This window comes from Olea europaea, unplaced genomic scaffold (assembly GCF_002742605.1).
Source record: "Olea europaea var. sylvestris unplaced genomic scaffold, O_europaea_v1 scaffold490, whole genome shotgun sequence".
Taxonomy (NCBI): domain Eukaryota; kingdom Viridiplantae; phylum Streptophyta; class Magnoliopsida; order Lamiales; family Oleaceae; genus Olea; species Olea europaea.
The window spans coordinates 249,307-305,761 of NW_019263214.1; the positions used below are offsets into that span (position 1 = coordinate 249,307).

Below are 56,455 nucleotides of genomic sequence, written 5' to 3' on the forward strand. Positions count from 1 at the left end.
AATTTGTTAATTTTCTTGTGAAGAAATCATTTTAGTGAAGGTTAAGCGAAATCATGAATCCCAACTAGTTTATCTTAAAAATTTCCTCCATTATTGGAATTCTTATTTTTGTAAAGTTTCTAGATATTTTTCTTGTATGCAAGAATTAAAAATTATTTTGTGTGTTTTGTTGTTAAAATTAAAATGACTTGAGTAATGTAATTAAAAATAAACAAACCTCGAGGAATCGACTTTGACTCACAAGTCTACTTTATTACTTGACTGCAACCTGCACACTTGCGTTACGTAATTTTAGCGGGCAAATTTCTAATGTTGTTGTCGGGAAATGCATTTACTTTGATTACGAGTTTAGCTAATTTTATTTTTAACAATTTTTTTTTATTATTTGCTTTTATTTTTTTACCTCTTGGCTAACCCCCACAATTTTAATCTTTCCTTTATTTGGTAATCTTTCCATATACTTTTTTGCTATATTTTCATGATTCTAATCGTGGTAAAGTAGAAAATAAAAATTATGCAATGACTAATCTCTATATGGATTATGGATATAGCTTGGTGGAGATCCAAGATGTGAAATTTGTTGCGGGATGCATTGCCTTGAACAATGTTCATATTTGTGCACTGTTGTATTCAAGTCAAAACTTCTTTGGTTTAGACAATACTCTAGGTGTCGAAAGCAAGTAGTTGATAATTCTGATGAGAGATATATGCTTGTGAAAGATTGTGTACCTGGAGATTAAAACAAGGACATCAAGCTTGTGAAGATGGTCATCTCCTATTGAATGAGAAGGTATTTGCAAAATATTATCATGAACTTGCTAAGTTGGATGAAGATAATATGCTTATGGGAGATTTCATGTATTGGGATGAATTTCAAAAGTAAGGGCATAATCCACTTGAACGAGCTTATAGGAAAGACTTGCCATTCCCTTAGAATTCGATTGTGGATTAGTCATTCAGTTTGATTAGATATCAACTATTGACGAAAGATCATAGAGAATGATAGATTAATCACAAATAAATTGAACGAAAATGTGGCAATTAATGAGGATTCATCTTCCGACTTCATTGATTGTCCAAAAATCAATTTTGTGATTAAGTTTGATGAGAAGATAGAAATCTACATAGTTGAAGTTGAATCGGATGGAATAGACAAATCATCTTATATTGAAAGAAAAAATATTGAGTTTTGGAGAACAAATGAAGAGTGGAGCAAAGCCAAAAATAGAAAGATGTGCAAGGTATCTAAAGCCTTCTTTAGATTCCCATGATGTAAATTTCCAAAGTCGCCCTAAAAACTATAAAGCAAAAAAAAAAAAAAAAAAAAAAAAAAAAAAAAAAAAAGAAGAAGAAGAAGAACCTATTATTAGGAAGCAACCAAATCTTCTTACACTTAATCTTTTTATGTTTTCATTTTTGTCATTAAATATAATTTTTGTAGTTATATAATTTTTTTGAGGTCCTAGGTTGATCTTGGTTCTCAACAAGCTTGATGTTCATTTTGACTCTGTTGGTTACACTTAGCAACTTTTGATTTTAAACCATTTAATTTACTTCTTTCTTGTGATTTTGAAGGACACCACAACTCATTCCATGAGATGCTTGTTGAAGGATATGATTTGAAATCAAGTTGAGGATTGATCACAAGTTTGTGGGTGAATTATATCTGAACTATTAAAGAGCATCACAAGTCCAAGCCGAGCATGGCACCTCCTCACCAAATGTTCAATCGGGAAAGCTTCGTTAACCTCTCTTCTCTTTTTATCTTGTTCTTTTGCACATTGAGGGTTTTGTGTGATTTAAAATTTGTGGATGATTGTGCTTATTTATTTTGAGCTTATTCTATGTGCATGTTAGATAGCCTTGTCGACTAAGGATGTTTTAATGTTTAAAATTGTTATTGATTCATGAGATATGACCAAGTATGCTATTTGTGCCTAGAAAAAAAAATTGCTTAACCATATGAGATCATAAGTTACTTTGAGCACAATAGTCAATATCATGATTATGTGGAAATTATTAATTGAGGAGAGAATTTTGAATTGGTAGAACTAGGTCGTGAATTTTAAATTTTATGAAGAATTCTTTTTTATCAATCTACTTTTTTAATAATTATAAGATAGGTAATGACCATGTACTAGAGATCTAACCTTCATGTATTTTTGTTGTGCTTGAAAAAGGACATTGCACTTGTTAAATCTTATGCCTCACTCTATAGCCTTTTTACTTGAGTTATTAAATCAATAGGGTATCTCGAAATCTAGTACCCTTTGGTCTAAAAAATCGATGAATTATCAATCTAAAGATCATTACAATGGTCAAGAAGAAAGCTTAAATGAGCTTTAATTGAAAAAAGAAATCAATATTGTGCAATTGTACTTCATTTTTGGGCTTAGATAACTAGTGGTCTAAATTACTCAGTATAAGCTTAAATGTCGAATCACTCAATTAGTGGAATATTAACACTTGATTAGATGTTGGGATTGCCGATCAGACCCAATCGAATTAAGTGAGAAAAAGAAAAGAGCGATTTGAGAACAACCTTTAGATTTACACCTTGAGAAGAAATAAACATCTATTTGGGGGTTACAAATATCACTAGTGGGAAAGAAAATATATGACCACAAAGTGTCGGGTTGGCACCAATTTGAAAATTCTTTTCCTTCTTTACAGCTTTTTAATAATTTATATAATGATTGAGAGTGACTATGCATACGCACACTAATCAAATATTGGATAAGCTTGAATTATTTTTGGTAGCATAATTTGGAAACATATTTGTGAATTGATTACACAATTTTACACTCATGGAGTTATTGTGGTAAGCTTTCAAATATTGTTGATCATTAACAAGTGTTGCTTGATTATGCCAGTAAATAATCTTGTTTGGGGCGAGGAAGAACTTAAGTTTCGAGGCGTTTCATAAGTGTATTTTTACACACTTATTTGATACTTAAAATAAGCTTATTATTGATTAAAGGAGTGGTTGCTTCTCACAATTGTGTAAGTGTGGCTTTTATAGGCTAAAACTCCAAAGTGAAGAAGATGAATGTAAAAGGAAAGGAAAAATGACTAAAAACGTACAAAAATGTGAACTCGGGGACCAAATTGTACTAGCTCAAAGTTTCTACCCATTTTTGCAATTCCAGTTCCATTTTGGGTACTTTTTGGGCTTGCTTTTAGGTCAAATATATACCAAAATTGGCCACTTAGCCCCTTATTCTTCATCCCTCACTTAATTCTTCTTCACTTTCATTTCATTTTTGAGAGAAACGACCTAAGAACAAGGGCGAAAGTGAGGAGAAAAACTTGAAGTGGAGAAATTTTGAGAAATGAAAGATCAATCCATATCATTGTTTAAAGAATCTAACCAAAAAAAGGTTTCATCTTTAATTTTGTAATTCATTCATTATTTTCTCTTATTTGTAATATATTGCTCTGAATCTTCTCCTTCTTTTTTTATTAATTATAAAAAAAATGAGCTAGTTCTTGATGTTGTGAAATAATGGAAGTCAAACGAGAGCTGAATACGTAGCTTATGTGTATGCGTACACACCATTACATAAAAATTTCATTGTACAACAATCATTGATCTTGATTTTGATATAGTGAATCCTCCTCTTCCGTCTGTGATTTTTTCCATCTTGAATTTTCATGTAAAATCTTGACGTTCTTGTTTGTGATTGATTTATTTCATTTTGCAATTATCTTGTTTCATTCATAAAAAAATATGAGTCAAAATCAACAATTAATTTTAATCACACATTTTATGAAACCTACTACTTTTATTAACTCTTACACCACACATTTTTATACATATATAAACTTAATTTAGTTCTTGTTTGATTTTGCTAATAATTAGGTTTTTTAGTAGAATTGTTACGATACTGAGATCAAGAGTCACGTATGAAAATTATATGTTTTTACCTTAAAATTAAGAAAAAGAAAACATGTTTGGCTCAGTATTTAGCTCAGTTCAAGGGGCATGTGTACCTAAGTTTAAAAAATTTTAAAGTTACTTTTGAGTGAGGTTAGGTGTTCAAATTTATACGGATAACTCAGTTTAAAGTAAAGATTGCCTTTTTTAGTAAATAACTTTTACTTAATAAGAACACTTTTTTAACTTTTACCGAACAAAAAGTTAATTATTCTTTAAAAAAACTTATTTATTTAATTATAAGTAACCTTTTTAATTTGGCCATAAATGCTTTTAAAGTGAGGCAGTATTCAAATTAGCATGGATAACTCAGTTTTAAAAATTATACTTCTCAAAAATAACTTTTATTCAGCAACTAGCTTTCAACTTTTACCAAAAAATATTTAACTAGTCTAAAAACTAATTATTTACTTATAAGTAATTTTTTTAAGCTTGGCCAAAAATGTTATTATGATTAATTTTACTTGATTATTTATTTATTTTTTTCCCCTGAGTTTCTCCTAGTCAATTGTCAAGGATACGCAATAGTGTTTCATGATTTCGGTTTCTTAGTCAATTTTCATCAACCAATTATAAATAATTGAGACCTTAAAAGATAACTTTCATACATTGAATTTGGGTCAAGAAAAGGATATCATGGAATAGTCATAAATATCTTTATTATCTTTAATGGTGAAATGAAAAGAAATGAGTCCAGAAAATAATATTCTTTGTTAAGATAAATGAGGAAACACATTTTGTTTTCAATTGAAATTTCTAATATGTTGGCTTTCTTAATTTTTCGGATTAGTTAGAGGATCAAACTTTCATTTGAAATATGTTGTTGACGAAATAACACTTTAAATGATGGAGTATTGACAATGATTATCAACTTCACCTCAAGATTATCACAAAAAATTTGAATTCTAGAGTTCGTGTTTCAATGAGTTCCACATTTCGGGTTGGTGGTGGCAATCGCGTTGTCTCGGTTCATAAAAGCTCAGCTCTTGGATGGTTTGTGAAAATTATACAAACTAATTTGACCTACCAACCAAAGGAGAAAAACAATTAAGAGGAGAAGGAGAAGATATATTATAGAGCCACAAAAAAACTAGTGTAAAATTATGAACAAAATAGTTTATATAGTACGAGGAAACCTATAAAATTTTGGAAACTAACATAATAAGGAAACTAATATATATAATTATGTTAAATATATTATTAAATTATTAGTTTGGACTCGTTTTGATGGGACGAGCCTAAAGTTCATAGAAGATCACTAAATTAGTGATGTATGGGTCTCAATTTGGAAAGTTAAGTAACATTCTAGGAACATTTTGCAAAGTTCGGTGACTACTTAGGGAAGTTTCGAAGTTCAGTGACCTCTTGGGAGCTCTTTGCAAAGTTCACTAACTATTTAGAGAAGTTTTGAAATTAGGTGACATCTTGGCAACTTTTTGGAAAAGTTTGGTGACTATTTGGAGAATTAACCCAAATTGCTAAACTTTTGTTCACATAGGATCCTTTGATGACTCCATAATGCCCAGCGAAGTCTTAGCTTCACCCTTGGATGTATGATCTACTCTTTCTAGCACTTGATTTGACTAGGAAATATTGTTTGGTTTATAAGGTTAAATAAATAAAAAAAATCAACAACTACTTGTCGATAATCACATTATGAATTCGAATCCAACTAAAAGATCGTGTATTTATTAGAAAGAAAAAAAAAAAAGAAAAGCCAAATACAAAATGAAAATTGTAAAAAATAAATTGGGCAACTTCATAATGAGAAAATCCAGATTTGGTTCTGGTTTCTCGTTCTCAGATATATTCACACATAAAATAAGATTCGGTATTATTTACTTCGAAAGTTCCTAATATATTTAGAATTTCTTGTGGTATCATTCAACTAGTAAATATTAAATCTGGATTCTGGAAGCTGTACAAATTGGACAATGTTGATACAAAAAAGCTAAAATAATGAATCAAAAATTTTAATTTTTTTTCTTATTTATGGCCTTTGAATAAAACGCAAAAGAATGCATAGATTTTGCAAACGAAATAGATTGTCAATAATGGCATGCTAAAATAATGAATTTTCAGCTGCAATATAATAGTATAAAAATGATGTCACCACTCCCTCACACCTATAAATTCCCTCTTCAGGTTTTGTTTTCTACACAGCTCTCAATTTTTGTTCACTTCATTTGAGTCTTCCTAGGTTATAATATTCAAGAAAAAAAATGGGTATCTTCAAGTTTTTCTATGAAATCAAAGCTAATGCTTCTCACAAGAGGATGTTCAAGGCTGTGATGATTGATAACGCCGATGTTTTGCCGAAAGCCTCCCCATTCATCAAGAGCATAGAGACAGTTCAAGGAGACGGTGGTGTTGGAAGCATTAAGCAGACAAATTACGGTGACGGTTAGTCTACAATTCAGTATCACAAAAAAAGGATGAGAATATTATAATTTATTTGCCATACGGATAGGATATACCTATCATTAATCATGTCCTATAATATATATATATATCGTTTGTAATTACATACAAATCATTTTTAAAAAAAATACATCTTAGGGTAATACTATATAGCATTGGATGGACAAGATAACATCTTCATTGATCATGTACAATCTTGTGTAATCGAGGGTAATATTAGATTCTTTTTTACATAATTTGATGGATGAGTAATTGTGTAATCCTGCAGAATCTAAATACAAGTACATGAAGTACAGGATTGATCATCTGGACCACGAAAACTGCGCAAGCAAGTTGACTTTATTTGAGGGAGACGTACTTGGAGACAACATTGAATCTATTAGCTATGATGTGAAATTCGAGGACTCAAAAGATGGAGGATGTGTCGTCAAGTTCACCTCTGAGTATAATACAAAGGGTGATTTTGTGCTAAAAGAAGTGGATGTTAATGTAGGCAAGGAACAATCTTTTGTACTCTACAAGGCTTATGCAGATTACCTGAATGCCAATCCTCATGTTTGTGCCTAAATGTTTTCCAATTATGTCTTAACGTTGTCAAGAATTTCTGTATTTCTACATAAATGTTACTTTTGCCTTAATAAAATAATTGTTCTGCTTTTCCATTGAAGTGGTTTTATTTTTATTATTATTATTTTTTTAATCACAATATGTTGCATATTTATTAACATCGAATATAAAATATAGTATATAATTAGGAGGAGGCTCGACCTGACCTTCCAACTAAAGTTGAAAACATAGTTATACTTTTTCATCTTGGAAGGAGTACAATGTAAGATTTAAAGAAAGTAAACTGTATTCACTCTATTCATACTTTCCATCATCTTTTAATGAGTGGTCACTCTGCCTCATCGCTATATTCAAACTTGCTACTTGAAGTTTGTCCGTTTCCCATTGTCATCGTTATATTCAAACTCGCCAATTGAGAATTTAATTCCTGAATGTTCAAAATTTTCTATGCTTAGCGATATAATGAAGGGTTTTGTTAAACTAAAATTAGGCTTGGCATAGGGAATTACCAAACACACACATGGGATCGACATTTTTTAATTCACACGGGATCCACGTGCAAATTGTGAGTGTCGATCAATTATTATGTCAACCAATTCGATCACTTTTTCTTAATTCTACAGAAGAATTTCAGATACTCACATGGAGAGTGGGCCCTATGTAAATAAAATAATTCAAAAAATAATCTGTCCACCCCATACAGTGTATTTTATAAGGTGTCTGTAAAAAATAAAAAAAAAAAAAAAGAGGAAAAAATTACATGAATAATCACTCATTCTATAATGAATGTGCCTGACTTAGCTGAGGCAACCACGTGCCACATGTTTTATCTTTGAGCACTTAAATCTTCATATGAGTCGCCAACGAACTCAACCCAACCCAGATCCCAATCCGCCTAAGTCCCACCACCACCACTCATCATCTCCATCTGAAAAAGGGTTGCCCGACTCGGTTCGAAAAAAGTCCGAGTCCTATTTTTTTTTTGTCGTGCTTTTGCTCGGCCCAACTCGAGCCCGCAAAAAAAGCTCGGCCATTTTAACCGGACCGAACCTAAGCCTAAACTTTAGGCTAGCGAGCCGACTCGTTTACATCCGTACTAATAACTCAAATTTTTAATGAAGAGTTGTATTGAAATAAAATATTCCATATTACAATATTTTTTATATTTTAGTCTTTTCGTATGTCAACCTCATTCATACTCCAAATTCTCCGATTTTTTCAAAGTTTACAACAGAGAAAGATTATTTTTCTCGTAGAATCGGTTTGCAAAAACGTCAAAATAAGCAAAAGGACTTACATAATTTCAATACCTCCACTGAATTTCCTAGAATTTATCCATAATTGTTTTTTTTTTTTTTTCCATTTTCGCGACACAACATGGGGATTTCATTCCTGGCTTTTGCGATAACCAAGCGTGGTGGCTTGGTTTATCGAAGGAAGAGGCTGGTTGGGAAGGCGGTGAGAGAAGTGGAGGTGGTCGGGGACGAGGTGAGTTTGTTGTGGAAGATGAAGATTTAAATTCTATATTTTTTTGGTAGACAGTGCCACAGTGGCCAGTGGCGATGGCGAAGGTGGGGCTGGTGGGTATTGAGGGGTGTGATTGGCTCAAAACCTTTGTTAAAGGTTGAACCCTAACTTTAAGCGTCCTCCACCGCTCCTGTCTTAGAGTATCATGAGGGAGGTAAATCGCAAGTTATGCCTCAAAGGGTACAGGGTGGAAGGCTATTTGTACATTTACACTTACCCAAGAGTCAAATCCATATTTCAGGATTCAAACTCTTGACGCGACAGTCTCAAGCAAAATTGGATTTCTCCACCCTCTCCTTTTACCACTTGAAGATGTGCCCTGGGAGCAGCTCAAAACCTTTATTTGTCAATAATTCTATTGCATTAAAATAATATTATACATAAATTAAATTTTTTTTTTATTTTTAATCATACATTTCTGCATCTATCACTACTTTTTAATACACTTGAAATTAAAGGGCACAAACAAAGTCTACTCGTTTGATTCCCATTAATTTTCATTCCATTACATTTTATTTTTTTATCTCCTATTTTTAACCACACAATCTTTCATAAAATAATATTACACGTAAATTGAAAATTTTTCCCTCTATTTCAACCACTCATTTTTTCAAAAAATAATATTCCATCCATTAATTTTTCCACGGAATGAGGCCAGACGGGGCTAAATCGCTGGTGGTGGACTTGATTTGAAGGGGATTTATGGCTGTTTGTCAACAATGGTGGCAATGCATACAGTTTAAATTAGGAAATGTCCAGCACCAGGCACCCTGGAAATCCAGTCTAGCAGGGTTATTTGAATTATGATCATCTATTTTGGGTTTTGTGGGTAAAAAGAAAAAACATCGTTTTCTTCTTATTTGCTTCATTTTTATATATTTTATTTATTTATTTGTGTTTATAAAACTTTTAATGGGAAATAAATGTCTTTTTATACCACTTTAAATAAAAAATAATTTACGAAAAATGTTATTAGGGATGAATCTTGTTAATAAATGAAAGGTTGAGAGTCGATCGGTGAATAAAAAATTGAATACAGACAAAATTTCCATAACCAGAAAGGTTGGGGACCCAAGCTGAAATTTACCTTAAAAGAAATCCTAGAAAACGTTGGATTATGTCCAATTAATTTTGAATTCCATGTTTCTCCGACATGCTTAAAAATCAAGGATTGTAGGATATATCCGAAGGAATAAAATATTCAAAATTTCCAATTAATTTCATCATTCATGACTTTTAAGGTAATAAGGAAAAATATATTAAAAAATTAGAAATGACAAATTCGGAGTTGTTGTGGATGCACAGTTCACTCATGAATCAAGTTCTTAAAACACGTGAAGCTGGGAATAGTGATAAGCTGAGTTGACCCGGCTCACGAGCTTGCCTATTAAGCTGGCTGAGCTCCTTTCTTAAACAAGCTCGAGATTTTGCGCTTGTGAGTCAAGCCATTACCTAACGGTTGGGCGTGGCTCATGGCACAAATTTTTAAAGAGAAAGTGAAGATTGATTTTTTATTTTTATACTTCAAGATTTTAGATAAGATTGCTCAAATGAAAAATTAAGGTAGATAAATGCTTTGATTCTAAACTTTAATGGGAATCGTTCTTTCTACTCATAAATTCAACACGCTAATTTGACAAATAATCGTAACCTTTAACATAATTCAATCTGACGCTCAATATTTTATAGATCTCAAGTGGTTATAACAAGCTCTTTTATGATCTTAGTAAAATACATATTGAGTATTGAATTCACTTAAATTAAATGTCACGATTATATGTCAAATAAATGTGTCAAATTTTTTAGTAGGAGAAACGCCCCAAACTTTGTTAATATGAAATATTAGTTTAGAAAATTCAGTAATTAAAGAATATATTATTGCAAGTGGGCCTCAAAAGCCGACTCATGGCAGGCAAGGCAACCAAGCCCGTAAGCCGACTCACAAAACTCATAAGCTTTCGATGGTGAGCCCATCATAGCTTGCGACGCTAAAAAATGAAACTCGACTCGACTAGCGGCTCGTCAAAATTCAATTCAACAACTTGTGAGCATTTTCTCATAAGTTGAACCAAGAAGGTGGTTGCTGGTCTTAATTGCTACCCCAAATAGTGGTGGCAATGAACGGATCCACCACTAGCTCGGCTTGTGGCTCGTTTGAGACGAGACAAGATAAGTCAAGCCATGGGTTCATTTATTAAGGGCCAAGCTCTTAGTTCGTCGGGTCGAGCTGAACTTAGCCGTTGAGCACCTTAATTTTATTTATTTCTTTTTTATATGTAACTAAAATGTGAAAAACCCTCTTTCTTTTCTCCGAACTTGGGACTGACTACTTATTTTTTAAGCAAGTAGAGTAAAAATTATATATGAGCAAGTTGTTACGTGTATAATTTTTTTTTAAATTTAAATTATTATTGCAAAAATAACAAAGTTTGATTATATGATGAAATTAAATATCATTTACCTGATTACACGCAATTTTCCTTATACTTATGTTGTATTTGAAAATGTGCGTTGTTTCAATCCTTTAGACACATCATTGCTTCCAAAATATTTATTTTTTCAGTAGGTTTTTGGCCTCAGACAAAGTTCTATTACCTGCATTGTGGACTTCGAAACTATAGTCCTAAACAAAGTGTTAGTAAATCTTTTGCAATGGCAGAACTAATAGAGTATTATCATTCATTTTTTGGTCAAAAATCAAGTAAATCAAAACAAATGGCATCAACGGGTTCTACGCTCATAAGCATTTCATGATTAACATATCTAACTAATTCAGCAAGCATTCCAATATGACTTGCGTCCTATGTTGGATTATACGTAGGAGACATACTAGAAAAAGAATCTTATACTTCATATCTTTCATCCCTAATACCTTCAAATAAATTCAATAGTTCTACATCATCTTCTTCAAGATTAGCAGAAGTGGTGGGCAGAAGGTGTACAACTAATATTTGCACCCCATCGGGATGCATACAATTCGTGCATAAAAGTTAAAGTGTTTTCTAAATTCGAATAAGTAATACGTTAGTCAAAATTTAAACAAGTGATTTTTAGAATAACATATTTATTGCCTTTTAAATTGTACTTGGAATCCATTATGCATTCTATAGAAAATAAAATAGGTAAGTGTTTCCAATATTTTTGAAAGGGTAATTGTCACAAAACGTCCATACCTTTCGAAGTTATTGTGAAAAACGTCCACACCTTTCATTTTTTAACATTTTTGCCCTTATTTCAACCTTTCGTTGCGTTGAAAATCCTTTTCACTGTTTTAAAATATAAAATGACCATTATACCCTCTTATTTAAAACAAAAAATAAAAAAGAAATGATAAATAAAATACAAATTGCAATCATACTCACAAATGTTTTGAAAGAATGTAAATGAGTCCAATAAATTATTAAAATATCAAAAAATTAAAAAAAAATTATCTTTCTTTTCTCCTCCTCTAGTCCTCCTCCTCCCTCCTCCTCCTCTTCCACCACCAAAACTCCGTCCCCGGCCACCTTGGACACCAGATCAATATACCACCTTAAAGCCCTCAATAACCCTACTGAGATCAATTAATAAAAGTTAAATTTGGGTCCCAAAATTCAATAGAATAGTTATTTCCCATAATAAATAAACCAAAAAACTTGTTGCTTACATGTTTCTGTGGTTCCATTACATACATCGCCTCCACCGACACCGAAAAAATACCATCGCCTACGCCTGTCAACTACCAAAAGGCAGTTCAAAACCATAGGTCAGTCACACACAGAATTTATGCATAAAGACCCATTCAATAGTGGCCCATATCTCTATTTTTCTCTATCCAAAAGCAGAGAAAAGTTATTTTTTGTAGATAATTTTCAGTAGAAAGTGGGAATTAGGAATTGAAGTGCAGGGGGAGTTCTTGAATTGTCCGGAAGAATGTGAAATGTTGAAAGTGAATCTGTGTTGGAATTAATTTTTTTCTTCTACGGATCTAGAAATTTGAATTTCCAAATCTTGGGTTTTGTTTTGAATCTTTGTTTTTTCGTGTGGGTTCATTTGTTCTTAATGGCTACTGCTTTTCCTTTGCCAGTCACTGTTGCTCCCACTCCCAAGGTGGCCGGAGGGTGGAGGAGGAGGGGCAGGAGGAGAGAAAAGAAAGATATATATATTTTTTAAAATTTTTAATATTTTAATAATTTATTGGACTCATTTACATTCTTTCAAAACGTTTGGGAGTATGATTGCAATTTGTACTTTATTTCTCATTTCTTTTTTTGTTTTTTGTTTTAAATAAGAGAGTATAATGAACAATTTACATTCTAAAACAGTGAAAAGGACCTTCAGTAACAAAAGGTTGAAATAAGGGTAAAAATGTCAAAAAATGAAAGGTATGGACGTTTTCCACAATAACCTTGAAAGGTAGGGACGTTTTGCGCTAATTACCCATTTTTTAAACTTTAATTCCATAGAAAATAATATTTTTATAGAAAGGGGTAATTGACACAAAACGTCCCTACCTTTAAGGTTTATTGTGGAAAACGTCATCACCTTTTATTTTTCGACATTTTTGCCCTTATTTCCACATTTCTTTACGGAAAACATCATTTTCATCATTTTTTAATGTAAAATGATCAAAATACCCTCTTATTTAAATAAAACCCAAAAATAAATAAAAGAAAAATAAAGAAAAAATTACAATCTTACTCCTAAATATTTTAAAAACTGCAAGTGAGTCCAAATAGTTATTAAAAGATCTAATAGCACAAAACGTCCTTACGTTTGATCTATAGTATGAAAAACATCCATACGTTTCAAATTGGTGAAAGATATGTTTTCCGCAATGAAATGTGGAAATAGGAATGAAAATGTAAAAAAATTGAAAAGTTGGGACGTTTTTCTGCAAGAAGTGTCAAACATAAAGATATTTTTACTATTAGTCCTTATTAAAATATTAAAATTAACAAAAACTCTCTCTTTTCCCCTCTCTCCCTCTCCCTCTCTTCTCTTCTCTCCAAATGGACCAATCACCTTAGAAGCCAAAAAACTCCAGCAAACCACCATCCAAACTGATGGACTACCATACCACCGAAAAGCCCTCACTTCCTTCTACTCATACCACCCACTCATACCGCCCAACATCCAATCTTGAAACCTTCATGCCAATAAATTTGTTAGAAATTGCAAGCCAAAATACCCAACTCGCGAATGTAAATACTGATGGCATCACCTATTTCGAAGAGATCCATGCCATTTCTAACACACCAATTGACTATACTCACTATGGCGCCTCTCTTCATGGTTTTAAAATATCAGCAGATAGTTCAACGGTATAGAGGTTCGACGGTTTGGACGATGATTAATCGAAATTTTTTCACTTCTAATGAGACAGTCCTATTTAGAGAAGAAGAGAAGAGAGATAGTATTTTTTTTCTTTCAAATATTTTAATAAGGCCTAATAGCAAAAAAAAATCCTTATGTTTGACACTTCTTGAGGAAAATGTGCATACATTTCAATTTTTTTCAGTTTTCATCCCTATCTTCATGTTTCATTGCTGAAAACGTCCATTTCACCAATTTGAAACGTAGGGACGTTTTTCACACTATAGACCAAATGTAGGGACATTTTGTGCTATTAGACCTTTTAATAATTATTTGACTTACTTGCACTTTTTAAAACATTTAAGAGTAAGATTGTAATTTATTCTTTATTTTTCTTTTCTTTCTTTGGATTTTATTTAAATGGGAGGGTATTTTAGTCATTTTACATTAAAAATGGTGAAAATGACTTTTTTGCAAAGAAATGTGGAAATAAAGGCAAAAATATCAAAAAATAAAAGGTGAGAATGTTTTCCACAATAAGCCTTAAAGATAGGGACGTTTGTGCCAATTACCAAATAAAAAGTGAGATTGTTTTTGTCTTTTTGAAATCAAGAACTCATGAACTAGTGGAGTAGTATACCCCAGATAAGATAGTTGTGGGGACATTAAAACTTATCAAAAAATTAAAAATAAATCACTCTAAAGGCTAGTTTCCAATGAAAATCAATCAAAACATAATCATCATCATTTCTTACATTCTTAGAGTTATGAAATTCAGTAATTAAATGTTCATATCCTTCGGTTTAATAATAATAAGTGGAGTTGCATAATGTCCTTCGTCATTCACAAATTTTTGGAATCTTGGCCATATTATGCACAAAGTTCCTTGTTTCATACTTATATATATATAAGAGAGAGAGAGAGAGAGTTATGAAATTCAGTAATTAAATGTTCATATCCTTCGGTTTAATAATAATAAGTGGAGTTGCATAATGTCCTTCGTCATTCACAAATTTTTGGAATCTTGGCCATATTATGCACAAAGTTCCTTGTTTCATACTTATATATATATAAGAGAGAGAGAGAGAGAGTTATGAAATTCAGTAATTAAATGTTCATATCCTTCGGATGATTTTAATAATAATAAGTGGAGTTGCATAGTGTCCTTCGTCATTTACAAATTTTTGGAATCTGGGCCATATTATGTTCAAAGTTCCTTGTTTCATACTTAGTGATATGGTTATATATATTTTATCCAACCCTAATTCTATCGATTTACTCCTTAGTTGTTTCATACTAATTTGCACAACTAAATTAAAAATGTGACACGCACAATGCACATGAAACAAAAGCTACTAGAATCAAGATTAAACACTTTTCAAAGTTTATCAATTACAACCTTATTAACGCTAGCATTGTCAAACGTAAAAGAATGAATTTTACTTTCACAACGATATTCTTTAATAATTTGCATGATAGAGTTAAGAATAATTGTTAGTATTATAAGGAATTCAATTATCTTAAAAACAATAATTTTTTTTTATGCATTACTCAAAGTGTATCGATGTAGTGTGCAATTGCTGCTACATAACCTTTTTTCTAATTTATACCTTCCAATAAATCTGAAATAAAAGTAATCAATTGGTTCTTGCTTCTATCGAAAATAGTTGATAGTATTATTATGAAGAGTATTTCAACTTATCCCTACATATTTCGACTGAAGATATTTTTTTACAAGTGTTGTGAGATGTTTATTGTCCACTATGTTTAACGAAGACTCACCAATAACAATGAAATTGACCATTCTACCATGAGTTCTTTCCTCCGAATACATCCATGTACTTGGTGTTGAAGTTGCACCGCTACCAAAAAAATGAGTACCAAAGGCTAGTTATGTTTGAGATCCACCAACGAGTCTATATGTTTCGCCATACATTTGGTATAGTGATAATTGAGGTGGGTAGTAATGATACCCTATTTTCCAGGCCAATCGTTGTTGGCAATTTTTTATTCACTACTTTAAACTCTTGACTTTCACACCCCTCTTGTATTGGGAACTTACATTTTTGATTTGCTAGTCTCTTCATCGATGTTGTTGGGTTTTTTGATACCCAATAATTCAGACGATGATTTAAAATAGTTGTCGGATTATTTATCGACACCATGGACTTGGCTCAGCTCGGAAACGAACTACACTTTTGGATGGCTCGGGTTTGGGTTGGATGATTATTTGGTTAGTTGGACCATTTAGTGATTAATATGGAGTTGAATATTAGCCCATTAGTTTAGGGTAATTGGTAGCCCTCTTAGTGAACCCTAGGCCTAATTGAAGTGACCTAAACTAACCTATTTATATATGTATTTATCTCCAAGCAGTTTTGTGGTGGTGTATGTGTGTTGTAGCAATGGAGAGGAGAGTCGAGAGAAGAGAGGCAACCGAAAGAGATGAAAGCCATGTGAAGTTGTGAGTAAGATTTAACCACTATTCTTCTTCCTCTCCATACCTTTGTGGATTGCTAACACCACCATCCTTCTCTTTTGTGGGGTTAGAGAGAAAGAGAGCAGTCTAAAGTGAAGGTGAAAGTCTTGGGTTGAGCCGAGATAAATCGGTGTTCGTGAGAGAAAGAGAGCAGTCCAAAGTAAAGGTGAAACTATTGGGTTGAGCCGAGATAAATCGGTGTTCGTTTGGTTATTTTCTAAGCTCGAAATCAAGATTTATAGAGGAATTTCCGCTACAAATGGTATCAGAGCTTGTGTTGTTGATAAATCTGTGATTTTGGGGGCTAAAAATGGGCTGGAAGTGGTCGGAAACGGATCTGGAAATCAGAGGCAGAAACTGTCCAGTTTTTTTAATTTCTACCGAATCTGTTTTGGCGTTTTCTGGTGAAACCAAAAGGAGTTTGGCAAAATGGACACCACCGGTGGACTGTACAAGCGAAGAAGAAGTCAAAAGGGTGACAGGTCGATGGCGCGTGGACGGCGCGATGCGGCGCGTGGGGTTTCTGTTAATGGCGCGTCTTTCTGAATCCGGCGAAGTGGTCTTCAGACAGAATCTTCCCCATGACGAGATGGACCCTACAGTGTTTTCAGATTTCAGTTTGGAGCAATACAGTGAAAGTTGGACGATTTTGCCCTTGGACGTTCGGGTGCCAGGTGCTGTTTTCGTGTTGCTATGGTTGCTGATGACTTTAGGATGAATAGTAATAGTCCCGAAGTAGTGAATTCACGTCTCGAGATATTTACGGACCTTCAGACGTGGTCTGCTCGGTATCGTATTCTTTGCTTTTTATTATTGCAGTTAAAATAAATGTGTAGAGTAGTTTATTTTTTGCATTAGAGGTCATCGTGTGGGGTGACATTAGGTTTGGGGTTACCATGGAGGGGTAACCATTGCCTGTTACTAGACATAGGAATTATTTGTTAATTATTTGCCTTAAATTCTTTGTGAATTTGCTGTCAATTTTTCTAAATTATTAGAATTGCATGTGGCCTTAGGAAAGTTTACTAGACTATTATATGTGAATTATGTTCATACTTTACTTGTGGTCATTATTTGGCATTGGTGGCAAATGTAGGTCTAAGGTAAGTGCGAAAAATAACATATATTTTAACTGTGGCAAAATCTGGACATAGTTGAAAGACATTGTTCTAGAATGATAATAAAAGGAAAAATGAGAATAGAGATAAGGCGAATGTGGCTTTAGGGTCGAGTAGTAATCCTAGTAAGGTTTATTGAGAAAATAAACCTGGTTCTTGCATTGCATCTGTATGTAATCCTTTTTGCATGTATTTGGTCACTTAATTCTGTTGTAATGTTGATGTTACACTTTCAATATGTTTGATGTGTGTAATTGCATGAGTTAGAGTGACTTATTACTTTGTGTAATATGTTTACATGCATAGTGGGTTAAGTTTTGTGGTGTACTCTATTTGCTCTGTGAGTGGCGTGAAAGTGTGGTAGTGAGAAGAAAGTTGGGTAGCCGTTTCTCTCCTTTATCTTTGTGAGCCTATGTGGTTTGTGAGATTATGTGAGGCAGCTATGTTAGGGTTACCTTCTTTATCTTTGTGATCCTTCTTTGTGAGTGTTGTGAAGTAACCAACTTTTTCTTCGATTCTTTTTGAGAGTACCACCTTCACTATTTTCTTTGTGAATTTTTTGGGAGCATTGGTGAGTGGATTAACCTTCGTGGTCACCAAAAGGTGTTATTTTGCCATAGTGAGTTTGAGATGTATTAGCAGTGAGTTGGATGTCTTTTGGTAAGCTGGAGTATAGATGCCTAGAGGTACATGGTGATTTGTACCGAGGGATGTGGAGTGTGACATTTGGATCACGAGTGGAGATGTGATTAAATGTGTAGAATCCTTTATCTGTGAAAGAAACTCTGTACAGGTAGAGTGTGAAAGAGGCACTTCTATCACTTCTGTAAGGTGGAGTCCCATTATCCACATAGGTTGGGAGAAGTGATGTGGTGATAGAGGATTATCCCGAAAGTTTAGTATCTATTGTGACTTACCAGTTAGACATGAGTTAAGTTATTGGTTTAGTGAGCATGGTGGGCGATGAGAGGAGATATGTGTTCTCGAGGTGGGAGTAACACGGAATGAGATAGGATAAGTGTGGTGAGATCTTTTCTTAGGGTCATTTATGCATGTGTTGCATATGTGGTTGACCATGGTTTGATTAACTAGGTGTTAATCTGTGGTTCTGTGTGAACGTGATTTTGAAAAGATCTATATGTGTGTTATCCTATATATATCTTCATCACATGATAGTTTGTTCATTGTGAATACTTGTTTCTACTTGAGTATTTTTGACCTTAGCACCGGTGAGTACATGGAGCAAGTATGGTATGTGTTTCGGTTCGAAACACGAGATAATGTCTGTTATTCTAATTTTATTGGATTATCTTGATTGTGCAAGTATAAATTGTGTGTTTTGGTTGCTTGCAGATTATTGGGCATCAAGGTGGAGATTGTTGGATTTTTTGATACCTAATAATCCGGGTAATGATTTAAAACAGTTGTCAGATTATTTATCGACACCATGGACTTGGCTCGGCTCGGAGACGAACTACACTTTTGGATGGCTTGGGTTTGGGTTGGATGATTATTTGGTTAGTTGGACCATTTAGTGATTAATATGGAGTTGAATATTAGCCCATCAGTTTAGGTTAATTGGTAGCCCTCTTAGTGAACCCTAGGCCCAATTGGAGTGACCTAAACTAACCTATATATATATATATATATATGTATTTATCTCCAAGCCCTTTTGTGGTGGTGTATGTGTGTTGTAGCAATGGAGAGGAGAGTCGAGAGAACAGAGGCAACCGAGAGAGATGAAAGCCATGTGAAGTTGTGAGTAAGATTCAACCACAGTTCTTCTTCCTCTCCATACCTTTGTGGATTGCTAACACCACCACCCTTCTCCTTTGTGGGGTTAGAGAGAAAGAGAGCAGTTCAAAGTGAAAGTGAAAGTGAAAGTCTTGGGTCGAGCCGAGGTAAACCGGTATTCGTTTGGTTGTTTTCTAAGCCCGGAATCAAGATTTATAGAAGGATTTCCGCTACAGATGTCATCCAAATAAATTGAATTACTACTTCCATGAGCATCTTCAACGCTCATTGGCCCCATTCCCAGCAAATTGTTGGGGATGGGGACATCTTTGAGATCGACAAAGTTGATTGGAACATTTGAATTGTGATGTTGTAAGTGATTTGCCATCAACAAGCCCCCAATAAAATTCCAAAGTTCTATGTGTAACATGTAATAAAAATATAGAATGACAAGAACGTAGATTGTAGTGTAGAGAATAAAGATAAAATTTATTAACGTATAGTATAGAGAATGAATTGAGAAAATATATATAATAGAAATGAAATTCGAATTAATAAAAATTATAGAATGTATGTGAATTATTAGTAATTAATGTTGTGTATGTAATATAATTGCAGAGAACAGAAGAATTGTAGAATAATTGAATAATGAATGAATTATTATAGAGAGTAAGAGAGAGTGGAGAGATTGTTGAGTTGAGAAAATTGGTGAAGCAAATGATGTATTTACAGAGTAAGAAAAATAAAATAAAAAATTCAGATACAGTTGGGGACGGACTCTTTTAAAGGTTTGTGACCGTTTAAATGAAGAAAAATGATCTTTGTTTGGCTCGTGAGACACGCGATAGCTTGGCTCGCGGGCATGCCTATTTTGGCAAGCCAAGCAAGCTTAGGCTTGTCTGTCGAAACGAGTTCAAACCATCCAAGGGTTGAGCTTTGCGAACCAAGACGATGCGATTGCCACCTCCAATCCGAAATGAGGAATTCATTGAAACACGAACTCTAGAATTCAAATTTTTTTGTGAAAGTCTTGAGTTGAAGTTGATAATCATTGTAAATACTCCATCATTTAAAGTGTTATTCCGTCAACAACATGTTTCAAATGGAAGCTTGATCCTCTAAATAATCTGAAAAATTTAGAAAGCCAACAAATTAGAAATTTCAATTAAAAAAAAAAACGGTGTTTCCTCATTTATCTTAACAAAGAATATTATTTTCTGGACTCATTTCTTTTCATTTCACCATTAAAGAATATGAAAGATATTTATGACTATTCCATGATATCCTTTTCTTGACCCAAATTCTATGTATGAAAGTTATCTTTTAAGGTCTCAATTATCTATAATTGGTGAGTTAATTATTCCGATGGCCACTGAACTTAGGTCCATATCTTTTATTGGTCACTAAAGTTTAAAATGTCGAGTTTTGGTCACTGAACTTAGGTTCATATTTTCGATTGTTCACTAAAGTTTAAAATGTCGAATTTTGACCACTGAATTTTCAAAAATGTTCTACATTCCTTACTGAACTTTGAAAAATATTGCAGATTACTCATTGAACTTTAAAAAATGTTGTACATTATTCACTGTAAACTCGATATTTTTCAAAGTTCAAAAGTTATATTAGTGAGTAACGTACGACATATTCCAAAATTCAATGGTCAAAATTTGACATTTTAAATTTCAGTGAGCAATCTAAGATATGAACCTAAGTTCAGTGAGCAATCGAAGACATAGATCTAAGTTTAGTGACCAAAACACGATATTTTAAACTTCAGTGACCAATCAAAAATAATGACCTAAATTCAATGACCATTAGAACAATTATCTTGCAATTGGTTGATGAAAATTGACTGAGAAACTGCAATCATGAAACACTATTGCGTATCCTTGACAATTGACTAGAAGAAACTCAGGGAAAAAAACAAAAATAAATAATAAAGTAAAATTAATCATAATAAAATTTTTGGCTAAGCTTAAAAAATTTACTTATACGTAAATAAGTAATTTTTAGACTAGTTAAAATTTTCAATAATCCTGCACGCAGAATTATTTCAACAGAAGAAAAACAGGATACTCATATGGGGTGGAACTCATGTGAGTTTTATATTGGAAAAAAAACACACTACCCATCCCGTGTATGTGTGTGTATTTTGAATTTCTTTATAGATTGTGTTCAATAATCCCTGTACCCATAGCAACACTAAAATTTTTTGGTAAAAGTTGAAAGCTAGTTGCTAGATAAAAGTTATTTTTGAGAAGTATAATTTTTAAAACTGAGTTATCCATGCATAACTTGAATACACAGCCTCACTTAAAAAGCATTTTTGGCTAAGTTAAAAAATGTTATTTATAATTAAATAAATAAGCTTTTTTTAGAATAATTTAAAAGTTGAAAAAGTGTTCTTATTGATAAGTAAAAGTTATTTTCTAAAAATGTAATCTTTACATTAAACTGAGTTATCCGTACAAATTTGAACACCTAATCTCCCTAAAAAATAACTTACTTTTTTTTTTTTTTTTTAAACTTAGGCACACATACCCTTGAACTGAGCTAAATACTGAGCCAAACATGTTTTCTTTTTCTTAATTTTAAGGTAAAAACAAATAATTTTCATACGTGACTCTTAAATCTTAGTATCGTAACAATTCTAATAAAAAAACTAATTTTTTTAGCAAAATCAAACAAGAACTAAAGTTTATATATGTATATGAAATGTGTGGTTTAAGAGTTAATAAAAGTGGTAAATTTCATGAAATGCGTGATTAAAATTAATTGTTGATTTTGACTCACATTTTATTATGATTGAAGCAAGATAATTGCAAAATGAAATAAATCAATCACAAACAAGAATATCTAGACTTTACGTGAAAATTCAAGATAGAAAAAATCACAGACAGAAGAGGAGGATTCACTATATCAAAATCAAGATCAATGATTGTTGTACAATGAAACTTTTATGTAATGGTGTGTACGCATACATATAAGTTGCGCATTCTACTCTCGTTCGACTCCCATTATTTCAAATTAAAAATTTTCTCTATCTTATTTCTAATCACACAATCTTTCATAAAATAATATTATACGTAAATAAAAAAAACATTTCTTTCTTTTTCAAATACATATTCTCCAAAAACATAATATTCCAAAAATAATAATACCAAATAATTAAGGTCAAATGGCACTTCTAATTGCTCTGTCCAATTAAAAAGTGAATTTTTTGTAGGGTTTTGTCGTCATTTTTTATCCCGCAAATGGATGGATCGTAATAAGTAGTAAAGTGGACATTTTGAATCCGAATTATCGTTCCCACGAGAACTATACATTAATACTCAAATTATTACTTCTGGCTTCTATTTGACGAAGATAAACGAGAACAATGATTAAAAGTGATTTTTATTATAACTACTTAAAAGTTCGTGAGTATAACATAAAATGAGTGAGAATTCAAATAATAATTGGGCATTAGGGTGGAATAACTTCACCTATTAGTCACATTTACTTCTAATATCGAGATTCATAAAATTTAAAGTAGTGTTTGGTCGAATTCTTCTACGGTATTCAATTTACCACCATCGAGTTCTCATTGAGCCTATTTAAATAATTTAATTCCATATCTGTATGCGAATCAACATTATTTAAACGAAATAATAGTTCTAAGAATTCATATAGAACCGCAGCAATTAATATAGGTATCTCTGCACGTTATATTAATTTACCAAATTTTAATATGTGGTCTAAACAAAAATCCACATCTCTACGCAATTATTGTTCACGAAATCATTGAATAATTGGCCAGAAAATTCAAAGCATTAATAACATAATTAAAATCCACATATGAAATTATAACGGACAAGAATCTCAAATAAAAGAAATAAAGGTTCTCAAATCAGTTATATTGTTCGCCCTAAAATCAGATTAGCTCCTCATATTAATAAAAGAAAAATAAGAAATTATTATGAAAGACATCATCGGGTTTTGAATAAGAATGTAGAATAAGAAATCAATCTTGCACCAAGATATTTTTTCTCTTTCAATTTATGCTTCAACCCTTGAATTGCTTGTTCTCCTCTTGAATTCTTCTTTTTTTTATTTTTGATTCTCCAATTATATATCTTACCTCTCAATCTGTGAAGAAGAGTCCCCCCAAAAGTGTGAGAAAGATGTATTTATAGATGCCTCCTCCGTTTGTGTAGAAAGTATGGTTTTTATGGACTTCAAAACGGCCCAAAAACGCGTTCTAAACAATCCCGACGCAGTGCCTAAGCGCTACGTCTTTAGAGCCTAGGTGCTGACGATAGCGCTTGGGTGCTATGATTGCAGCGCATAAGCGTGGTCTCTCGAGTTCAAGTTTCATTTTTTTAAGTTTCGTAGCGCCTAGGCGCTACAAATGCAGCGCCTAAGCGCTTTTTTTTTCCTCCAATTTCCTTATTTTTGATCTTTTCATCCGCTTTAATTCCCATTTTTGCATCGACTTTCCTAATCTTCAAAACAAAACTAACAAACACATTAAAAGCGTTCTATACTTATAAGATCTAGCAAATAATCAAGATAAAATTGTGCAAAATTTATGAGCCAAACAAATTCATCAAATATCCCCAAACTTAACCGTTTACTAGTTCTCGAGCAAACAAACACACCAAACAATAAAATCATCCAAGGACGATACACACTAGCATGCAAAAGATAATTGGTTGGACAATCGAATTTTTTACTTCAGGATTTGAGATTTTGATTTTATTCCACAAACATGCTTCAAGTCACAATACCAAACCAATATCTACTCTTTCAGTGCAGAACTGACATATGTGTGTGTGAAGAATTAAGAAATCAACCATGATTACAAAAGTTGCTTCAATTTCCGTCCCTCTGTGGTCAAATATACCATACACTTCTCGTAAGATTCATGTAGCCCCAAACTTATACTTTTTCACTCATTCCCAGTGTGTAACCTAAGGTTGAATATTTCATTACTATCCTCACCCTCTCGAGTTCAGGTGGATGTTACTAATTGCAAGTCAACACTTAAGTGAACAGGGATTCTCCAATTATTCGATTGCTTTGACCGCCACGACTTAACTAGCTAATTATCTTGCATCAAAAGGAAAATGTTCTCAAATAAATGTTAGGGCTTAATTAAGATATTTAGTGCTTTTGCTCTTTTCATGCACTTTTTTTTTACAAGTTATTTTATTTATTTATTCTCTCCATTAAGTTTTCTAGATGACCTATGTAGCAGGCTTTAGGCCATGACTCCCAAATCAGATGATTTTAGGGCACCAGATTTTAAACACCCTTACAGGCTTATTGGCCTGAGTCAAAAAGGTTTCAAAGAGAACAAATTTTTTTTTTTCAAGTGCAACTTCATCTCTGATTGCTTTTTGAATGACTCCTATAGCGAGCTTTAAGTCGATGACTCCCAAGTCAGACGACTTTAGGGCACCAGGTTTTAAGATACCTTTATAAACTTAATCACTCTAGTCATAAAGGTTTCAGAGAAATGATTAAAATTTTCAAATGTATATGCCTCGATTAGTGCAATGCCCCTTATCACACACTTATTCAAAAAAATCGACTTCTAACTTGAGACTCTCACCTAGTTTTATCATGTTAATCTACGACAATCCATACATAAGTTTTTACACATGGAATCCAAATTCACATCCGCATCTATCGACAACTGTAAAGTCACCGTCAAACTATGCTAACTTTGGTCTGAGGATAAATAACTTACTTAGTTTAGGTAAAGCATTTATATCCAATTAAATCAACCTATCTAACAAATGAATCAACTCGTTTCATCACATTTTTAGACTCAATTCTGGTGCACTTATAATATCGAGTTTTCAATGTTAAGTTTCAATCAATCTAGTATGCATCATATCCACAGTTCATAAATTAATACCAAATCTCAAAATTAATTGTAAGCCAAAATGTCCAACTCAAAAAATTTTAGGTAGGCAATTAATAATAATACACTTCACTCTCCCAAATTTAAACTAAACATTGTCCTCAATGTTAAATTTAAAGGAAAATGAGGACTTCCTTGAAATGTTAGTATTGCCTATGATATTGTGGTGTCTTGGTGTTGCATTTGATCGACTCTTCTTCCACATTCTCCCCCAAACTTGAGATTTGTCCCATTTTCTCCAGGTCAATGTTGGTTTAAGTATTCCGCGACGTCATGTTCCTGAAAAATTAGATTTGAGAAATTAAACTCATGGAACAAGGGTTACTTAGTTCAAACATCTAATAACCAACTTAATTACTCAATGACCTAAGGGTAAACGGGATATGGGTAATGTCTCCTAAATAGACTAATAAACTAAACTATCTTATAACTTGAAATTAAAATAAATAAAACAAAAAGAAAGCTTGGGTTGCCTCCCAAGAAATGCTTCTTTTAAGTCATTAGCTAGACTTTTGCACAAGTTTTCATGGCACTTTGAATATGGTTTTGGAGCTCCTGCTCAGCTTGCTTAATTTGACTTTGTTCCATATCTCGTACATTTTCCAAACTCTTACATTTACCTTTTGAATACGATATGACCTGCCTAAATTGTCTATTTCGTACTCAATCAAATATACTGCAATCTTTTCATCATCCTTAATCACAAATTCAATGAAGTTAGAAGTTTGCACGCTGATCCCATCTTCATTGAATGCAACTAATTCATCTGACTCCTTCACGACTAATTTCTTGATTTCCACCTGTTCTACATCTTTAGTCGTTAGTTCCTCGGGTTGAATGATGAAGAGATCCTCCGTTGGCATGTTATTCGGCTCGTCCAGAGTTATTTGATCTTCAATCTTTTTACATCTTTGTATGATGATGTCTCCAGTAATTATTTTATTGTAATCAAAATATTCTTCATATGGATAACGTTCTCTCACTTCCACTGGAGTTGCCAAATATGAGCAATTTTTAGTATAATGAGAAACACCACAACATTCACATATCAGTCTGATCTCTAGATAAACAATTGATTTGATGTTTAATCCCTTTGGCCAACCATCCTTACCAAATTCGATAGGCTGATTATATCCCAACCTTTTAAGTTCTTATCTGACCAGGAATTCTCCAAAGAGCATGTCATCTTCTTTCAAGTCGGAATTAATCATTATGAAATTAAACCTCTTGCTTCTTCTTATTTCCTGTAAAAAAAGAAAAAAGAAAAAGAAAAGATGGATCAATTGAACAAAAAAAGAAAAAGAAAAGAAAGAAAAAAAAGGAAAAAAATCAAACAGAAGTAAGAAATAAATAAACCAATATTAAAGAAAATAGTCCCTGGCAACGGCGCCAAAAGCTTGTTGTCAATTTTTATCCCGCAAGTGGACAGATCATATAAGTAGTAAAGTGGACCTTTTGAGTTCGAATTATCGTTTCCACGAGAACTATACCTTAATACTCAATTTATTATTTCTAACTTCTATTTGATGAAAATAAACGAGAACAATGATTAAAAGTTATTTTTATTCTAACTACTTAAAAGTTCGTGGGGGTACAACAGAAAATGAGTGAGAATTTAAATAATAATTAGGTATTAGGGCAGAATAACTTCACCTATTGATCACCTTTACTTCTAATATTGAGATTCATAAAATCTAAAGTAGCGTTCGGTCGAATTCTTCTACGGTATTCAATTTACCACCCTCGAGTTCTCATTAAGCATATTTAAATAATTCAATTCCATATCTCTATGCGAATCAACATTATTTAAACGAAATAATAGTTCTAAGAATTCATATAGGATCGCAACAATTAATATAGGTATCTCTACACATTATATTAATTTACCGAATTTTAATATGTGGTTTAAACAAGAATCCGCATCTCTACACAATTATTATCCACGAAATCATTGAATAATTTGCCAGAAAATTCAAAGCATTAATAACACAATTAAAATCCACACATGAAATTATAACTCAAATAAAAGAAATAAAGGTTCCCAAATCAGTTATAGTGTTCGCCCCAAAATCAGATTAACTACTCATAGTAATGAAAAAAAAAAAAGAAATTATTATGAAAGACATCATCGAGTTCTGAATAAGAATGTAGAAGAAGAAATCAATCTTGCATTAAGATCTTCTTCCTCTTCCAATTTATGCTTCAACCCTTGAATTGCTTGTTCTCCTCTTGAATTCTTCTTTTTTTATTTTTGATTATCCAATTATGTTATCTTGCCTCTCAATGTGTGAAGAAGAATCCCCCCAAGAGTGTGAGAAATATGTATTTATAGGTGCCTCCTCCGTTTGCATAGAAAGTAAAGTTTTTATGGACTTCAAAACGGCCCAAAAATACGTCCTAAATAATCCCGGCACAGCGCCTAAGCGTCGCGTCAATTTAAACGCATCGCCTAAGCGCTACGTCTGTAGCACCTAGGCGCTGATGATAGAACCTGGGTGCTAAGACTGCAGCGCCTAGACTCTGTCTCTTAAGTTCAAGTTTCATTTTTTTTTAAAGTTTCGTAGCACCTAGGCGCTACAAATTCAGCGCCTAAACGCTGTCTTTCTGCCACAATTTCCTTAATTTTGATCTCTTCGTCCGCTTTAATTCCTTTTTTTGCATCGACTTTTCTAATCTTCAAAACAACACTAACAAACACATCAAAAACATTCTATACTAATAAGATCTAGCAATTAATCAAAATAAAATTGTACAAAATTTATGAGCGAAATAAACTCATCAGGTTTAATTCAGTTTTTTGACAAATGGTAGGATGTAGTAAAATTTTGAAAGAATTTCCGTTAAAATATATTTGTCTCGTTCTACTAAATTGTTTCAAATATTATTAACGAATGAAACTTTAACAAGATAAGGCAGTAAATAAGAATAATACTTAAAAGTAAATGTTAAAAAATTCACAAATATGTGGTGTAACAAAAGATTTCCGTGGTGGCAATGTAGTCTTCCATAGGTAAAACAATCTAGGAGTAGGTTTAAATAGGTTTTTATAAAATTCCAATTTCTTTTGCTAAAAGATATACATTTCGATTTAATTTGGACCTTAGTTCGAAACTACGACCGATCTCCTGCAGTTGTAGATTCCAAACCATTGATATGACATAGAATTTGATTGGATAAGTATGTTGATTGTTCTTAATTTATTTGAAGAGAATTCTTAAGTAGTTAACGTTATTTGACCAGTTAGCCAAGTATAATAAAACATGCATTAAACCAAAATTAATTAAGGCAAGAAACAAGAATTTAACGTGGTAAACCCGCTCTTACAGACTAAAAAACTTCCACTACAAAAAAAGGGAGTCATTACAAATTTTTTGAATTAATATAATTATTTACTATTAAGAAACTAAAACAAAGAACATACTCTTAATTAAGAAACAACTAAAAACCCTTCCCTATATCAGTTTTTCCAATTCTTTCATGTAGAATTAATGCTTTTTTGGAAGGGATTTTGAAAATTGATTTTTTGACCATTAGAGATAAAATGGATCCTATTTATGAGAGAAGAATTAAAAAATGACGACTAAAATGGTAAAATAATAATAAAATATTATTTTAATTGAATTAAAATCTTTACCAAACACGCTTCCACGAAACTGACTTCATCCTTACCCTTTGCCAATTTGACGTTTTACAACGAAAGTAAAGGTTATCTTTATTTACGCGCTTTCATATCCTATTTCTCGACCCAAATACAACGTATGGAAGCGACCTTTCTAAGTTCCTAATATTCTAGAATCACTTTATGACCATAGACTAGGAAAAATTCATACTGTGGAAATTCTTAGCAGACCTTTGAAAATTGATTAGGAGAAACTGACAAGAAAACAAGACTAAGAGTGATTGATGCTGTCAGTAAACAAGACTAAGAGTATGATTGATGCTATTTTTTGCAAATAATGTATTTTTAAATAGTGATTTGATGAAAAATGTGTGATTAAAAATTAAGAAAAAAATGTGAATTCACGTGTAATATTATTTTATTAAAAAATATATGATTAGAAAGAAAAGAGAGAAAAATGTATTTTAAAAAAAAAAATGCTTAAATATTCAAGTTAGATTAATCATAATAGGTATGTTTGGTTGGGATAAAAATAAAAAATAAAAAGATGTTTACTTGTAAGTAAACAAATAGGTTTAAATTAATTTTCTTCTTATTTGGTAATGCTTGCAAATATGTAATTTCAATGTCTTCACTGTAAAATAAAATGTTATTTTCAAGAAGAATATTTTTTTATTTAAAGATGTGTTAAAAGAAAAGTTTGGAGATAAAAGTAACTTCAACTTTTTAAAGCTCAGGTAATCATACTATTATATTCAGTAAAAAAGGGTACGTATTTCTTACTTTTAAGTAAAAAAAATTTTAATTTATTTTTTACTTTATTCAATATAAGTAACTTAGCCTCCATTAGATTTTTTTTTTTTTTTTAATCACTTGAAAAGAGGAATAATGGTGAGTATCACTAAATGTCATGATAATAAATGAGTAATAGCTATAAATATGTTATTGAAATTAATATTTAACTTTGACTTAATTTATAAATTATTTATAAATTGGCTGCAAAATGGAGGTGGTTGATAAAACATTATGTATTTCATAAGGTACTTATTATGTATAAGTAAATTACATAAGCCTAAAATTATATTCTTAGCCAAACATAAATAATAGCAACCGGCAAGCAACCATGCCAGCAAATTTTTTGTTGTTTATAATTAGAACAAGTCTTGTCACCATTCATAAATTACCTTTGCAAAAGAGAAGTAAGTAATTCACGAGAAATCCACAACGTCCCGTTATGGATTTGAATCCAATCACACAGGCCATGTATTTATTAGAAAGAAAAAGAAAAGACATTATGTTACGCCTATTCCAATGAAACTCTAAGCATTGCCGATCCTAACTTTCAAGTTCACGCATTATATAACTATTCATACATGAAATTGGGGGGCCATTGTTATGCCTCTTCCAATGAAACTTTAAGCATTTTCAATCCTAACTTTCAAGTTCACGCATTAAATAAATATTCATACACAAACTTGGGAGACTATTGTTACGCCTCTTCCATTGTCAAATGGCATCTCCATCGTAAGAGAATTGAGGCCCGCACTTCACATCATTCTACACAGGTAGCAATTTGGCCGAGCCGCCATGGAGGGCTGAGCCCCCATGAATGAAGCGAGGAAGGTAGAGGCATCTTAGGGAAGATCTTCATATAAGATCTTGTAACAAGTGGGGTGATGTGACAACTCTCTACATGGACTGCCCAACTCAATAAACAAGTCAAGTCAAGTCTAGTCTAGTCTAGTCTTACATGTCAGGTTTAGAACTGCTAATGGTCATAACATTATATGCACTTGAGTCTAAGCCTGACTGATTGATGCCTATAACAAGAGGCCCTAGCCGCCAAGATGAGGCCACTTGTCTCTTCATCCAACGGTTCTTATTCACCTTCTTCTATTATAAAAGCTCACACTTGATATTATTTCAAAGGTAATGCAAGTTTAGACTTTTATACTATAACTTTGTTTTTTGCATTCTTTACTCCCAATACCGACCCCCTTTTTATATTGGAGGCTCACGTTAAAAGCCCTCCCACACTCATATATGTCTTCCCACAAACTGATTTGACCGTCGGAGTATGCGCGGCCGGCTCCAACCCCATCGGAGAAGGCCACGTGTGTCTAACGGTTTGTCTTAGTGTGCATGAATACGACTTACTTGGACATGAGAAGTTTTGAAATCTGTTGGCCATATCTGAGGTTTATTTTTTGAGTTCAACAAATACAAAACCAAAAAAATACCAATATAATTTCATCAACTTCATAATGAGAAGATCCAAAACTGACTCCAGTTTTTGGTATTCAGATATATTCCGATCAAATAAGCTGTGTTATTATTTTACTTCAATATATAGAATTTCTTGTGGTATCATTCAACTGGTAAATATTCAATCTGGATTCTAGAAGCTGTAAAAATTGGAATATGTTTGATATAAAAAAAGCTAAAACGCATCTGTCAGAAATTCTAATCTTTATCTTATTCATGTCCTTTGAATGAGACGCAAAAGAATGCATAGATTATTCAAACGAAACAGATAGTCAATAATGGCGTGCCAAGATAATGAATTTTAAGCTGCAGTATAGTAATATGAGAATGGCCTTATCCACAACACCGCACCTATAAAATACCTCTTCATGTTCTGTTTTCTAACAAGCTCTCAATTTATATTCACGTCATTTTTCTTCGAGTCTTCCTAGGTTACACTATTAACGAAAAACATGGGTATCTCTAAGTTTTTCCATGAAATCAAAGCTAAGGCTTCTCACAAGAGGATGTTCAAGGCTGTGATGATTGAAAACGCCGACGTTTTGCCGAAAGCCCATCCACACATCAAGAAAATCGAGACAATCCAAGGAGATGGTGGTGTTGGAAGCATCAAGAAGACAACTTTCAGTGATGGTTAGTCTACTAAACAACATCACGTAAAACGAATAAGAATATTATAATTTATTTGCAGTACTGAGAGAAAAACGCTATCTTTAATCCTGTTCAATATTATCAATATAGCATTTTAAATATTTGATAAGTATGTTATTACAAAAATTAAAAAAAAAACAATAAAATATAAAAAATTCTTAGGGACAGACAATATAACATCGTCGTTGCTTATGTACAATGTTGTGTAATCTAGCATACTAAATGTGTCATTCTTTTTTACATAATCTGATGAGCATATATGTTTTCCCAAAGGCAAGTACATGAAGAACAAGATCGACCATCTGGACCCTGCAAACGGCGTGGCTAAGTTGACTTTATTTGAGGGTGACGTACTTGGAGACAAAATTGAATCTATTAGCTACGAGGTGAAATTTGAGGATTCAAAGGATGGAGAATGTGTTGTCAAGATCAACACTGAGTATCATACCAAGGGTGATGTTGTACTAAAAGAAGAGGATATTAAGGCAAGCAAGGAACAATCTTTTGAATTCTACAAGGCTTATGCAGATTACCTAAATGCCAATCCTCATGTTTGTGCCTAAATATTTTTCAGTTATGTCTTGACGTTGTGATGTATAATGGAAACACACATGTTTCCCTATTTCCCTATTTCAGCAAGAGTGGTGTTTTTGCCTTAATAAAGAACTTTGTTCTACTTTCCTTTGAAGTCTTCTTTTTTTATTTTTTTCCTCCATCCCACCGCCGCCCCCCCTAAAACGACTATATATTGCATATTTTATTAATAGCAAAGACAAAACATAGTATATACTTAGGAGGGAGGTTCAACCACACCCTCCAGCTGAAGATAATATATATATATATATATATATTCTCTAGAAACAATATATAAAATGTAAGAGTTAAAAGAAAGCACACTATATACGCTCTGTCATACTCCCCATCATCTTTCAATAAGTGGTCAATCATGCTCCTTATTATATTTGAACTCACTACATGAAGTTTGTTCTTTTCGACTAATTAAATTCATGTTTCTATAATCAATTCGATCCCCCGATTGAATCGGGCGCAAACTGTCATCAAATTTTCCAATACTAATCAAGAATTTTGTCATGACCCATACCGAATCATCCTAATAAATCCAACACCTGTCATGCGCCGATAGTAGATACCACTTAAGTATGGGATCCACCACCAAGGCAACTATATCCTGCTTAGATTGTGACATATTTCTATAAAAATTTGACAAAATTTCTTCTGAAATATGGACTAAAACCACGTGAATAAAACGCAATTTCTCAACCTTGTACATATAATATAAAATATAATACTCTAGTCCCTCAAAATACTAATTATTCAAAATAAAATACTTACAAATCGATATTTACTTACTTTACAACTAACAATCATTAAATGTACTAAAGATGCCAAATATGTAGTGTGCCCATAGAAACATGTATTATATAAACTGATAAAGTAGGTCATACAACTAATGACTTGTGGCTCAATTCAATGGATCGACAAGATCTAAAGCTGTTCAACTCGATTGCTATTTGATAAAGAAAAAGGTGATAAGATAAATGAGCTTATAGCTTAGTGAGTGAATAATTTGCAAATGAGTATATTTTTTCATTTATACATATTTTTTGAAAATTCCTACTCTGTTAAAACTTTGAGAAATCCAAAAATTTAGTAACACTTTTAAAACTAAACATAATTTCGTCATACAATTCTTTGTTCTTATTCTAGGTAAGCAACTATAAGGTACAATAAATATGAATAATCTGATATCAGTAAATATAAGTGAAAATATCATTTCACATAACTATAAGTTGAAATCATAACTCTAAAAACTAGATAAGCTAAATTCTATACTTTGTAATCAGATAAGTTGTAGAAAAAAAATAAAATAAAAATTCACACCAAAAATGGTACCCAAAATAACCTTAATCATGTATCGATTAGTACCGTTACACATGGCAAATCTATTCAATTTTGAAATTCTGGTCATATGCGCACAGAGCTGCCTGAAGGCTATAATCTAGTCATACACTATGGAAACACATTCACAATAGTACAAAGCAGATAAAATCACCATAATTGATCATACACTGTGAAAATACATTCACACCAGTACAGAGTAGGTAAAATAACCATATGCAAGGTCGGACCTAAGGAGAGGCCCAAGAGGCCTCGGCCTCAGGCCCAACTTTTTAGGCAACCCAAAATTGTGTTTTCCTTCTTCATTTCATTTCTTTTTTTTTTTTTTTTTAAACCCACTATGTGCACAAAAGGGGGAAAAAACCAAAACGGCAAAATCCCGAGAAATCAAAAGGGTAAAAATCAAGAACAAAGAAGAACGACGGTGGAGGTCGGAGATTCGGAGCTGATGTGATCGTCATCACCATCAATAGTTCACCTCCCAATTTCCTCTCCGTTGACGATGGTATTTTTCTTCAAAATAATCTTGTATTGTATTGGGTGATTGGTATGGATTTTTCCGAAGCATCCTACATTTTTTGGCATGCTTTTTATTTAAATCGCAGTGGCCTGAGGGCTGACATATGCATTAGATTGAGAATTGAGATTAAACAATTTGGTTCTAATTAACTTTACTTATTCAGAAAATCACCAGCTCCGTCCGCTGTTTTGTTTGAGGAGAAAAAGTAAAAGGCTGAAAAGGATTAACTTTTGAGTTTTGGTATTGAATTGCATGGATTTAGGCATTTAGCTTTGTGTTGGAACTACATTGAATCATTGATATTATTTTGATTCCTGGATTCTTAGATGTTCTTTCATGTATTTAATCGGGCAATGGGCAGCAACTGAGGCTTTATGTGAAATTTGAATTTCATAGAGTTTAGACATTGAGGCAATCAGATCCTGGAGCTTGGGTGCTATTTCTGTGATTATCAAGAGAGCTGGGAACTGAAGGTCAAACACTTGAAAAAACCATCACTGGACATATGATTAGAAGTAGCTACAGGAACACGATGAATTTAAGTTATTAGTTTTCTCTTTTTTGGAGTTGATAACTAATTTATATAATAATATTCTCTTGAGTGGCCAAGACAATTTCGCCTGCTGATCCAGTAATGAATGTTAATTGTCCTCTGGCAGTTCATATTACTCTTTCATGTCCCTCTATAAAAGTATGGATTTTTGACTGCTATGAAATAATCTTCTATACTCAGGTTACTCTTACATTTCATTAAATCTAATTTATTAACATTTTGTGAAACTACAGGAGAGTTGATTGATATAATTTTTGTTCTAATTTTACAGTTTACGAAGTGTTAGATGTTGAGTGACTTGAGTCAAATACCATACCTCTAATTTTTGTTGCTTCATTATTGATTTTAAGTTAATAAATTTAATTCCTTAAAACTCTTATAAATTAAAAGGATGAATTGCTTGCTGTGACTTAGAAGCTCAAATTCTAAAGTTTGCCTCAAGCCCTGCGAAACACAAGTCTGGCTAGGGTTGGCAACGGTTCGGTTATGGGTCGGTTCGGCCAAAACCATACCGCACCACCAAATTTTTGACCATACCATAACCGCACCATAACCACGTAAATCGATTCGGTTCGGTTCGGTTCGATTTTTATCTCGGTTCGGCACGGTTCGATTCGGTTAATAACCACGAAAATAAATTATTTTTTATAGGTTCATCCGTCAAATTGATATAAAACAATTTATGAAAAAAGTCAATGAAAACAAAAATACAATATTTCAAACGAAAATGCAAACATTATCAAGCAATATTCCAAACGTAAATGCAAACATTATCCTAATTTTCAATTGTAAAATGCAAATTTAACAAACAATATTATAAATATAATAATACTAAACTTTTCCTTCATTCTTAATTGTTGTGCATTGAAGTTACTTGATGCATTCTTCCCTACAAGTCTTATTAGCATAGATCAGCATTCAAAGTTGATTCCTATTCATCCTTGGCAATATTGGCACGTCTAGAAAAACATCGAACTCTGTTTTTACATGATCAGCAGTAATAGAATGACTAACAAATGTAACAAATTTTCGTAGGCGACGACGATTTGGACCATAGAGGCAATGGAGCCGTGCGTGAGTTTTTGGTTGTGCAGAGTAGGGTTTGTATTTATATACTGTCATACTAATGTTATTATGGGCTAATGGTAAGTAGATTGGCCGAATGAGTGAGGTAGATATAATGAGGAGGGGAGGGATTTTGTTTTGATTTTGATAGAAAAGTAGTGTAAAACCCATTATCAATTCAATTTTTTTTTAGCGGGTAGCCGGTTCGGTTTCGGTTCGACGACGTAAATACCATACCCGCACCATTACGAACCGGTTCATTAAAATCAAAACCATATCCGCCCCATTGCACCATCGGTTCGATTTTTTTCGCCCCATTCGGTTCGGTGAACCGCGGTTTTCGATTTTGACGGTTCAAATTGCCATCTCTAAGTCTGGCCCTGGTGTTATGGAGCCACACACCGTGGAAACACATTCACACAAATGCAAATATGGGTAAAAACTCCTATATACTTTCTGATAGTTTTAAAAATAACTTTAAATATATTGAAATATTTATATTCATTTAGCATGCAAATCAAATGATTTAACTAAATTGGATTTAACTTTAAAAATAATTGATTATAAATCCACTTTATTCTAAAATTCATGTTATCAAATCAACTAAATGAAATAATAAATTTTCGGATCTGATATAAATTTAATAAATACTAATTTTTGAAAAATAAGTTTATATCTACTCACCAAGTTAGAGATTGATTGTGATTTCAATCTTCTTGTCACCTCCTCACATTCAAATACCAAGTATGACATCTTGCACTCCTCCCAAGAAACCATATCTCGTCACTAAAGTGCTTTAAGCAATTTTTCCTACCATTAGAAATGATTATTTACTGATAAGCACTTGGAGTATTTTATTTTCAATGTAAGGTAATAATCTCAATTAGGGTCATAATAACATAACGACCTTTATATAAGTTACTTCAACATTTAATCCCCAATATTTAATACTTAATTTGGTTTTCACACTAAAAAATCCAAGAAAATCAAAGATAACAAAAAATAGCACTGTATTTCCAGAATATAGAAATCTGGCACCAATTTCTGTATATTGAACTGCCACCAAAACCATTGACAGAAATGGCACCTTCTGGGCAGAATTTCAAAAAGAGCACTATACATGAATTTTGCCCGAAAATTAATTAGAAAAAAAAAAAACCAAATCCAACCTCAACTCCTTATCTCATTGTAATGCCTCATAAATCAAGTATTTTATAGCATATACACAATAAATATAGAGATTTAGGCTGTGATTTACAAACCCATTTCATATTACTCTAACATATATTCAACTCCAATATCTATTCTTTCCTCCAAATCTTTAAAGTTAGGCCACTAATTACAAACCCAAATCTAACAATATTGAATAACAATGAGTTTTCTTACCTCTTGGAATAGAATGAAAGAAATGAACCTTGTACTTGAGTCCATATTTCATCTTCTTCAATAATCTCTTTTTCCTTTCCTATTTCCCATTTTTTCTTATCATCTTCCCCCTTTTTCTTTCTCTATCTCTTCTTTCCTTCTCTACCTCCTTCTCGATTATTCTCTCAGCTTCTCTGCTCGTTTTATCCCCAAATGGAAAAATAGTGGTACTAACTCATAATTGCAAAACAAGTCCTCCAACCTTCATTTAAAACCACATTAAATCCTTGTCTTTCAATTCTATATAAGTCGATCCCCAAAATTAAATTTTATCCATCTTAAACCCTCAAAATATTTTTCATAATAAATTAAGCCCCAATAAACTAATTTATTTCATTTTAGTCCCTATTGACTTTGACTTTGATAACTAAACTTTTAATTTTTGACTACAAAATATTGAGTTGTAACAAATTTAGTTTATAGTTTTCTATTCCGAGTGATATAATGAATGTTTTGAGTTAATTGAGACAAGCACGTGGGGCTTGTTTTATATCCCTATTTATCGCCAGAAACACATAGAATCTAAATCTTCACATGAGTCCCCTAATCACTCAAATTCTTAGAAAGTTATTTTATTTATGTGCCATCATATCCTATTTCTTCACCCAAATTCATCGTATGAAAGTTACCCTCATAATTTCCTAATTCTAGTGTCACATGATGTGACAATTGACTAGGAAAACCTGAAATCGAAGAAAATCATAGCATTGTCTTTGAAAATTCACTAGGAGAAAGCGAGAAGAAAACAAGAATAAATAATCGAGTTAGATTAATCATAATAGATATGTTGGGTCCTGATAAAAGTTTACTTGTAAGTTAATAATTAGTTTAGATTAATTTAATTTTTATTTGATTATTTTCAAAAATATGTAATTTAATTGTCTTGACAGCAAAATATAATGTTATTTTGAAGAATAATAATTTATTATTATTTTTATTTTATTTTGAAACGCATTAATAATAAGTTATTCAAAAATAAATAAATAAATAAAAATGGTTTGGAAAAAAAAGTATTACATAAAAGTAAATTTATATTTTTTAAGCTTAGCTAATCATACTATTATATTTAGTAAATCAAATTATGTTTTTCTTATTTTTAAGTAAATATATTATTTTGAAGAATTTTTACTTTACTCATAATAAGAAACATAGCCTCAATTCGAAAAATTTATAAATCTTTATTAATAATGAGGAATAGTTGCGAGTCTCACCAAATGTGTGGATAATAAATAAGTAATAATTTATGAACATTAATTGAAATTAATCTTTGATTTTGACTTAATTTATAAATCATTTATCAATTGATTGTCAAACGGAGGTCTAATTACATTCAATAGCAACAGATGAAAAATTATTTATTTCATATGTTACTTATTATGTATAAGTAAATTATATAAGCATAAAACTTTTTAGTCCCAGCCAAACGAAAATAATAGAAACCCAATGGCTGCAAATTTGTAGTTGTTTATAATTAGATCATCTTATCATCATTTATCATTACCCTAGCAAAAGAAATATAAGTAATCAACGAGAAATCTGTTGGAAAAATGGTTTTAGTTAAGCAAACTTGAGCTTAGTTTTACGTGAGGCTCTCCAAAATTTACAAGATCAAGCATTCACATTCTACTCCGTGAGATGATTGACATGATATATTTATTTATTAAAATCATTGATAATTGAATGAAATATTTGATTCCAAATTTACCCTCTTCAAAATTTAAATTTGAAATTGCTAAATTCTTGTCCACATTTGAAACCTTATGGTATATAGTATGGTTTATAAGGTGAGAGCTGACAATTGGGTTTGGGTTTCAAGGGTACCACATTTGAAAGCATGTTTAGTCGTGGGAAAAATATGATATATAGTATGAGCTGTTCAAGGGTACCACATTTGAAACCTTGTGATATATAGTATGAGTTGTTTTATTATAAGGAATGTGAGAAAAATATGGATGAACTTCATAATGATTACTTATTATGGGATAATTTGTTGCCTAAGAAAAGAGTTAAATGGATATGTACATTCAAGTATGTTTATGTGATTTGAGAAAAAAGGGGAGTAGAGAATGGTAGAGTTGGAATTTATTTAGATTAAAAAATTAATATAAGAGATCTGGGTGGCATATTGATGTGTGAAAGGTTCATATTAAAAATATGAAGGTTGTTATTTTGTGATCTTAACTAAAATTGATATAATTAAAAGTTAGAAGGCATATGGTACGGCTATAAGTATGTGATGGTGTTATATGATTACAACATGATATGATGAGTATGTAAATGAACATAATGGTTGTCATATAGCAAAATAATGTGATGATTGATTTGGTTATTAAGTTAATTCATTTTCTTAATGCCATTTTGCTGGATTATTGTGTTATATTCCATACAATTTGGAAGCGTTGAGTTAACTTTTGAGGCCAAGGTGAAATTATTGAAATTTTGGTGATATAATTTTTAGGTCATTTTCAATTTTATTTTAGGATCTCATGAATAAAGTATTTCATTTTTATCGAGATGTATTTGCTACGAAATAAACGGATGATATGTTGGAAAATTTAAAGTTTAAGAGGATCATCAGATGTATGTTTATACATTGTGGAATGATATCTTTAGGTTACATTAACTTCAATAAAGGTCTTTATCTGACATACAAAAAGACTTATGTATTGGTAATAGGTCCAAGGCCTCTATATGGAATAAGAGTGTAGCATTATCATGGATCAAATGTTATTAATGTCTCTTCATAGAAAGAAAGCGAAAAAAAAAATGTGTTGGTTTAGAAAGGTAAAATTTGTGCCTACGAGGAGCTTGAAATTGATTAAATTTTGAGGAAATATTTGCTCACATATCTAAAGTTGATGAGGGTTTGATTTATGATAATGAATTATGCTAGGGTTTGGAAAGTGTTTTGAATAAACGATAAATTATGGATTATAAGATAGATTGTTGAAAATGCATGATTAAAATATGATTTAGAGTTGACTATTTTAGTATTGACATTTAGAATTATAATGTTATCACATGGTGAGAAATACGAATACTTACCAATCACAAAAGTTTAAGGTATATTTGTATTCGAAAGAATTGAACATGAAGCTGGCATATAAGACTCGATACAAATAACTCTTTTGAGGTTATATGATACTTGTATATTTCAATGGCTTATTTATTGGGATGAAAGTTACAAAAGAAAGCTATTGAATCTTAATACCACTACAACAAAACAATGATTTAGCGATAAGATTTTTTGCGACATACAAAAAGTTGTCGCAAGAAGTGACTTAACGCGACACATTTTTAAAGTTTGTCGTGAAGATTGTGATGAAAAAAATATGTACCAAAAACTATTTTACGACATAAAAAGTTGTTGTGAAATGTGAGATGTTGCGACAAATAATAAAGATTGTCACCAAAAATATGAGGGAAGCAAGGCACCAAAATATTTTTGCTGTGAAATTTATGGCGACAAACTTCTTTTCTTGCAACAAAATGCTTATGATGCAATAGGGTCTCCTCTTGGCGATAAAAAAATATTTTTTTCTAAAAATTCTATAGTTGGAGGAAAAAAAGGCTACAAGAATATAACTTTTTTGCAGCGGACAAAAAATATTGCAGTAGATTTTTTACAATCCTCACCCATATATGTCGACCCTAATATTGTCGTAGAGTTGAAGGATACTGCAATGTGCAATACATGCCGCAAAAGACCTCAAATGTAAGTGTTCATGAAATATTTCTTTCGACTTAAAATTATTGCAAGTGTATGATTCGTTAGCAAGTAATAAAGTTGAATGTTAAGTTCTGAGTATCGTTACACAGAGATTGAGTAGTTTAATTCTAACTATTTTAACCTTAATCGAAACAAATTTTTCAAAACAGGAATTTATTCTCAGAAAAACCCTAATTTAGTAAAACCCTAATTATTGAAACTTGATGATTGGAATGAACTCAATATGCAAAACAACATTTTATAGAATTAAAATGCAAATTATACGTTTGGAATGCAAATTGGCTGTGTTCAATGAAAACTAAAAGCACTAGAATCACGAATTTCTATGTAATGATCACTCTTAACCCTAATTTCACAAAATGACAACACGATTAAATTATTGACGAATCAATGCTCCTAATTCTATTCAACACTCTCTCTCGAGATGTATTAAACGTATTCTTATACACCACCGGCCTATATCTCTATAACAAATGCATATATAAGAATGCATGTGGTTTTATGAACATCTAAAGATTCACGCAAAGCATAGGGGTATATCTCTATCCCGTATCGGACCCTACGTCGATTTATACCTTGTCAAATTTATTTCTCTTCTCTCGAACAGATAAAATAAACCACCAAATATCACATAATTACGTACACTTAATTATGGAGGAAAATTATTGTATATAAATCATTCAAACATTCAAATACATGTTTATTGTCAAATTGCAAACTAGAAATTAAAGAAATTATATCATATTGTACATTGATCTCCCAGTACATGAAAACCTAGCCCAACATGAAGAAAATTACAAAATACACGATAAATTGTAGAGAAAGCATCACTAGGTTATGAATTTGCTTGAAATCTTGATGATCTTCGTGTAAGTTCTTGTTACTTTAGCTCAAAATCCTCTCCAAGATGTGTTTTCTTGTCTCCCAATGCGTTCTGTCTCGAAATATGATAGCTTTAGGTTTATTATATTGCTTCCAAATCACGTTCCAATAGAATTATAACACAAAACAGAAACTGCAGAATCGTCCCGAATTTTTACACCATGCGACCGCATGGTTGAACCTATTTTGGGATTTTAAATCTCGGGTGGGGGTTGTGCGATCGCATGGTTATAACACCATGTGACCGTATGGTGTAAACCTTCCAATTTGTGCTGTTTTAGTCCACAAACTCAATCCTCTTGTTTATTGGCCTCTTTTCTTCGACTATTTTATTCCATCCTCTCATATTGACCTCCAATTGGTACTTGTTACTATCAATTCTTTGATTGCTCCCTTGGCTCATCTTGTGGATATATGCACTTTGGTCCTCGAATTATCACTTTGATTCATTTTGGTCCTTTTCACTTATTTTTCTCGTGAATTCCATCAACTCTATTAGAAAACCCTACAATCCAAGACTCAAGAGAATTTAGGTCACATTCCAAACGTTTTGCTCGTATTTTAGTCATGTTTGTGAGTTATATAAGTGTATAAAAACGCACTTATCAACTCCCCCAAACTTTAACTGTTGTTTGTCCTCAAACAAGATAGTAACTTAAATCTCAACAATCATGACTCAATAATCTGCCATATCTCAGGATTGGAATTCAGTGATTAACACAAGAAACAGTTTCAACAGTGTTAGAATAGAATTTACCTTTACTTGTCGGATGCAAGACTCATCCTGTGTATGTGATTTCATACAATCATAGCAAGCTCATGATTGGTTCATTCCCGACCCCAAAATGGTCAAATATATTCTTAATTCGCTCGAGAGATACACAACCCCCAACTTATTCTTTTCACTCAATTATTTCAGGGTTGTGCTTTAAAGTTAAGGGTTTGGGTAACTGTAGTCCTTACCCTCTCTTTGTTTGGATAGATCTCACCATCACAGGTTCGCATGTCAACAAATGAAGGCTCTCCTAGATTTGATTGCTTTAACACTCAAGATTAAACTAAGTTACTTGCCTCGCCTTGAAGGTGTGATTTTTATCAACCAAATGTCCAAAGGCTTCTTCTATACTATCGTACTCTGTATTTTTCATTAATTTTTTTTATGTCATCTTCTCATTTGCTTTCTATATGACCCCTGTAGCGAGCTTTAGGCCGGTGACTTCCAACCCAATTGGCTTTAGGGCATGAGGTTTTAAACCATTGCATGCTTATTCACTCGAGTTATAAGGGCTCGATCAGATTTTTTTTATTAATATCTTTCCCTCTTGCTTTCTATATGACCTTTGTAACGAGCGTTGGGCCGGTGTCTCTCAAACCAGTCGGCTTTAGGGCACTAGATTTCGAGATATCCTTAAAGGCTTACTTGCTTGAGTCATAAGGGCTTGGAAATGTGTCATATTTTCGTAACCTAAAATTATGCCCATTTTTATTTTTTCTAGACATTTGGTCTCTAGAATCAACCCCCCAATTGAAGAGTTTCTCCTAGTTTTCATCTCACATGTCTAGACAATCCACACAGCATTACATGCACGAAGCCCCAACTTATCTCAATGTTCCCATATAATTGTTAAACCATCTCCAATTTATTCAACAATTTTTGGTTTATTAATCAAATCGAGGTTTTCTGGTTTCTCCTGCTTTATTCAAACCTAATTACTCACTTGACATGTATGGCATGAGTGGCGTGCATATGAAATGTCAAGTACTACCTCAACAAGTATCAGTTAATCAAATTTTGCACTATATTCACAGTTCCTAACACATATGTATTCTAATAATCACATCATTGTCGGTAAGGCTATCAAACCCAAAATGCATGCAATGAACTTAATAGAGCATATTGATACAATAATCACTCATCAAGCACACAATATGCAACCAGTGTCAAAAGATTGATGGATTGTGATCGTTTAAAAAAGGATTACATTACATGCCGATAATTTAGTTTCCAAAAGAGTCATGTTCAAAATATACCACCACCCCCAAACTTATACAATACATTGCCCACAATGTGAAAAATAAAGGCTTCAAGAGACATAATTTGAAGGACAAGTGCAACTTAGAGTTAGCAAATTAGTTAAATAAAACTCCCTTGATCACTATGGTGGTGGTGACTGGTAGCTACGTCCTACGGTGTCGTTGCTCGGTAGATGTGGAAAATGAGCCAAGATGTGCCTCAGTAGATCTGACTGCTTGACTTACTCTGCTTACATGGCTCTCATCATGCTACTCCGTGCTCTAACTTCGCCTTCCATGCTATGCATTTGGTCCAAAGTGTCGTTCACTCTTTTCTGTATTCCATCCATTCTACCCACATATATGCTCAGTTGCTCGTTCATAGTTTCCATCTCCCGTCTAGCTGATCGGGCCTCCTGATACGTAGTCTGTGCTGTGGTTTGAGTGGTACTAATATCACGTCGGGCTGTCTGCATGTTGGTCATCAAAGACCTTGGAGCTTGCTGGATCTCCTCTATATCGCGATTGGTTCTTGTGAGAGTCGTAAACATCTGATGCAGTAATTGTGTATCAGCTCCCATAGGTGGTGGTGGTGGTGCCTGGGACATCTCATCATCGTTGGGTCCCTGGTCCTGTGCAACCTACTGCTGTCTTCATCGTTCACTCTCTTGTTCGTCCCGATGTCTTATCCGAGCTCGCTCTTGAGCCTCAAATGTAGTACGCTTTATTGGAGGGCTGGGTTTTTTAGACACCTCCTCTGGTAAAATTGTAACACCCCGACATATGCCGTTGATGAGGCTCGGGAAGACCAAAGTGGTACGTCGATCCCGCCAAGTGTCTAAGGTGTGGATTTGATTGTAGATAAGGGTGGCGAGGTCTATTTTGCAATCTCGAACCAGATGATAAATAAAGCCTGTTGTTTGATCAGGAAATGTGATTCTTTGTTATCTGGGCTTGATGTTGTGATACATGAAGAGCCATAGTATGGCTGTAGATGGTGTGAGCTCTATTTGATGCCATTCAGCAGTTGCTAGGGGCCATGCATTTTTCTGTCCCAACAAAACCTCAGCTACTTCATGCCAGTTGAATTCGGTGGGGATGGGAACCACATTTTCTATGTTTAGCTGATAATAATCATGGATAACATCTGAGGAGAACATAATCCATTTCCCTTGCATCCATGTCTGATGTATATGCTCTAAACCTGGGGTGTCGATTTTACTATTGAAATTTGCAAAGAACTCTCGGACTAGATTCTCATAAACTGGGTGAGGTCTCTCAATTCTGGACCAAATTCACCAATTCAAACTCGAGAAATCTTCAAGTTTAACTGGTCTTTCAGGGTTCATTGTCCAGTGGTGTATGATGTTCTCATATCGGGCAATGGTTTCAGCACTGAAGAACCTCTATAATTTATCTTCGAGTTCTCTAGTTCTCACAGTTCCGGAATATGAGCCAACTTTTTCCTTGCCCTTTGAAGTTCTTTTCAGCGGCATCCTGCAAAAAATAATATTTTCAATGTCAAAACCATAGAATGCAATGAAAAAGTATGTCGAAAACACGAAAATCAACTTTAGATGCACGAATTTCCCAAACTTACTCCTAGATGCATGTATAACACGTTAATGTGCAATATTCAAGATATGATGTTCACGATAGTGGAAATATTGCGCAAATAGGAAAAATAACAAAATTAGGCTCAAACATGCACATTATGAAAATTTGACCCATGACCGAGTGCGCACTTTTGACCCCGAGCATCGTTGAAAAATATCGAAATTTTTTCAGGCCATCTCTGGGCATATGGAAGTATTCAATGTAGTCTATCACATATTCAAATTCCAAATTGATCGGATGTCATTTGGTGAGGTAAATGAATGGGCCAAGTAGGTAACGCAGGGTGCTGTGACTTGGCCATGTATTGCTACATTATGCAAGTTGGGGTTTTATGTTTTTCATAGCCTTTCATGTGATATCTCATTATCGAATTGTTATTCACGTTAATTGTACGGCATGACAAAATCAAAGTTGACAAAATTGTATAAAGCTTGTCACTTAGGCATTTGATCGAACATATTGTGTGCACTATCATCAATTCCATTCTATGAATGATTGGCAAAGTGTAATCACCCACAATGCATAAACACAAATCAATGTTAAAATCTAAGCCTACTTACACCCTTTCACCTCAATTTCCAATTGTAAATTATAAGTACCTACAAACTGAAATCTAAAGGAGGAGAAGAGATAAAGTTCATGCCTTGATTTTGATATGAATGTGTGGATGTATGAAGGAATGAAGGATGATTCATGATTTTTTTTGGATGTGTGCATGTATTTTGGGGATTTCGCGCTTAGGGTTTGAGAGATGAGTAAAAGGGGAATGGGGAATAATTGCCAAGTTACGGGTTAAAAACCCGTAACTGGCTTTGCCATACGGCCGCATGGCATTAATCCATGCGGTCGCATGGTATGGAGATCACCCAAAAAGATTTTTTGGTAGGTATCCATGCGATCGCATAGACACTTTTTCTATGTGATTGCTTAGACAAATTTTTTTTAACTAATGATTATGAAAATGTACCACACACCTAATTCTCAAAAACACGACTCAAATCACTTTTTCCCAAATTTTTTGATTTTCAATTGGTAAATTTGATCTAGCATCTTCTATGCTTGAAAAGTTTTGAAAATATATTACGCAATGTGGGATATGTGCTGGCCTATAGACTTAGTACCAAAACCAATTTTCGAATTGAATTCAAACCACACTTTGGACAATTTTATGAAAAATGATTGTGTGCCTCGAAATGCGTGAGTATCACACCCAATCACCCAACAACAACTTCAATCTGTCTTAACTCGTGCTTAATGTCTGGGGACTCATGTGAACGGTGCTTAGACTCTATTGACACAAGGATGATCGATGACTTAACTAAAAATGCAAGCATGAAATGCAAAGATAAAATAAATCAAAGGATACAGTGGGTTGCCTCCCACTCAGCGCTAGTTTATAGTCGATAGCTTTAACTCTTCCACTTCTGCATCAATTAGGCATTCCGAGTTGAACGGTGGACTTTTGCCTGGAGAAGTCGCTGCCCCAGTAGTGTTTCAGTCTTTGCCCATCAACTGTGAATGTTCCCTTTGTTTCATGGCCGGCCTATATAGCTCCATATGGCGAAACTTTAGTGACAGTGTAAGGGCCCGACCATATTGATCTTAATTTTCTAAGGAAGAGTTTGAGTCTCGAGTTATATAATAGGACTTTCTGCCCCACTTCGAACTCTCGTCCCTGAATATGTAGATCATGCCACTTTTTGGTACATTCTTTGATAAGCTTTGAGTTTTCATAGGCTTCCATTCTAAATTTATCTAACTCATTGAGCTGCAATAAATGATTTTCATCGGCGGCCTTCAAATCCATGTTCAACTATTTCATAGCCCAATATGCCTGGTGTTCTATTTCTAGTGGAAGGTGGCACGCTTTTCCAAAAACTAGGCGGAATGGAGACATGCCTATCGGTATCTTAAATGCTATCCTATATGCCAACAATGCATTCTCCAACTTTTTAGGCCAGCCTTTTTGGGAGGAATTCACTGTGACCTCTAATATTCTCTTCAGCTGTCGATTGGACACTTCGACTTGCCCGCATGTTTGTGGATGATATGGGGTTGCTACACGGTGTTTAACTCCATATATACTCAAAATTGCTCGAATTGGCGATTGCTAAAGTGTTTGCCCCCGTCATTGATTATTGCCCGTGGTGTGCTATATCTGGTAAAGATGTATTTCTTCAAGAACCCAATTACCATTTTTGCGTCGTTCGTTGGCAATGCAACTATTTCCACCCATTTCGACACATAATCAACCACTACTAGGATGTACTGATTTGAAAACGATGGGGAAAAACGGTCCCATAAAATCGATTCCCCAGACGTCAAATATCTCGACCTCCAATATGCTGTTTAATAGCATCTCATTTCTTCTTGAGATGTTTCTAGTGTGTTGACATCTATCACACCTCTTAACAAACTCAAAGGTGTCTCTAGACAATGTAGGCCAATAGAATCCTGATTCTAAGATCTTAGCGACAATCTATGAAGCTCTCAGGTGCCCCGCATAGGCAGATGAATGACAATGCTCAAGAATTTCAGGCCCTTCATCTTCAGGTATACACCTTCTCACAATTTGATCAACCCCTAGCCTATAAAGAATAGGGTCTTCCCAAAAATAATATTTCAGTTCGACAAAGAACTTCTTCTTCTAGTGACTTGAGTAATCTGATGGTGGGATTGACTTAGTCAAATAATTGATGTTATCTGCATACAATGGGGCTTCTTCCACACTGAACATTTGCTCATCTGGAAAAATTTCATTGATTTCCACTGACACCTCTGGTTCTTCTTGTTCTAATCTCGATAGGTGATCTATCACCACATTTTGACTACCCTTCTTGTCCCTAATTTCAATGTCGAATTCTTGCAGCAGTATTACCCAACGGATTAATCTCGGCTTAGCATCTTTATTTGTTATTAGATACTTCAATGTAGCATGATCTGTGTAGACTATGACCTTAGACCCCACGAGATATGATCTGAATTTGTCAAAGGCATAGACCACCACCAAGAGATCCTTCTTAATGGTTACGTTGTTGATCTGGGCATCATTCAATGTTCCGCTTGAGTAATAGATCTCATGGAAGATCTTGTTCTTTCGTTGTTCCAATACTGCACGTACGATATGATCATTGACATCACACATTAACTCAAAAGGCAACTCCCAATCAGGTGCTACAATTACCAGCACTGATGTAAGTTTCTCCTTCAAAGTGTTGAAAGTTGTCAGACATTCCTCATTAAATTCAAATGGCACATCTTTCATTAACAGGTTGTAGAGGGTCTTGGTGATTTTTGAAAAATCCTTTATGAATCTCCTGTAAAATCCAGCATGTCCCAAGAAGCTGCAAATCCCTTTAACTGATGTTGGTGGCGGTAACTTTTTAATAACTTGAATCTTTGCTTTGTCCACCTCAATCCCTTTTGTTGAGACCCGATGCCCAAGTACAATCCCTTCTTGCACCATGAAGTGAAATTTTTTTCCAGTTTAGTACTAAATTTGTTTCTTTGCATCTTTTTAATACTAGATTCAAGTGTTCCAATCACTCGTCAACGAAGACCCGAAAATCAAGAAGTCGTCCATAAATATCTCTATAAATTTCTCTACCATGTCTGAGAAAATCTCCATCATACGATGTTGAAAAGTGGTAGGGGCATTGCAAAGGTCGAAAGGCATCTTGCGGTATGCAAAAGTACCATACGGGCACGTGAATGCAGTTTTCTCTTGATCGTCTGGTGCCAATGGTATCTGATTGTAACCTAAATACCCGTCAAGAAAGCAAGTAATGTGAGTGGCCTGCCAAGCTCTCTAGCATTTGGTCTATAAACAGAAGGAGAAAGTGATCTTTTCTTGTTGCTGTATTGAGTTTGTGATAATCAATACAAATCCTCCATCTTGTGACTATTCTGGTCAGTATCAGCTCATTCTTCTCATTGGGTACTATCGTTCTTCCTCATTTCTTTGACACCACCTGAATTGGGATAGTCCATGCACTGTCTGATATCGGATAGAGATTCTAGCATCTAGAAGTTTGAGTATCTCTGCTCTGACGACTTCCTTCATATTTGGGTTCAACCTTCGCTGACTTTCTATGGTTGGCCAAAAATTCTCTTCCATAAGAATCTTATGCATGTATAGTGAAGGGTTGATCCCTTTGATATATGTTATGGTCCATCCAATTGCAGTCTTATTCTTCTTGAGTACTCTAAGCAGTTTCTCCTCTTCCACTTCGCTGACTATGTTCGAGATAATCATTGAAGTATACACGACTCCCCCAAGTATGCATATCTGAGATGAGGTGGTAGCTGCTTGAGTTCTAATTTCGACGGCTGCTAAATGGACGATAGTGGTTTTGTGGGTCCTGTCCCAAGCTCCTCAAAATATCTTTTTCGTGTGTACGGTGGGTTAGTATCTAAAAATCTTGTATATGTTTCCATCTCCACTGAATTGGAGTGCGTTGATTATGAATGTGCAATGCAAACTTTATACGCATCTAATGGGTTATGAAGCAAGAATGAGTTTTGGACCACCTTGTCAATCACATCAATCTAGAAATAGTTATATGTCTCTGTATGCAGTTTTATTGCCTTGAAGACATTAAACGAGATCTGCTCTTTTCCCTGTCTCAAAATTAATTGCCCGTCCTGAACGTCGATTAAGGTTCTTCCTGTTGCCAAAAATGGTCTGCCCAGTATCAATGGAATGTCTTTGTCCTCTTCCATGTCCAAAATTACGAAATCCGCAAGGGATTTGAAAATTTCCACCTTGACAAGTACGTCTTCAATTATTCCCCTGGGATGTGTTAATGACCTGTCAGCTAGCTGTAGCGTTACAATAGTCATCTTAGCCTCTCCTAAGCTAAGCTTTCTGAAAAAGAGATAAAGGCATTAAATTTATACTTGCACCAAGATCACACAAAGCTTTATCAAAATAAACTTTACCAATCGTACAAAGAACAGTAAAACTCCCTCGATCTTTCAATTTTGGTGGGATCTTTTTCTAAATTTTGGTACTGCATTCCTTTGTTGGCATTATTGTCTCATGGTCCCCTAGCTTGCATTTATTTGATAGTATGTCCTTCAGGAACTTTGCATAGCTAGGCATTTGGAACAGTGCATCGACGAGTGGGATATTGATATGGAGTTTCTTGAAAACTTCAAGAAATTTCTTGTGTTGTTGCTCCAACTTTTGCTTCTTTAGCGTTGTGGAAACGGTATCGAGTTGCTTTACCCTACGTTTTGCTTGGTTTTTCAACTGCGGCGAATTCCTCTATCTGATCATCATGCTCCATTAGTTCTTCTATCGTTGGAGATTCTATTTCATGATGTACACCTGACTTTTTACATGAATTTCTGGTAGCTGCTTCCACTTCGAGTTGTAATTGCCCTAGCATGCTCCTTCGATTTATTTTCGTGTCACTCGATAGACTGGTTGGGGCTCGGCCAGTCAAAGCAACTGCCAACTATCCCATTTGAGTCTCTAAATTTTTTATTGTTGCATTCTGGTCCTGAAGAGTGGCTTCGATTTTCCTCATGAATTGATTGTTAACTTCCATATACTGATTAGTTTTCTCCATGAATTTAACAAACATCTCTTCCAATTGAGACTTTTTCTCTGGCTGCTGATATTGACCCTGCGGTTCATTCTGGTTTTGATTGCTCCAAGAGAAATTTGGGTGCTTTGTCCAACTTGAATTGTATGTTTCCCCATATGTGTTGTTTTGCTGCCGCTGTCCCCATTGAGTAAAATCTGCCTGCTCTACTCCTTGTACCAAGATTAGACATTCTGTTGTTACGTGTTCAGCTCCATATTCTTCACAACTGGCCATCTTCGACTGTGCTGTGGTGGTTGATTGTGTCATGTTCTCTACCTTGTGAAATAATAGATCAATATTTGCTGACAAGGTAGAGTAAACGTCCATTTCATAAACCCTCGGTGTTTTCTTTTGCACTGCTCATTCCGATGTCCACACAGCTCAAATGGTAGCCATAGTCTCAAAAAGTTTCAGTGCCTCATCAATTGTCTTTGTGGACAACGATCCATTAGAAGATGAAACAACCATGCTTTTGAAGGTTGGGAGTAATCCCTCATAGCAATATTGGACTTGAAGTCCCTTGCTAATTCCATGGTGTGGACACTTTCACAGCATATTCTTGAACCTATTCTAGGCTTCATTGAAATTCTCCAAGTCACCTTAGCGAAAAATAAAGATGCCGTGCTTGAGCTTCGCAATCTTAGTAGGTGGGAAGAACTTAGTGTAGAATTTCTGGGCTAGATCATTCCATGTGGTGATGCTTGCGATTGGTTGTGAATCTAGCCATTCAATTGCCTTGTCGTGCAGTGTATGTGGGAACAACCTTAATCTTATTGCATCGTCTGAGATTTCTTGATATCTAAAGTGTTGGCATATCTCCAGAAAATGAGAAACATTTATATGTGGATTCTCTTCAGTCCTTCCACAGAATTGATGGCTATTTTCAAATAATTGTATCACATTAGCCTTCAGTTGGAAGTTCGGCTGTCCAAACGGTGGATATACGATGCTTGACTGGCTTTGAATTATTTGAGGGGTCATGAAATCTCCCACGAGCATATTTTCTTCATCCGCTATCCCTTCTTCATTGGCCTAAAAAATTGGATTATTCTGCACATTAGCCATTGTTGATGTGCCTCTCTATTTTCTCGCTGCCTTCGATATAGAGTTCATTCGATTTCTGGATCAGTTAGGATCAATTCTCCTTCAGCAGACCTTAACGTGTAAATCTGTGAGAAGAGTTAAAAGAAGTGATTAGATGTTAAAATGAAATATTAAATAGAACAAATAAAAATGAAATTGAATAAAATGAAATAAAACACAACAAAATAACAGAAAATGCAAAGATGAATGTTCGAATTAGTGCCAATATAAATAAAATTAAACGGATACCCAATCCTTGACAACAGCGCCAAAAACTTGTTCACGAAATATTTCTTTAGACTTAAAATTACCACAAATGTATGGTTCGTTAACAAGTAATACAGTGAAATGTTAAGTTTCGAGTTTCCTCCTACAGAGACTAAGTAGTTCAATTCTAACTATCTTTTCCTTAACCGAAACAAAATTTTCAAAGCAGGAATTTATTCTCGAAAAAACCCTAATTATTGAAACTTGATGATTGGAATGAACTCAATATGCAAAACAATATTTTAAAGAATTAAAATGCAAATTATATGTTTAGAACATAAATTGGTTGTATTCCATGAAAATTAAAAGCACTAGGATCACGAATTCCCATGCAACGATCATTCTTAACCCTAATTTCTCAAAATGACAACACGGTTGAATTATTGACGAATCAATGCTAATAATTCTATTCAACACACACTCTCTCTCAAGTGTATTGAACATAATCTTGTACACCACCGGCCTATATCTCTATGAGAAATGCATATATAAGAATGCATGTAGTTTTATGAACATCTAAAGATTCATGCAAAATATAGGGGTATATCTCTATCCCATATCGGATCCTATGACGATTTATACCTTGTCAACTTTATTTCTTTTCTCTTGAACAGATGAAATAAACCACCAAACATCACATAATTATGTGCACTTAATTATGGAGGAAAATTATTGTATATAAATTATTCAAATATTCAAATACGTGTTTATTGCCAAATTGCAAACTAGAAATTAAAGAAATCACATCATATGGTACATCAAAATCCTAGTACATGAAAACCTAACTTATCATGGAGAAAATTACATAATACAAGATAAATTCTAGAAAAAGCATCATCGGGTTATGAATTTGCTTGAAATCTTGATGATCTTCGTGTAAATCCTTGTTAATTTGGCTCAAAATCCTCTCCAAGATGTTTTTTCTTGCCTCCGAATACGTGCTGCCTTGAAATATGATGCCTCTAGGTTTTTATATTGCGTCCAAATCGTGTTCCAATAGAGTTATAACGCAAAACGAAAACTGTAGTATCGCCCCGAATTTTTATACCATGCGGCCATGTGGTTGAACCTATTTTGCGGTTTTAATTCTTGGGTGGGGGTTGTGCGGCCGCATGGTTATAACACCATGCGACCGCATGGATAATGAGTTTCCAATTTGTGTCGTTTTAGTCCCCAAACTCAATCTTCTTGTTTATTGATCTCTTTTCTTCGACTATTTTATTCCATCATCTTATATTGACCTCTAATTGGTACTTGGCACTATCAATTCTTCGATTTCTCCTTTGGCTCTCTTCTGGATATTTGCACTTTGGTCGCTGAACTATCACTTAGATTTGTTTTGGTCATTTTTGCTTCTTTTTCTCGTGAATTTCATCAACTCCATCAGAAAACCCTACAATCCAAGACTCCAGCGAATTTAGGTCACATTTCAAATATTTTGCTCGTATTTTAGTCATATTTGTGAGTTATATAAGTGCATAAAATGCGCTTATCAGTAAGTTGTTGTAAAGTTTTTACGATGTAACTTATTCATTGATTTTTTTTTTTAACATTCTTTGCTTGCTTTCTTAATTTTTTTCTAATTTTTTTTCCTTTAATTTTTGCAATAAGCGTTTGTTTTTTTTTCCGTCCAGCTAAATTTTAATGTGTAATACAAATTTTTAAAAATTTTAATTATTTTTTGTCAAGAGCAAAATTTTTATAATAAAAGCTATATAAAATTTATAAAACAATTGATTGCCAAAAAAATTAAGAAAAAAGCCTTAGATGATTAAACTTTCAATCACATAATAACTTACAAAATTAGAAATACTAGGTCGAACTAATCCATAAAGGAAAATAGTTGTCTCAACAATTAAAGCAAATAAATAAATAAATCATAATTCATATATTATCAGTAGGTGGTGACATACTAATCATTGTTGCTGTTCAGCTTGTTGTGGAGACATGCTGACTTGACTCGATACGAACTTATGCATTAGTGCCTCAAATTGAGAAATCTTAGCATGCATATCCAATAATCCTTGCTCTTGCTTTTGTATTTGCTCTCGAAGGGCTATTGATTTAGTATCAATCGATGTCAAATAAGCAGAGTTTCTTGAGACAGGTTTGGGACCATGTCCAAGTCCTCTAATGTAACCTCTAGATTTTCCTAAAACTTCTTGCATAATCTCAAGTTCAGTGGGGGCCTCAGATCCCTCTGGAATAGGTTTCTCTTTAATTTGAAGCATCCTCTCCCATATATAAGTAAAAAAGAAGTAGAGAGAATACAAGTTAATATATATATATAAAATGTCTATAACAACGAATAAATTGTTAATATACTTACATATCTTGTGTGCTTCATCATTTACCCCCCCTTCTCACTGTAATGAGTCTCATAATAAAGTTCTATTTCTCCTTGTACATTGTCTTTAGTAATTGATTTCTATTTGAAATAATATATATCATGTTATATATTTGTCTTCATAAAAAAAAATGTATTACCTTTTCTTGAAGACATGCAACAAATGATTTTGATACACCACGATGATTATATTTAATGCAGTTGTGGCTTGCTAGATTACGTGTAGATAGTGCATGTAATTAATTTATATATAAATATAATTAACTCATTATAATTTATTATTTTTAATTATATTAATTATTTTAAGATAACATCTAAATTACATTATTCTTAATATTTACAAGTATATGCATTTTTAATTAAAGTTACTTGAAATTCAGGGGTACACCAATATTGAGACAACCAGTCCCAATCAACTTGCTTTATGCCAGTTGGGTAGTTCTTCATTGCATCATCTGATGTTTTTCCATTGAAATATTTCTCTTTGAGTCTACATCTATAATCATGATATCTTGTCGCTAAAGTATCTTTCACATATTTATGGACATGCTCAACTGTCAAATCAAACTTGAATTTTGCCTACCAAAAAAGAAATGTGTATATTATTTATTTAAATATGGGAAACTAAAAACTATTCTACAAAGTTTTGTAAAAATGAATTTGTTTATGACTTAAAAAAGCTTGATCATATAATTTATTTTTCTCTTCATTGGGTATGTCGATCCATCTTTTGTAACAAGTGGAGCAAAGGAGCGAACGAGCCACATTCACTAGCCAAACGTGCTTGCTGATTTCCAATAGCTCTTTCTAGTTTTTAAGAAATCTCCCATGATATTTTTCCAGCTGTACTATCAATGTCATCAGTGCACTTATCTCTTGTAGGACCACGTCCCTTCCTCTTCAAAGAATGAGAATCTATGAAATAATTTACTCTAAGGATCAGAATATATAAACAAAAAATTAGATTCTATCAATTAAATGTATACATTGGGATGGTTTTATATTATAAACATAAAGATAAATTGTTACCATTGGAATTGAGGATGGTCTCATCTGCCAATGTGGTTTTTTGTGATGAATTAAGTTGTGGCTGGGGCTGAGATAATGGGGCAGGAACCTGTAGAGGTTGAGGTAAAGGAGTAGGAACTTGAGCATTACTAGTCTTTGAGAATGAGGAAGAGATATTAGCTTGAAGAGTAGTATGGGTTAATGTACCTTTGCATGATGCCTTTGACGAGAACACATCTGAAGTGGCTCATAAGATGTAGTAAAAACTCTATTTTTCTAGCCAATTCTTGTTCGAAAAGCCGTTATCTACCAAGAAAACCCCCAAAAGAGAGAGAGAGATATCATTTTTAACCAAAAAATGGGTCTCCATTCTTGCAAATTCTTGTTCGAGAAGCCATTATCTACCAAGAGACATAAATGATAATAAAATCTTGAAGACAATTAAATTTAGTTATTTTTAAAAAAAGAAAATAAAATGATTTATTTCTTGACGATAGGACAACTTCTTCTTAATTTTCATGGCTTTTCTCTGCATTTAATTCTTTGATCCCAACTGGATATCTTTATTTCAGTTGTAGACAAACCCATCTATTATTTTCACCATTAACCAAACAAAAAATAATGCACCACTCTTTTCATTCACAATGCCTTCCAAATAACGTAATGATGTCAACTTAACTCCTAAAAGAAATCAGTTGTCTTGCAGCTTCATTGATGAGCTCATTTTAGTTAAAAGATGACTAACCCACAGATATCTTCAAGAATGGTGAGGAAATTATATTACACATCCTAAATGTAGTCCACCTATAAGCTATACATGACATGATTAATGAACTAAAATTTGTACAATATGGCCGTTGGTATATATATATACACACACACACACACACACACACACACACACACA

General features: G+C 33.4%; 2 protein-coding genes and 2 long non-coding RNA genes across 5 annotated transcripts; 3 read left to right on the plus strand and 1 right to left on the minus strand.

The window, feature by feature from the left end:
* The first annotated feature begins 6,082 nt into the window (after positions 1–6,082).
* LOC111388415 (major allergen Pru ar 1-like) lies at positions 6,083–7,025 on the plus strand. The gene is made up of 2 exons (XM_023013105.1): positions 6,083–6,340; positions 6,627–7,025. The coding sequence occupies exons 1-2, from the start codon at positions 6,160–6,162 to the stop codon at positions 6,923–6,925; spliced, it is 480 nt and encodes a 159-aa protein (XP_022868873.1). The 5' UTR covers positions 6,083–6,159; the 3' UTR covers positions 6,926–7,025.
* Positions 7,026–24,935: 17,910 nt separating this feature from the next.
* Positions 24,936–37,144, minus strand: LOC111388402. The gene is made up of 2 exons (XR_002701559.1): positions 36,969–37,144; positions 24,936–26,233 (listed from the first exon to the last, which is right to left on the minus strand). It is a non-coding gene; the product is annotated as an uncharacterized LOC111388402 (long non-coding RNA).
* On the plus strand, positions 31,237–32,212 carry LOC111388400 (pathogenesis-related protein STH-21-like). The gene is made up of 2 exons (XM_023013092.1): positions 31,237–31,506; positions 31,798–32,212. The coding sequence occupies exons 1-2, from the start codon at positions 31,326–31,328 to the stop codon at positions 32,085–32,087; spliced, it is 471 nt and encodes a 156-aa protein (XP_022868860.1). The 5' UTR covers positions 31,237–31,325; the 3' UTR covers positions 32,088–32,212.
* On the plus strand, positions 33,770–34,791 carry LOC111388401. 2 transcript variants are annotated; one of them, XR_002701558.1, is made up of 2 exons: positions 33,770–33,949; positions 34,128–34,791. It is a non-coding gene; the product is annotated as an uncharacterized LOC111388401 (long non-coding RNA). The 2 variants fall into 2 exon arrangements; XR_002701557.1 differs by having other exon boundaries at positions 33,774–33,949; positions 34,361–34,791.
* Positions 37,145–56,455: the final 19,311 nt, after the last annotated feature.

Excerpts from the sequence above, each read along its gene's own strand:
- LOC111388415 (XM_023013105.1), top strand. The coding sequence starts at position 6,160 with ATGGGTATCTTCAAGTTTTTCTATGAAATCAAAGCTAATGCTTCTCAC. Across the intron at positions 6,341-6,626 it reads GCAGACAAATTACGGTGACG|AATCTAAATACAAGTACATG; the intron begins GTTAGTCTACAA and ends GTAATCCTGCAG.
- LOC111388400 (XM_023013092.1), top strand. The coding sequence starts at position 31,326 with ATGGGTATCTCTAAGTTTTTCCATGAAATCAAAGCTAAGGCTTCTCAC. Across the intron at positions 31,507-31,797 it reads GAAGACAACTTTCAGTGATG|GCAAGTACATGAAGAACAAG; the intron begins GTTAGTCTACTA and ends GTTTTCCCAAAG.